This window comes from Desmodus rotundus, chromosome 11 (assembly GCF_022682495.2).
Source record: "Desmodus rotundus isolate HL8 chromosome 11, HLdesRot8A.1, whole genome shotgun sequence".
Taxonomy (NCBI): Eukaryota; Metazoa; Chordata; class Mammalia; order Chiroptera; family Phyllostomidae; genus Desmodus; species Desmodus rotundus.
This window is the reverse complement of record NC_071397.1, coordinates 14909828-14981916: the sequence shown is the minus strand read 5'-3', so window position 1 is coordinate 14981916 and position 72089 is coordinate 14909828. Positions and strand designations below refer to the sequence as shown.

Here is a 72089-nt window from a genome sequence, read left to right as displayed (position 1 = left end):
CTAAGATCAATAAAAACATATCCTTGGGTGATGATTAAAATAATTTACATCCACAATGGAGAAAAAGAAAACTAGAATTAGCTTATTTGTTGTAGTATATTCAATAATTAAGAGGTAAAGGATTCTATTAAAAGCTGATAAATCCACCAGGAAAGTGGAAAATAATACAGGAAAAGGGAACTATAAAAGTATAACTAGAAAGATAACTACTAGAACTAAAAATAAAAACCTTCTGAGTCACAATTCTTTTTTAAGAGCAAAGAAAGCACAATACGTAAAGAAAGTATTGGGTGGGCCATAAAGTTGGTTTAGTTTTTTCCATACAATGGTTCTCATAGTGCTTAGTTGTCTTTAACTTCATTTGAAAATATTTGTTAGGTTGTGATAGCTGTCATATCAGCATCCATTAAAAAAATCAAAACTGGTGAATTTTTGTGCAGCCATTTTAATACTGAAGATGGAAGATACATAACATTTTGGGCATATTATGCTTTATTTCAAGAAAGGTAAAAACAACTGAAGCAAAAAATATTTGTGCAGTGTATGGAGAAGGTGCTGTGACTGATCAAACATGTCAAAAGCGGTTTGGGAAATTTCTTGGTACTATTAACATTTTGGCCATAATTCTTTGCTGTGGGGCTGTCTTATGCACTGGAAGATGTTTAGCTGCACCCTTGGTCTCTACCCACTAGAAACCAATAGCAGAAGGTAGCTGACATACTCAAAATATCCAAATCAATAAAGTTATTGGTGGAAATGAAAAATGTGTCTTATTTTACTGAAAAAACTAAACAGACTTTTTGGACAGCCCAATAAATATAATGTAATGTACATAATAAGTATAACTTAAAATAATATGATAGAGTTGAGAAAACATAGCCATATAAATAAAAATGAATGGGCTCAAATCAATTACTTTAAAAAATTTCAGTGTCACACAAAACAGAAACCAACTATGTGCTTTATTAAAGAGTAATTCAGAAAGACTAAAAGTAAGAGTATTAGCAAAGGTATTCCAGGGAAACAGAAAAAATAAGAAAGCATGGCCTAGAAGAATTCCAGTGAAAATACATAAAATATAAAAAAGAATTTTGTAATGCTAAAAGCTTCAATTCATATAAAAGTACAAACACCTGTGAACAATATAACATTAAGACTGTCTTATGGGAACTATAGAAGATACAAAAAACATAAGCAGAAATATATTAATAACAGAAGACTAATACAACTCAGCTCAAGAAAGATCAAGTAGATAAAAAAATCAGAATATAGAAGATATAAAAGACTCACTAAGAAAGTAATAGCACTTACACTTTCTTCTCAAGTATACAAAACTTTTTAAATGATCAATTGTTAGATCACAATGTGCTTCATAAAATATAAATATAAAAAATACTTTATCACCATGTAATTAATAAATTATAAACAAAATTAAAACTGAAAAAGGTCTTTCTACCTGGAAATTTTAGAACCTCTATTAAGTCTTGGGTGACTGGGGAAATACAAATAGAAATTAAAGAAATTCTAGAAAAATGATAAAATTATTATCTATTTGAATTAGTAGATCACACATAGGTAGTGATAAAAAGAAAAATAATTATCTTAAATATTTTTACCACAAAATTAAAATAACTTAAATCCCAAAATCAAACATCTAGAGAAAGAACAGCAGAGTAAATCTAAAATAAAGAAGCAAATGGTGGTCATAAATAGAAATTAATGAAATAGAGAATAGAAAATCAAAAGATATAATTAATAAATCAAAATTCTGTTTTTTATAATTAACAAAATAGACAAATGACTAGGTAGCTTAATAAAGAAGAAAAAGTAAAACCAAAAATCTACCAAACAAGATGACAAGGGAGAAATAGCTATTAAAATAGATGAAATAGAGAAGAGGGGGGAGCCACTATGAAAACCTCTTACATTTACACAATGGAATACTACACAACAGAAAGAAAGAAGGATCCTACTTCTTGCAACAGCTTGGATGAGTCTGGAGAGCATTATGCTAAGTGAAGTAAACCAGGCAAGTGAAAGACAAATACCATGTGATCTCACGTATAAGTGGAACCTAATCAACAAAACAAACAAGCAAGCAAAATAGAACCAGGGACAGGGAAATAAAGAACAAACTGACAGGGACCAGAGGGGAGGTGGGAGGGGATAATGAAGGGGGGAGAAGTAAGGGTCTTCAAGGAAAATGTGTAAAGGACAATGGACAAAGCCAAAAGGGGGTAGGATTGAGGGTGGGAGGTAGGGATGGCTGGGATGGGTGGGAGTGGTTGTGGAGGAATATGGAGACAACTGTACTTGAACAACAATAAAAAAAGAAAACTTCTATGCAAATATACTTGGACACCTAGATTTTTGATAATGTATGCTTATAAATGAAGATTGACCCCATTTTATGAAAGTATGTGTGTGTGCCTGTAGTTCGTCTATATGTTCAGCAGAATTTTACTGAATTCTTGTTAAAACGTGAGGACTATTTGCAACTATAATGGGTACTTGCAAGAGGCTGAAAAACTGCTGAATAGAAGAAAAATGTCAATCTACACTTCTCTGTACTGACTTTGTTCAGCACAAAATCCTGCCCTTGATTGAATATGTTAATCAGTGCTTCCCTGACGTCCATGCAAACAGGTGATTAGGCAATGCACTGAGCAACCTCTCAGGAACTTGTAAATAAAATTCCATTTCTTAGTTAACACAAGTGATGTTATCCACTCCCGAGGGAATGTTTGGGAAGCCCCAAAACTCCAGTCAAGGTAACCTAGATCTACTTTCCTAGGGATAAGATTAGAATGTAATTGCAATTTATTAAACGGAAACTTAATTAGAAAAGACTGTGTAATTGGAAAGGGTAGGCCACAGTAAGCCAGTGGTCCTCAAAGAGCTCTCCCTGAACCAGTACGACCAACATCACATGGAAATTTGTTAAAACGCACTGAGTCGAAAACCGGGGTGAGTCTCAGAAATATATGTTTTAACATGCCCCCCCCCCCAGATGCTCTGAAGCTTCAGACTGCCGTCCTGTGGTGCTGAGCAGGGAAGGTGGACACTGCCGTTGGCAGACTCCAGTGCAGTCCTTAGCTCTTTTAGCAGCCCCGTCGTGACTTGAATGAAACGCCTCTCAAAAGTCCTTCCCTTTGCTCTCATTTTACGTGCAAAAAACCATTTTTTATTGCATGTTTGGCCTTCTAATTACCTTGGCAGTGCAAAGGAGGAGCCCTTAAAGGGGATGTAATCATACTAATCTTGAACAGGCGGTGAATACTTTTAAGTGACGGAACCAAGGGCAGCACATTCAAAAATCACCTGTGGAAGCACAGGTGGAGCAATACTCGGCGCATGACTATCTTGTTTGGAAAAGACCTAGAGCTTTTCATTAATTACATATGCGACAGGAGAGCACTACGACCGCACTACTAACGTGCTGACACCAGCCTCGAGTGCAGGTGTAGGAAAATGTTCACTCAAAGCAAATAAAAGGCCGGTTCTACTGTGCATGGTGAAGAACACAACCAGAACATTAGAAGATTATATTCTTTCCTGATGTCGACTTTGAACAGGGTATTTAAACCGGTGTCCAAAGGACAGTGTGAAGGAGGTAAGGTATATTAAAACCCTATCATCCAGCAGACATCCCTCAGAGCCATGGGACACCAATCCTGTAGCGTCCCACATCCACAAGCGTGGCTGCCTTAATGTCACTTAATGATCATTTCTGGGAGTCAGAGACATTCTTATGGTTTGGGCACTATGGAATATTTAGTGGCCACCTGTCTCCCTTTGCAAGTAACAACCTTGCTCAAACAGATGAAAGTGGGAAAGGTGGTGACTTGTTTCTGCTTCAAGTGCGGTGATCAGAGCTCGTGGGCAGGCTGGCTGTCACGGGAAAACATGTGGCATTGAGCTCAGGCTGGAGAGTCTCCTCTCTTACCTCCCACGCTTTAAATCCTCATGCTACCATGCTTGTCCCTGCACAATTGCAAATGTCCCAGCCACAAAGAAAAAACAGAAGGTAGGGGCAGAGGGAGCTAGTTATAAAAAGCATATTCCCAGAAGTGGGTTTGCTGGGTCAAAAGTCAGGTCCATTTTTTATTCTTTGAGGTGTCTCTGTACTGCCTTCCACAGTGGCTGCACCTGTCTGCATTCCCACCAACAGTGCAGAAGTGCTCCCTTTTCTCCACCTCCTCGCCAGCACCTGTTCTTGGTTGGTTTAATGATAGCCAAGCAGAGGGCCAAGGGACATGAAAAGATGCTCAACATCACTATCATCAGAGAGATGCAAATTGAACCACAATGAGATATCTCACACCTGTCAGAATGGCTATCAAGTCAAGCTATTCTAAAAGAATCAAAGCCTTCATAGCTCCCTTATTGTTTACCCCATGCGAGTTTTCCTTTCAACCATCTGTTGTCTGTTAATCATGATTTATTCTTAGCCCACAGGTGCTTTTTCCAGAACTGTTCCCTGTTGCTATCTTTGAAGTACTTCCCCCTCTGACTAATACCTCCTGTAGCTTTTGTTGTACCTCATGCTAACTTTCTTAGTGAAACACAGCATTTTCCATCTTATGAATTCCTTCCCAAATGCACAAATCCATGCCTTATTCATGTGTGTGTATGAGTTTGGGAGCAAACAGAAGAAGAAAGCTGTCTTCACAGATTTATCTATATTATGGGGCTACTGGTTTCTTTTCTTTCCTCATTATTTTCCTTATTCAAATCTTGGCTAGATAAACTAGTCTGTAAACTCAAATAGAGCATCTAAGATAATATTCATCTCATGACAGGTACTCAATAAAATATGAAGTATTTACTTAAACTTAAAATATTAAGTCCCCAAATAGATTTTAAAACCCCATAAATAAACTTGGTCAAGCTGCCTCTACAATAACGAGCTGAGATTTTGATTTCCGACTAATAATGCAAAAATCTGGGAGAGAGCGCATGTTTAACCTGCCTGTGTAGACAGGGGAGACTTAGTTCCTGATATATGATATAAACCCTAAGGTGAATGAATACCAAGTATAATCTTGGAAGGAAATGATGTGCATAGAGATAAACTTTTACGGGAAACATTCAAATCTTCAGTGCTGTTTTACCAAAAACACTGCTTCAGACTAAGAGATTGGAAACTTCTCACACAGGGAAAGACTTTAAAAGTTTAAAGCACTAAGTTAGAAGTTCATGAGGAGATAACCTTATTATTGATATAATGTATGGATCTCCTGTTACTATAGTCATTATTTGTGGCTATGTTTGCAGAAGTGCCACCAAATTACAAGGGACGTGGAGCATACAATAAATTGCCAAGGCCAACAGTCAACTGAAATTACAGTTCTTAGATAGAGAAGGATAGGATTTATCCCTCCATGGCTAACTGAAGGCTAGAAGACAAGGAAGCAGACATGGAAGGTTAAGAATAAGTCTCTTCCTTCCAAAACTACTGTATAGTAAGATCACATGGGGAAAATGATGGTCAGGCTCTCACAGAGGCAGAGCCCTTTGCCAAGTAACAGCTGTTCTTGACCAAGAGAAGGATCATTCAAATACAGATAATGGCAAGAAATTCTTAGTATCTTCATTTAAGCAAAACTGTTTTATATCTATTTCATTTCTACTATCTTAGAGCACAATAAAGTAGGAAATGTAACATTTCAATTTACTCTTATACATTCGTAAAGTGAAAATAATATTGGACAAGATCATTCAAGATCCCATGTCAAGAGATAGTTCCACATTACCTGATTGAGTAATTATTTCATTTTAGCAGCCTACTCTAGAAGGTAAATATCACAATTATTTCATTTAAAAATTAGAAAAATGAAGTACAGAACTTTTCTCAAATCAGCAGCTAAGCAATATGGTTTCACCATTGATAGTAAGTTGCAGAATTAGCAAAGGGCTCCAATATACAGTCTATTTCTATGTGAGATGGCTCCACCAACTATTTTTCAATCCTCACCCTAGAGTATATTTATTGATTTGAGAGAGAGAGGGAGAGAAGAGAGAGAGAGGGAGAGATGAGAGAGGGAGGGAGAGATGAGAGAGAGATGAGAGAGAGAGGGAGAGATGAGAGAGGGAGGGAGAGATGAGAGAGAGAGGGAGAGATGAGAGAGGGAGGGAGAGATGAGAGAGAGAGGGAGAGATGAGAGAGAGAGGGAGAGATGTGAGAGAGAAAGCTCATCAGTTGCCTGCAGTACACTCCCGGACTGGGGACTGATCATGCAGCCTAGGTATGTTGCCTGACGGGGGATCAAAACCACAACCTTTTGGTGTATGGGATGGTGCTCCAACCAATTGAGCCACATGGCCACGGCTCCACTAAGTGTTTTTTGTGGGTATGTAAAGTTGATATTCTGGATGGGAGATGGGTTTGGATTATACACTGTCGAGTGACAAACTTTTTGGCATTCAGATTACTGTGTTTTTGAACTACTTTTCTTGTATTTACACAGAAAGGTGATTAAAATGAAAATGAATTCCTTTTAACAATAGTTAGGGCTACAGCATTTTGCTTATCATAAGAATCATTATATTTACATATGTTTGTATATACCCATTAGTTCCAAATCATCTCATGGTTTAATCATGACAGACTGGTTTGGTAAGAACTATTAACTGTATGCAAACATCTTGCAGTAATAAAGATCTAAGAAAAGAGGTCTAGGCCAAGTGTGTCAGATTTCCAGGTAGATATATACAATATGATTTTACTGAGTAATCTTTACTGATTCACAATATAGGAAAAGAAAAAATGAACTCAGTTTCCTGCTTATTTCAAACTGTCACACACACTTAAGGTATTTAAGTACATAATTTGTTTTCTTAATAAACTATAATTGTACTATGTATACCAATTCACATGTTTTAAAAACATTTTTCTTTAAAAATCACATTTTGCCTTTCTTAACTAGTTTCTTTTTTGAAATTGAGATATAATTGCTATATAACATTGTGTTATTTTAAGGTGTACAGAATATTGATTTAATGCATTTATGTTGCAATCTAATTGTCCTTATAGTGTTAGCTAACACCTCTGTTGAGTCCCGTAATTATTTCTTCTGGTAATGGAAATGACTAAGATCTCATCTTTTAGCTTACTTTAATGTTTATAACACAGTTGTGTTGTCTACAGTCACTGCACTGCGTCTTAGCTCTCCAGTACTTATTTATCTCCTAGTGAAAAATCGGTACCCCTGAACAACATCTCTCCCATTCCCCAGCCCCAGCCCCTGATAACCACCATCCCATCCTTTGTTTTGTCAGGCTCAGATTTTTTCAGATTCCACAGGTAGGAGATATATACTATTTGTCTTTCTCTGTCTGACTTATCTCAGCAAATGCCTTCAAGATCCATCCACGTTGTTACAAATTGCAGGATTTTATCTTTCCTCATGACTGAGTAGTATTCCACTGTACAAATATACCACATCTTTTTTATGCACTCATCCACTGATGGACAGATCTTTGCTGTTGTGAATAATGCTGCAATAAACAGGGGAGTGCATACATCTCTTCAATAGCCACTTTTCATTTCCTTTGGATATATATGCAGAAGTAGGTTTGCCGGATTGTGTGGTAGTTCCTTCTGAGTTTTTGGAAAACCTCTACACTGGTCTCCACAGTGGCTGAACCAGTTTGCCATCCTACCAACAGGGTGCAAGAGCTGCCTTTTCTCCCGTGCTCACCGGCACTTGTTATTTTTTGTCTTCTTGGTAATAGCATTCTCACGGGTGTGAGGTTAGTTATCTCACTGTGGTTTTCATTTCATTTCCCTGGTGATTAGTGAAGTTGAGAACTTTTTCATGTGCCTATTCAGCATTTGGACGTCTTCTTTGGAAAAATGTTGATTTATGTTGGGCATGAGCTTCATGGTTCTGCTGCAACAGGCTGCAGGCATGGTAAGGATTTCACTGATGAGATGGATTTTAAGTTGTACGGAGAGGGCTGCCTTACTCAAAGCTCATGGTGAATGTGGCGACAACAAAGCTGATGGTTGCAAATCTCCTGCGAGGGGGGGAAAAAGAACTATTCCCTCATCACATACTGCACTTTGGTTTTCACTGATCTGCATGGTTACAGAAATCAGTAACCTTTTTACCCATTAACATTATGGAGCAATAAGACAGTGGGTCAGCAATGAGCATTAGGTGAGAAGCATAGATAGCATGAAGCAGAATGTAAAATTAACTCACTGCTTGACTTACAGAAATTCATTTTTATCATAAGTAGCTTGTTCAGTTGAAGGATTTAACATGGGCTTGGAGATTTAGTTTCTAGACCCACAAAAGTATGTATTTGATATTACAAAGTCCTAAACAACAACAGTTCTAGAATGAAACTACAATTTTGGCTTTCAAAGTTTGGTTCAACACGTTCCAATTTAGTTCAGTTCAACAACCACTTATTTCGTGTCTGCTATCGCATAGTGCTAGATGCTGGGGATAGTGCAGTAAGTAAGACTAACATAGTAACTGCCCCCATAACGCTTGAGTAGTAGAGGATCGATCGATGAGTCAACTACTAATTTGAAAGTGTAAGTGCATCGTTTAGGTAAATATGAGGTTCTAAAGACTGATATTACTGAACATCCGCTATTTTAAAAAAATTCTAAGCATTTTTATCTCATTCAATCCTCATGATAATATAATAAGTAGGATTTAGACCAGTAAAGAGAAAAGATAGAGGCGGAGGAGGGTAAGTATTTGAGGAAAAGATTATATCATGTTTGAAGCATAACAGGTAAGAGAGCGTGGGAGTTTGAGCATGAGCCAGTTTGGAGTACGAGCTAAGAGACAGTCGTGTTTGGTGGGGTTAGAAGAGATGACTATGGGCTGAAGCTGGAGTAGTAAGAGCAGGCCCAGGTCCCATGGTCCTTATAAGCATTGTTAAGTGCAGGCAGGGAGCATCTGAATTACGGGGCGAAACAGTGAAGTTTGCATTTCAGAAAGATCACCCCGTCGTATGGCAGGGGGCAAGACCTGGAGGCTGGGGGACTGTTGGGAAGTTGTTCAGTAATGTAGGTGATAAACTGTGACAGTGGACTGTGCTTGATGCTAGGAATTGTAACAGGGTGCAGCCAAGGGGTGGGGGAGCATTCGTAATGGGGAATTTGTAATGGGAATTTGTAATGGGGTTCAGAACTTAGGGTGTCCAGGAAATATTCGAAAAAAAAATTTATATAGGATGTCCTCACCCCCACAAATCTGAGCTGGGGGATGGGAAGCATGGAGCAGGGCCATTGAGAGTTGTTTTGAATAGCAAAAGTTTTGCAGATAACCTCTAGAACAGTCATTTAACATATCTATAACCTTTAACTGGTTTCATAGGTATGTTAAACAGCTGTGGCTATACTTTGAGCCAGGGAGATGGGAGTGATTTCAACCCAGGATGTAACTGGGAGGTAACTCCCCCTGGTTACGGAGCCTGTGTAAGAGCTTGAAGATGATTGGCTCCATACCATGGGGTCACACCTGCCCAGACTTACTATGGCAGCCCAAAAAAGCTGGAAGAATACGGGAATGTTGGCAGGTGTAACAATGTGGGAGGAGTCGGAAATGGGGCTGCAGAGGAAGACTGGTGCTGGGATTTAAACCCAGGTGCAGCAGCCATGCTGGGGCTTTTGGGTTGGGACCATGAAGCTTTAGGGCTGCCCTTTTTGCCACGTGGCTAAGGAAACAGGAGAGACTTTGCCTGCAAGAAGAGGGGTGAGAGGATTCTTGCCGGTGGGCCATGAAAAGGTGCCACATGGCTTTGGATTAACTAGAGATCGTGGCGGTAACACAGCTGATGGTGCCAGAGCTGAGAGGCTACTGAACTGTGGACTTCAACTTGTTTTCCTGAGATACGGTACCCAGGACTGGGCAAGGGGGAGAAGGAAGGACTGTGCATTTGTGGGTATTCTAAAGGACTTTAGTATTTTTAATGAAGACATTAAGTCATTACTCTAAGTCTGTATAACCTTTTTAATAATCCATTTCCTTTTCACCAGTCTCTGGCATTAAGAGATGTCTTTCCCTGGTGGCGGGCAAGGCGAACCTACTACGGTGGGGCGGGGGTGCTGGAACACAAGGGTGGGTCCTAGTGTAATAGTAAGGGTATTAGCAATACTATTACTATTCAGTAATAGTATATCATTTGGCCACCCCACCCCGGGTCTGTTCTGTAACAGAATGAGGATCTAATTCCAAAGTAGACACTACAGGACTTAGAGATCAGTTAGACCTGGGATGTGAGGAGAGGGTGGCAACATTTGCTTTGTATCACTGGGTGACTAGTGCTGATGTTCACTGAATGGGGAGCACCTGATGATGGTCAGGCTCTGGGAGAGGCCAAGGATGAATTCGTTGGGGGCAGGTAGGTTTCAGGTGAGGTGTGAATAGGATCTGAGCTGGAGATGGAAGTTTGGGGATCATCGGCATATAAGTGGCATTGAAACTACAGAAGTGGGGAGGTGAGAGAAAGGAACTACAAAACTGGAAAACGTATAAAGTGAAAAGGGGAAGGGGCCTAGGAAAGAATGGTGAAGAATACCTAGGGTGTATTCTTAAGGGTGAGCGAGAGGAAGGGAAGCTGAAAATGAAGGAGACAGAGAAGAAAGAGAAGAAATACAAGCATCGCAAAGCCAAGGGGAAAGTGGTTCAAGAAGAAGCTTGTGTGCAACACTCCCCAGTGCTACCTAGACAAGCAAGATATAGAGTGAGAAGTTTCCATTGTATTTATTGCTGATGGGGTTGTGACGGTCTCGCGATGCCAGTTCGGGGGTGGGGGTGGGGACAGAGAACACAGTGCAGTAGGTTGATAAGCAACTGTAAAGTGAGCAAGAGAAAGACAGGAACTTTGAGAGGAAAGGACATCCCTCTATTTGCTAAAAGGGGAAATTCAATCAAGAAGCACAAGATTTGGCTTTTAAGTTTCTACTTCCTTTTATCTTCTTTGGGAAAGAAGCTGTGGCATCTTGACTATTAGAATCAAGTAGGGAAAATGAAGGTTGTTTTGAAATCTTGAAGCTGAGTGATTATTATTTTACTTCTGTATTTATTTAAAGGGATATTGTAAAAAGCTTTTTACAGACTAGAAAGTTATTTGAGGAACCAAAAAGAATAATGCAACTTCCATATTTCTCAAAAGAAGGTAAGTAGAAACAAGTTTGCTTGAGTTACATGCCTACAAAGCTTTCTTAGTATCCTCACCAACCATGTAGCAGATTAGTATCCACACAGGGGAAGAAGTTTCAAGCTTAGAAGTGCTGTTTCCGGAGTGCTGGTAGTGCATTCTAGGTACCAGTTTGTTGACCTAGAAAGACCCTAGGATTTAGTTAGTGTCAAAGAATTTGGTTCAAGTTCTGGGTTTTTTGCTCACTGATTTTATGTTTAGGTAGGAGATTTTGAATTTCTCATGTGTAATTTCTAGGGTACTACTCTGTCAAATGGGCATAAAGTTTTAGTCCCTGTAGCCATTTATTCTGAGCAATGCCTGTTCAGGAGTGGTTTATCTGGCCTCGAATATCTCTGAACCTTGTCCTACCCCACCCCCCAATTTTCAGTGGGGATGCTAATTCTTACCACAATGTGGTGTTTTGAGAAATAAATTATATAATAGTACTTCCATAAAGTGTGAAAATTAAAATTATTTTACATATTTAAAGATGTAGAGAAAGAAAATGTGACAATACTATGAGCATCACCAAGATTGATTTTAACAGGTCTATACTCAGAGTGTTAGCTTCCAGGACACCCACTGCATCCTCCAAGAATCTGTTATTATTTGCTTTGGCTTCTTTTCTTAAAGTGTGAGCTACACATTTAAAGGCATTTTTGTCCATCAGCAGTTTAAAACATAAACACTGTCCCTGCTTTGTGTGTGGTAATGAAGTAATTAGAAAGTCAATACTAGTGCATATGAGAAGGTGAATGAGAAGTGACTCTAAGTGAAAGGTTTCACTAAGCAAAGAAATTAGATATTAATTCAGTTATGTAAACAACCTTTCCCAGCTCTGGTGACACACTTAATATACTCAAATACACATTAGTCCTATGAAACTATATCTCACAAGGTTTTTAGTTTATTTTGCTTATTGGTTTTGAGGAGTGAGTAAAAAAAGGATCATTAATATATCCAGAGGATAAGAAAGACACACGAGTGTACTAATAGTGAAATGCTTAATGTGCTAAGCTGTTTTCTAAAGAATCAATGGTAACTTCCATAGGTTGCTCTCATTATTTAAAAAAAAAGGGCCTATAGGCATAATGGGTATGTTATTTGTTTATTTATACTGTCAAAGTTGAAGTCATTGTTTTTGAACATAGTGAAAAAAAGAGAACCTTACATAACTCAGTTAACATTTTTGAATCTCTGTTTATTAATGGGTAAAATAAAGGAATTTTTTTTCCACTCAGAGTTTAGACAGGGAATTCAACACAGATGTTTTGTGTCATTTCAACTTTCTGAGATATAATTGACACATGTCATTGTGTGAGTGTAAAAGTATTTATCTGATACACTTACATATTGCAAAATGAGGACCACCATAGCTTTAGTGAAGTTAAAGGACCAAAATAGTGGCTAACAGCCATGGAAAAGCCGTTCTACTGCTAGGACTGTAGTACTACAGGAAGAAATAACAGTGGGATCAAAACGGAGATATCTCCTCCCAGAGAGGGAGTGTGGAAGTAGGGAAGGAGTGGGCAGGAAATGCCGTGATCTCCACTCCCTCTCTCCTTCCCTTCTACCAGTGCCTCTCTTTGGCTCATTACACTTGGAAAGCACCAGAAAGGGAGCCCAGGTGGTGCAGGCAGAAGGGTCAGCTTCAGGCTGGAGGCTGGGTGGAAAAGGGTGGACAGAGAAGGGTCAGTGGTATAGCCAAGAGAGAAGAACCAGCAAAGCATTTACTAAATGATTTCTGGGGTTCCTTTCAGCATTATCTTTTCATGCATAATTTTTCCACCCCGAAATATACTATTTCTAATTATGTCCTTATTAAGACAGAAAAGGATAATTTTTGAGGTTGGCTTAAACATAAGTATGCACACAATTTATAATTTTATGTGATACTGAATATAGTTGGCAGACACTGCATATTTCTTTCATCTAAATAATATCTAGATATACAGTAGTGTATATGTATATACATATATATATATATATATATTCACATAAAATTTTCTATACTTTGAGTAACTATTTTTGCTGGATATCATATACTTCAAAATCTATTTTTGCAGAATTCCAGGTATTATTTTTTGTTCTATCAGAAGGAACTTTCTGGTACTAATTAGGCTGCTGATGAAAGTTTAAATTTTTTTCATACAATCATATAATCATGTGTCAGCAGGTCTTATGGATCAAATTAATCTATTGTTAAAGGCGACAAATGGTCTTATGCAGAAGGACACGCCCAAGTTCCCCACAACAATTCTGTGACTTAGACTTGGATTCTCAGAGCACAGTCTCTGAGGACTTGTTGGAAATGCAAATTCTCCAGCCCCACCCAATCTTCCTGAACCAGAAACTCGGAGGGATGCAGCCTGGCAATCTGTATGTTAACAAGGCCTGTGGGTGAGTTTGATGCTAAAGCTGAAGGACAGAACTAAGCATTTTTATTAACTACCATATTGAAATAAATCAGTTGTTTTGCTACTTTGATTTTTAATATTGTAACATTGTCCTTCCTAACTTTTTGCCTCATTCTAAAATCAAATATCTCAGTTTTCTGTTTATTGACCCAACATCCATCCATCCAAATGGAGATTATTAATAAGCACGATGACCTCAGAAGGATGGCAAATCTCAGTACCAGCAGCAGGTACTTAAAATGGTAAGTCGTGTCTTACTGATAGATCATTGCCAGTTAGCATCTAACCATTTACCAATGGACATTAAAGTAAGACCTGTATGTGTAAAATACTCTATTTATTTCATTGGAAAAGTTCTCATATTGGCTAGTAGTTAAATGCAACAAGAACTGCATTTGAACTGGAAAACATAATAGACAGTGGAAGAAACCTTGTAAATTAGACACTGGAATAATTAAATGCTAAACAGACTTAAACTATATAATAAAATATGGTGTCTAGGTCCAAAAACTTAGAGTCCCACTGTTCAGCTGTGGTCAGATCATACGTTGTAGAAAGTGTACGGGTGTGGACAATGCGTTAGGAAACGGAGCATATACAGAAGATGGGGTTTCACATGGTGGGGAGCCTGGAAACCATACGATGATGCAGTAGGAGATATTTAGACTAAATAGTATCCCATGCAAACATGATCGTTTAGTCCAGCCTAATTACTTAATCTGGAAGAACCTCAGCTTTACTGGCTATTGGGGAGAAAGGATGACCAAACTTGGCTATATCTTTGTGAGGATTAATAGAGAAATACTAACGTAAATAAAATGCTAGAAACATATGGGATGTTCAATAAAAACTAGTTACTGTTTCTTTTCCCAATTCAAGTATTTAAAGTGTTATCATATAACAAGTGGATTAAATTTGCTCTGAATTTTCTGAAAAAGCTGAGTTAAAATCAACAAATCATAGATATTTGGAAGTTATCCATACCTTAAAAGATTAAAAGAAAAAAAAACTATTTAGCAATTAGTACTACCATTAGCTGTCTTAGGAGGTACTGAAAATATACTTCAATTGCAAGCAAAAAGTTCATTTTTTGGATGAATTTCCTATAATAAAAGAGAAGTAGAATCTTCTCTTTCTGGTTCATTCCATTTCTGAAGCTCTATGAAAGTTGTTGCTTAATCTAGGCTATAGGAAGGAATTTTTCTACTGACCTGTATGTTTAGCTTCATTTCTGAGGAAGTCTGTTAGGCCAGATATACAGGCAAATACCTCATTACCATAACAAGTAATTGACATTGCTTTCTCGAAGACTCAATGTGTCTGTTTTATACTGAGTATCTCTTCTCATCTTATACTTTGCTTCCTTTCATTTTCTTTTAAATTCTCACCCTACAATTTCATTACTCCTGCTACTTCACGCAAAAAATATAAAATGAGTCTGAGTTAGCGCTCCAAGGCAAAAACTATGAGGGAGGAAAACAACAACAGAAAATTGTTTTCAATATTTTCTTGAACTTCAGTACATTTGGATACTCATAATCCTTATTTAGCCACAAGCCAAGTTTTTCTTGAACTCTGAAAAAACTCCCACTTAATACATTGTAGTCAGAGTTATCAGACCATGAATTCCTGGTGAAAATAATTATTCTTTTAATATAACTTTCCAGGACGTAAATATAAATTATGTAAATGGAGACTTTAGTCTCTCTCTCACTTTCAAGGTTTTCCGTTTGCTTCCCTCCGCAAGTCCACTGTACTCTAACCTGTCTTACGGGTTTTTTGCTAAAATGTGGTCGCCCTCCTCCGTCACCACTCTGGCAGCCATGGCTTGGATTTCATGTTCCCACTGGGTATCCCAACTTAGGTCTCATCCTCTGCTGTCTGCTCTACATGTGGCTCTTCTTATTTTGCTAGCTGAGGAGCCAAAAGTGAAAATCACATCTGTAACTTTAATATGCCCCATATGTATACTCTGAAGGCATAACAAGTAATAAATACTTGCTGCTTGTTAATCAGTTTACTAATATTGCCAAAATGATGACTGTGACTGTGTTACTACATAATCAGTTTGAAAATTAATCATTATTTGCATTTTAAAAAGAGCTATCTAGTCCTGACTGGTGTAGCTCAGTGGGTTGGGCGTCATCTTGCAAACCTAAAGGTCACCATGCCTGAGTTGTGGGCCAGGTCCCTGGTTGGGGCAGGTGTGAGAGGCAACCAATCATGTTTGTCTCACACATCAGTGTTTCTCTCCCTCTCTTTCTCCCTCCCTTCCGCTATCTCTAAAAATAAATAAATAAAATATTTAAAAAATAAAAAGCTATTCATATAGGGGTGGGGGGAGTAATTCCAATTCACAGAGCAGAGCTTTGAAAATTGAAAGTAGATTTCTCTAATAGATCACTCAGTGAAACATTTGGGAGGTGATATTGATCTCAAAAACTAAAACATAATATTCTAATAGTTTTTGATGAGAATTCTTTGCAACTACTGGCTTGACTATTCATTCATTTTCTTTTCTAAATTTCAGTCACTGGCTGTGGAGACAATTTGTTCATGTCCTGTAGTCCCAAAACATGGTCAAATGCAATCCACTCTCTCTATGATGGAGTTAAAGATTTCAAATACTGATTTGAACGTACTCAGGCAAATGCTCAAATTTTCTATTACACCCAGGTAAAAATGAAATTACAAAAATTTAATGTTTTTTTTGTTCACTACCATCCCAGAGTTACTTTTTCTCCTCAGTTTATTCTGGAGATGCTAACCATACATTTTAGCTATGTAATCTATATGTGTGTATGAAAGCTACCCAGCTTCATAAAGTAGGTGTTACCTGTGAATATATATAAGCATCAACCCATTATCTCTTGGATACCCACAAACATTCAGCTGGTTGTGTGATCTTGATTTACTACAATAGACTTTTTAAATGACAGCTCTGGGAATAAAGTGATGGAATGACCTTAATTATATTTAAGCAACACTAAATGACCTTTGAACAAGTCTTGAGCTATTTTCACTAGGCTAGTCCCAGGATGAAATGTTTACAAGAAAAATGATCAAAAATATTAACTCATATATCCAAATTATTTTAAATTGTTGAATAAGTATTTCTGTATTTCATAGAAGACAAAGAAAAGTTACATTAGAGCTCCTCAGATTATCTGTACACACATATACATGAACAAAAACACAACACAATAAGATCAACAATGTTTCTTCTCTTTTCCTGCAAACATCAAATTGCCCCTAGGTCACTATCCTTTTATTGCCCAGCATGCAACTGTCTACATATTTATGAACTGGGAGATGATATTCACTGTTACAACAGTCTAGACTCAAAGTCCGAGGTACTAAGCTCTGACCTACGCTACATGCCCCAAAATGCTTCTAAACACCTCCTTTCTCTGCTTGTCATAATGCCCAAAGCTTCAGAGTATAGTTATTGTCCCTTAGGTTGTAGTAAGAATCTCTAGTGATCCTCTATTAAATCCTCAAAATCTTTCCTGGCTGGGTGAGTCAGGTAGATGGAGAATCATCCTATGCACCAAAAGGTTAGGGGTTCAATTCCCAGTCAGGGCACATACCTCGGTCGCAGGTTCAATCCCCAGTTAAAGTGCTCAGGGAAGACAACTGATCAATGTTTTGGTCTCACATCAATGTTTTTCTCTCTCTCTTTCCCCCGTCCTCTCTAAAAGCAACAAACATATCCTCAAGTGAGGACTAAAAAAGATGGTAAAACGTTTCATACTATAGATGAACCATAGATTTTGATTTTTTTTAAATCATCACCTGTGAAAAACACCAATCAGTTGCCTCGCCTACCCTCCCTGACTGGGAATTGAACCCACAATCTAGGTATGTGAATCGAACCTGAAACATTTTGGTGTACAATGCTCCAACTAACTGAGCAACCTGGCCAGGACATAACATTTTACCATCTTTAATAATCAAGAGGAAAACTGATATTTGAAGACATATGGTCAAACTCCAATTGAAAAATAAAATAAATATTTAAAGACAAGTAAATAAATAAATAAGATATATGGTTACAATTTAAATAAAAGGGTATCATACTATGATGATATTGATATTAAAAATTAGATACATGTATTTATAAGAACATATTTATATATAAATGTTCAGAGAGAGACTGGAAAGATGAATACCATACTACTGATATGGGAATGGGAGTGAATGGATAGGGAGTCCCCTATGGTGTGAGTCATTTTAAAAGGACAAATTTGTTTATAGTTTTCATCATTTCAAAACAGAATCTAAATATAAATACACATACATATATATATATATGTATACATACGCAATTGTTGCCATTCCTATGAATGGGAGCATTTTTCCTAGGATGTAATACTTGAACAACTTAGTAGAAGAGCTCCAAAAGCCAATTAGTCACATAAAAAGAGCAACAGTTTAGAGTCAGACAGACTTGCATGTTACTTTGGGTCCTGAACTTTCCTAAATGGTATTAGACTTTGGAAGTCATTCAGCTTCTTTCTTTTCCCATTTGTAACATGACAGTAAGAAAAGACCCTCCCTTGCAGGGCTTTTTCGGGATCTAATGAGCTTGTGAAGAGCCTGGCAGGTATCAGGTGATGGGGGGATGGTAAAAAGGCCACCAAACTTACTCTAAAGACACAGCGGTGCCTAAGGCTCAGCAAGCTGAGGCACAATGATAAAATGCAGTGGGGAAAGAGACCAAGTTCTGGAAAGAAAAAAATAATAATAAAGATCTGTCATACTTTCTGAGAGGCCCTCAGTTCCAACCTTATCTTTGCAAAGCAGCTTGCCTGGCTTCTGTGACTTCCCTTTCATTTCAGCCACACACTCCCTTGGGTGCAACTGCCGCTCCACTGATCGGGCGGGATCTCTCTGGAACTGACATGTAGGTTTCTGTCCCCTGCCCTCCTGCTCTACCATCTCCTCTTTCTCTTTTGCACTTCACTTAATTATATACAGTGGGGTAGCAGCTACTGCAGATATTTTTATTACTAGTGAAGCAAGGGAAACATGTTTGGAACATCCTTTCTTTGAAAACCTGGGGAGAGTGATTTTTTTTTCAGTTACAGTTGACATTCAATATTGCATTCGTTTCAGGTGTAGAGCATAGTGGTTAGACAATTATATAGTTTTAATAATTATATATAATTATAAATTATAAATGAATTATATGTGTGTGAATTATATATGTAATTATATGTGTGTGCATATTTACATATATGCAAATTATATATAATTGTCTATATATGTAAATTATACATATATAATTTACAAAGTGATACATCCACTAATTCTAATACCCACTTGGCACCATACGTATTTATTACAATATCATTAACTATATGCCCTATGCTGTACTTTACCTCCCCATGATTATTTTGTAACTGCCAATCTGCACTCCTTAGTCCCTTTGCCTTTCTCCCTTAGTCCCCTCACCCCTCTCCTGGCAACCCGCGGTTTGTTCTCTGTACCTATGAGTCTGTTTCCATTTTGTTTGTTCCTTTATTTTATTCTTTAGATTCCACATATAACTGCAATCATATGGTGAATTTCTTTCTCTGTCTGACATATTTCACTTAGCAGAATGTCCTCTAGGCTCATCCACGTTGTTACAAATGGTAAGATTTCATTCATTTTTACACCCAGTGATGTTCCATTGTACCACTTCTTCTTCATTCTGTCACCTACTGATGGGCACCTGGGTAGCTTCCGCATCTGGACTATTGTAAGTAACACTTCAGTGAACATAGGGGTGCATCCATTTCTTCAAATTAGTGTTCTGGATTTCTTTGGATATTTTCCCAGGAGTGGAATCACCAGGTCATAAGGCAGTTTCACTTGTAGTTTTTTGAGGAGACTCCATCATGTTGTCCATAGTGGCTGCTCTAATCTGCATTCTCAACATCAGTGCATGAGAGACTTTAAAGTGAGAGGTGGTCATATTTCAATCAGCCATGGCTAACAAAAATAAGCAACTCCAATAAAAGTTTCTGATAGTGACCATTAGCCAACTGGACATGTATTCAGAAATTGAGATAAAGAAATTAATATCGCTTTCCCAAAGCCACACAGCAAGGTGAGGATCAGTGTAGGCTGAGAAAATGGCTTGTCATTCATGCCAATTTCAGAGTCACCTCACCTGCTGAAGGTCTATGAGGCATTTCACAACTGCCCTGCTCTCCAGCCCGTTCCTCTTGTGGCTGAGAACTGTCAGGACAGAGGCTTCTTTAAAGGCTCTTAGAACTGTCAAGGTCACACTACTGTTTGCTGTGCGCCAGATCTTTGGTTCCAATCTCCATAATTTGAGCTTGACTTTCAGCTTGCTCAAGCCAAAGAGAGCCTGATGGTTAGCCTCACTGACTGAAGTAATGAGAGAGTGAACAGCCATATTAAAGTTACTACTGGAATTCTCCATATTCATAGTGTAAATGCAACTGGCCCCAGGGAGGCTGTCCTATTTCACTTCACGACAGGATTTGGACTACTTTCTGAGCTTTTTCCTCTCTTCAACACTGCCATTAATTTAAACCACTTAAATGATATTTTCCAGTTGTCCACTGTGCGCTAAGGCACAGTATTGACAAACAAAGGATGTACGAGAGAAAACGGTGAAGGGATTGAGAAGCATGAATTGGTAGTTACAGAATAGTCAGGGGCATGGAAAGCGCAGCCTAGGGAATATAGTCATTAATATTGTAACAACTATGTATGGTGTCAGGTCGGTGCCAGGCTTACGGGGGGCTCACTTTGTAAGCTGTATAAAAGTCTAACCATTGTACTGTACACCTGAAATTAGTATAATGCTGAATATGTCAACTGTAATTAAAACATTTAAAAAAATAATGTACAAAAGAGAGACAGCCTCCATCCTCAGGGAACAACAGGCCAGTGAGGAAAACAGCCATTTTTTAAAATGTCATATAAATTGTAAACACCACATAAAGATACACAACCAACCATGGGAAGTGGTATGAAAGAAAAGGTCATTATTCAATAAGAGATAATGGGGAGAAGGGGATAAAATGGGAGGTCGAGGAAGGCTTTGCTGAGGAAGTAACCTTTTATCCAAGAACTGAAGGATGATGTGGGGTGGGGGGCCGGGGGAGGGAATGTGTGGAAAGCATGCTCCATTTAGAGAGGACAGCTTGAGTGAAGAGCTAAAAGAGAGAAATAATTATTTCCCAGGTTGTACATGACTCAGCTTAAAAGAAGGGCAACCAATCTGAATTACTCAACAAGTCTAATACTCCAATATATAGAATATACTTTATATTCAATAGTATAAGCCACATTTATGTATGATAGTGTTTACAACTTCTCTCAATGTATAATTTGTTACTTGTTTTATAAGCTTAGTGTACACTTAATAACATGCTTTGTGTTTCTGATTTGTCGGCGGTCTCAGGAGCACTGAGCCCAGACACCCACATGTGGCCAATGCACACGTATCCCCACAATTAGCATGGAAACCCCCTTCTGTGGGGCCTCCCCTAAGGAACACTGGAAACAGCCATTCTCAAAATATTTGAGTTGTAGATGTATAAAAATCAGAGATATTTAGCCCTGATGTCTTATGTTCTCCTGTGGAATCATATACCAGGAAGACAAAACAAGACAAACTTGCTTCTTTCTTTTATAAACACTGGTTTGGGTGTAGAATTAGGCCCAGCCGCCATCTGTGCTTTCTCCCTCCTTCATATTCTGCATAAAATCTTTTGAAAAATGGAGTTGAGTGATAAGAATGTTATTTCACTGCTAGCCATGATTTCTCAAACTCAGGTCCATCCTGCTGTGTATGAGGACAGCTCCAGGCTGCAGGCAAATCGTCGTCATGGTTTTGCATCATTTCGTATCTTATTTACACGTGACTATTTGTGAAGAGAGAAAATTAGCCACGTCCACAGGTAAATTCCCTCTCTTGTTTTTTAAAACTAAAAAATACATTTGTGTAAACCTATATGTACATTTGTGCAAAGCACAGTAAGGATTCCAGAAAAAAAATTATCCTAAATAAGCAAAACCACTTCTTATAGTGCTTTAAATTCCACCACTGCCCATAGGCTAATAACCCAGCATCCGTAATATTGAATGCAATGTTTATTTTTTATTGTTGGCATTACGATGTCCCCCATATTCCCAGGCCTTTTACAGGCCAGCCCAGCTACGATCAAAGCATCCTCCTCATCCCTCCTGTGATCCAACTCTGTGTAACCAATTGCTATTCCTCAAACATGCCGTGTCCTACTAAGCCTTATGCTGTCCTCTCTGTGTTTTAGTGGTAAGGCCAATTTTTTTTAAAGTTGTATTTCTTGATTTGAGGGAGAGAGAGAGAAAGAGAGAGAGAGAGAGAGAAAGAGAGAGGCAGAGAGAGAGAGAAAGTTGGTGTTCCACTTATTTATGCTCCTTTATGTGCCCTGACTGGAAATCAAACCCACAGCCTTGGCATATGGGGACAACACTCTAACCAGCTGAGCTCCCTGGCCAAGGCAAGCCCATTTTATTTTTGTGTATTTAGTTTTTACTGTTGACATTATTACATACATTCCCCATGTTCCTCTCATTTGCCTAACTCCCCCCAGCCCCCACCCACACCTCCCCTGATCTTTACCACACAATTGTCTGTGTCCATGGGCTATGCACAGGTGTTCTTTGGCTAATCCATTTACCTTGGTTTATCTCATCCACCCATCTGAGATCTGTCAGTCTGTACCACATATCAATGTCCCATCCATATCATTTCATATGCTAGTGTCTTTGGCCCAAGACAAAGTAAATTACTGCTTTATTTTTGTTCCCTAACACTTCTAGAACCATTATTCTATTACCCTGTTTGATACAATAATTTGCTTATATTTTTGTCTTCCTAACTAGATTAACTTTTTCAAGAAAGTTAATTATAGACAGATTCTATATTTTCTTTTGTGTTGTCTGTAGAGCCTAGCTGTGCCTGTCATATAAGAAGCAGTCAAGAAATGTCTGTAGATGACCAACAGACATGTAAAAAGATGCTCAACATTACTGATTGTCAGAGAAATAAAAATTAAAGCTAACACGAAATGTAACCTCACCCCTCTCAGAATGGCCATCATCAATAAATTCACAAATGGCAAGTGTTGACAAGGATGTGGAGAAAGGGAACCCTCCTGCACTGTTGGGGGGAATGTAGGAATGTGACTTGTGCAGCAACTGTGGAAAAGAGTATGGAGGTTCCTCCAAAACTTAACAATGGAACTGCCGTATCACCCAGTGATTCCGCTGCTGGGAATATATCCAAAGAACTCCAGAACACTAATTTGGAAGAATATATGCACCCCTATGTTCATTGCAGTGTTATTTAAAACACCAAGATATGGAAGCAAACTAAGTGGCCATCAATAGATTATTGAATAAAGGAGAAGTGGTACAACAGAATATTACTTAGCCATAAAAATGAGTGGAATCTTACCATTTGTTACAGTATAGGTGGACCTGGAGGGCATTATGCTCAGTGAAATAAGTCAGAGAAAGACAAATCCTGATTGATTTCACTTATATGTGGAATCTAAAGAACAGAATAAATGAACAAACTTTAAACACACTCATAGATACAGAGAGTGGACCAGTGGTTGCTAGAGGAGAGAGCCATTGGGGGTCTGAATGAAAGAAGTGAAGGGATTAAGAAGTACAAATTGGTAGTTACAAAATAGCCATAGAGACATAAAGTATAGCCTAGGGAATACAGTCAATAATATTGTAATAACTATGTATGATGCCAATATTTGTGGGAACACTTTATAAAGTATATGATTGTCTAACCTCTATGCTATAAAACTGAAACCAATACAAAATAGTATTGAAAGTAAAGTATAATTGAAAATTAAAAATTAAAATTAAAAAAAGAAATGTCTGTTAAATTAAGTTCAATAGGATCCAAGACACTTTTCTACACTAGATCATTTCCATCCCCTGGCTTCTTCCCATCTAGCCTGAATGCACTTCCAACCAGCATTTAGGGCAATTTGATTACAGAGCATAATTCTCCCCAGTGGGTGGGACATTGTAACCAGACTTGCCCATTTTCTTTCTTGCAGTATCATTGGAGTGTCTTTAACATGCAGACTAATTCCACACACAGAGCAGTCCCTCCGTGTTTATCAACCTCCCACAGCCTGCGAAGCACTCAGTGTGCCTCTGGCCTTTGCCACAAACATGAGGTTCAAATTCCCTCTCATGGCCATTGGCCTGGAAGTTGGCATGATTGTTTTACACGCGTTATTTGTTCAGTACGAAATGGATCAGAGCACCCACCAGCAGTCCAACAGCACCAAGGCACCAGACGTGGACAGATTACTTGAGTTATACCCTCGTGAGTAGGCAATCTATTTCTTATGTATTGTACGGTCTTCAGGTTCTCAGAATGTGAAATTTCGAATAGTGTAACTACTAGAGCTCCACAATTGGAGCTTTTTATAGAATTACGTGATAGTTATGAGTACTAAGGATATTATAAGTTTATGCTGTGGCATCTGGTGTCTGTAATTAATGTGTTTGGATAGAATATGTGTTTATTAAAATGTCAGAAGAAGCCAAAAATTAAAATAATTGATCAATTTTTTGTGTTGCCTACCTGCTGCTAAATGACCTTATTTTTTCCTTGAATTATTCATTAGTTCTTCAAGATATAAAAGTATCATTTCCTACAATAAAAAAATCCAAATGTACAAACATAACTTTGGAGGAGAGAGTAGAAACAAAATGTAATATTTAAAAGAGGACCTGGGATTTCATGTGGGGTGCTAAGATATAATAAGGAGTATTTAGGGTGATCGAAGATATAAATAGAATTTTCATCAGAAAGTGTGCCTGTGGTTTTGTAATATTCTGAAAGGAAGATAGTTTGTTCCTTAGAGATGAGAAGTGTGAACACCTAACATTTTAAAAGTAATATCCTTCCCTGGGAATGGTGGCAGAGGAAAGAAGGGATTTAATTTCCAGTTGGGAAGAGCGGGCTATGACATAGTTAATATAACAGTAATTACTACCGTGCTTGCACCAATTGCCTGTGATGAAGCAGGTGTGTTTGTTACCTCATTAACTAGGGGGGAGATGGTAATATATTTCTACTATATAGCCTGTTTATTTTTAAATGAGACTGAAATAGTTTTAAAGAGTTAAAATTACCTAAAATGGTAGCCACACCTACTGTGGTTTTATAACAAATGTGTAAGCTGTTAAAAAACAGTTTGACATTCATTTCTCACTCCTGTACAGTGTTTATGAAGGGGACAGTATTTGTGTGTAGATATGACCTAGAGCTAAATGACTCAGCTGAAATGCTCGATTGCAAGTTAAGAGTTATAGCCATAAGTTGGAGAGTCAGACTCCACCCCTTGTGAAGTTCTCCTTACACTACTTAGATGTCCAAGAATGTTCTTGATTAACTAATTTTATAATTTTCAAGCTAGAGAAAACCAAAACAGAACAGAATTCTGTTAAATTCTATATGCTTTTGTACATTTCATTTATTCATATAATGAATATTTTCATTCTATACAGAGCTTATGCTGCAGCAAACTTATTCAGAGAAAACAAATATGATCTCTTAATTCTAAGACTCTACTGCCTGGTCCACACATAAGCAAAGTGCTACAACACAACATAAGAAACAAAATGCCAAAATGTGATGTAAGATGAGTGTCATTGAAATCAAATTATCTTAAGAGCTTCATAATTTGCATAATTCAAGCTGAATTCTCTAAATTCCAGCTTCAAATTTCCCAGGTAAAATGTCAATTCAGAAATTTGAGGTGGGGGAGCTAGAGAGAATTTCTAAACATGGTCATTTTTTTAATTGCCTAGCAATCATATTACCCTTATACCCTGCTTGCAAGAAACATGAAATTTTTTTCACATCATGATTCATTAAGAAAATATTTATTAAGCTTCCAATTCTTATAAAGCAATCTTCAGGCTCTAGATAGTGAATAAAACAAAACAAAAAAGTAGGCAAAATCCATGCCCTTATAAAATTTACATTCCAATGAGGAAGACAGACTATAAACATACAAGCATATATGTATATATATATATATTTTAAAAATATTTTTGTTTGTAAAAATCTTTTTAATTTATGTATGTATACACACATACACTCACATTTAGATGACAATGAGATTCTACAGCAATAAATGAAATGATATTAAGGAAATAGACCATCTGGACAAGGGGAATGTCTTTTCTACCTGTTGCAACCAGGGTAATGTGAAAGTATTAAGTCTTGATAGCCCAAGGTACCCACTGCATGCAATTAATTAATTTTTATCATATGCTTGAATGCAATGAAAGCTGTATTGTCTTTGAGAGAATTATAAAACAGTCACTTAATTTGTTTTATTGTTCTGTGGTTTAAATGAGAAATCTGGTTGAAATTGGCAGTATAGTCTAGATCAGTGATTTTCAACCAGTGTGCCACAAGAATTTCTAAAACATGCAATACCTGACTGCTTAGTTGATGTGGACATGGCCAGCAGGGTCCGTGTGTTGTGGCTACAACGGACAAATTCACACGGATTACAGAAATCCTGTGGAGGAAAAGGGATGACACGGCTGTTCTCTCAGTGGAAGTGAGGGCTGGGCCATCCCTTGCCTGGACAGGCTTTTATTGCTTTTCTGGGCACATTACATTGAGGATGATCCTCATTTACTAGGCACAAGTTCCCTTTGGTTACCTTTTACAGAAAACAAAGGAGAGGATGTTGCTACTTACATCGCAGAAGAAGGATATTTGCAAATGTAAAGGGAAAAGTGGTTGAACTGGTTACACTTGTCCTTAGGAGGTTTAGTATAGATTTTAGGAAGTTACTTTAAAGATATGCACTAAACGTTTGCTGTCTCAATTCAGGGTGAGGGAGTTTTAGCAAAAAGCAAGTTTCAAAGTGGCCTAGGTACAATGCAGACCTGATTCCCCACAGGAGAGCCTATCCGTGGGCATGGGTCCTGTGTGCTGGACCTCACTTTCCACTGGACTTTCCGAGTAGGAGCTGGGCTATATTTCCCACACCACATAGAACAGTCTCCTATACTTAGTCAGGGTCAGTGACCTTTTTTCCCTTAGAGTGTGAAATAAAAAAATGACAACAGACAACACAACGATAACCATGTATTGTGAGTGCCCTGACTTGAACCATAAATATATCAGTCATATAATAGAGTTGCCACTTATTGTTCATGTAGCATAATAAGGTTGCACCTAATTGGGTAATTCTTGGTACCCGGAAATCTTTATTGTATTATACAAATATAGACAGCTGTTATTTTTAAAAAGTCACTTTGGAACAGAAAGAGTAAGTAATTATTATTTTTTGTAACTAATCAAAATTATACCTATTTTTGTCAGATTGGCAAAAAAAAAAAAATTGGGGGGTGTGCCACAGAATTTTAGTAATTAGCTTATGTGTGCCATGAGATTAAAAATGTTGAAAATTGTTGGTCTAGATAATTCTTTCTGTCATGAAGTGACAGAAAATAGCACTAAAAGAAGCGAGAGTAAACCATATGGATATTGGGAAAAAGAACATTTTATGTGGAGGAAACAGCAAGTGCAAAGGCACCGGGACATTTCATGTATGCAGTGCACAAGTGGAGAGCATAAAGTCTGAATGGTGAGAGCCTGCATGCTGCAGAACCTTGTAGAACATTGTAAGCACGTTGTTTTATCCTGAGTGAGTTGGGAAGCCACTGGAGGGCTTTGAGAGGAAGAACTGATGTAACTTAGGTTTTAAAAGCCTTCTTTGGGCTGTGAAGTAGAGAACAGGTTGTAGAAGGTGAAGGGGATGAGTAGAAAGACGTATTAGGAAAACAATGCGTTCATCCAGCAGAGAAGCCATAGCAGGCTGCACCAAGGCAGCTGCGGAGGAAGTACTGGGAGGTGGTCCAATGCTGGCTGTAATTGAAAGTGTAGCTAACAGGATTTTCTGATGTATAGCTATGTCAGACAACAATACAATGAAAAAAAAAAAGAGGAATCAAACAGAATATCAAAGGCAGGATTCTTTTTTAAAGAAAAATATCAAATTATAGTTGCCAGTAATCATGATAACTAACTAGCAATGTGAGTTGTACAGGAAACCAACAGAAGTTCCTCATAAATGGCCAAACCACACACCTGGCTGTGACCGCTTCTCCACCTGTGAGGGCGGTCAGGCCAGGACACTGGCAGGGGGTGGGGGAAGGGAGGGAGACTTCAATCAATAGAGGCCCCTGGGGACCCAGAAGGGCATTAACCAGAAGACACAGAGAAGTTTCACAGGCAAGGCAGTCTTCATTCATTCAAAATGCTGTCCATCCCCCCAGTCTGTACACAATTACAAATTCTCTGTTCCAGGAGGTGGCTCTCAAGACCCAAAATCATGGCTAATACTAGTCTTCCAGGTCAGCTATATTATCCCTGGTAGTCTTCTAGAATAACCCCAGAAACTACGTGATGGTGGTTATACATGTACATTTTTCCCCACATTTCAAACAATTGATTCACGCAAAGCTTATAGAACAGCATAAGTTGTTGGAGGGAAGATATTAAATATCAACTTATTAAAAAGTAATATTCAAGTCTACAGACATTTTGGGGTGCCTTCCTAGTGCCATATGCTGTGCCAAGGGCAGGGATTCAAGCTTAGAGAAGGCTCAGTCCCTGCCTAAGCAGCTCACAGTGTGTTATAAAAGTTCTCAACTCTAGTGTGGTAGAAGTTATGAGTTTTTCATGAATAAGTAGGATATTCGTATTTTAAATACATTTGATCATATAAAAGTTTAGCCATCCCTCTCATTTCCTTGCATACTGCTATGCTTTTTTGAATAAAGAATGATGTTACTTACACAGCTCTGGGATTACTCCCCATCCCAGGGCACAGCTGTGCAAGTGTCTGGCACCCCTGAATGTCATAGCTTCCTTGGCATCTATCAAAGTGTTGGTCACTCTGTTGAGGCAAATAATTGGACAAGGAATAAAGTTTGACCATGACCGTCAGCTAATCCTTGCCGCTAACACGTAGACAGAGTGGAGAAAAGTAAAGTTTAAGAAGAAAGCCCTTTGAGGACTGTTAACATTTTAGTAGAGATTCTACAAACACAAGGTCTTTAGTATCTGTGAGAATTTGAAACTACATTAATGATCTTTTTGTACTCCATTACATTGAAACCCACTAGCCCTTTTCACACTTGGAGTGTATCTTTTACCCATGTGTGATCTTATAATATTGTACATTGTTCATATGCAAAACATGAATTCAAAGCTATGCAGATATTCCAAACATTGACATATTTCATCATATAATAATTTTTAAAAGAGACATGGTTATACCACCAACAACAGCACCAGGCAACCCTTGAGATGTACTAGCAAGCTGATAAACTTATAGTGACAGACACAAACTTCCCAAAATTCCAAGTTTTTCAAAACTTTAAGTGCACCCCAGGCAACAAATTCTGTCAGTTCTTTTAATGCAATAATAGCCTTCCTCTGTGCATTTCTTAAGGAAACATCTGAGAAACTGTATTCATGTCAGCCCTTGTTCCAGGTAAAAATACCCCAGGAGAAAAGTCGTCATTCAGTTCGTGGCCCCAGCAGTAGCCAAAAGGCCTTTTTTCTGAGAAAACCATCGTGTTTCAGCTGTGCTTTGTGCGTAACTGCATCTCAGCAAACTGATCAGAGATGACATTAAAAAGACATGCATGAGAGATCCATAATTAAAATGAACCATTTTACTGCTTTACCAAGGAATTCTTAAGAAAAATTGGATTTTTTTGCAAGGGTGTGGTGATGTAAAATACCATGACTAGCTGTCCAGTTTGGTGACAATTCTTTCATTCATGCTAAAATGCCAGTAGTTTTACATGCCATTATTTTTCACCATCTGTGGAAATATCAACACATTTAAAAGGCAAATAACATCTTAGAGAATTGCCACGAAATAATTTTGAATTCTCAGACTTCCTAAAAGTGTTTCTAGGACCTCCAGATATCTGCAAATTACATTTTTGGAACCACTTTAAATATAGTTAAACTGGCAAAGTGTATACATAGCAATAGAAATTATTTTATGAGTTTTAATATTAAGAATGGATTAAGTACAATGATTTATTTTTAAGTTTATATTTAAGAATTTGTTCCTATATTTATTCAGGTAACATTCAGTTCATTTATTACCAAGAAACATTTAGCCTATGAAGATATAGGCAAAGGGCAACTCATTGGTGCAGCACTAACAATGCCTAAGAAATGGCTTGCTGCTCCTCTAAGTGTTACCTAGAATTGTTACGATGCCTGAATTAACGTGCTATCTGTGGTTTATGACCTTACAATAAGATACCAGCCTCCAGTGGAACCCTATGCATTGCCTTTGAATTGAATAGTTTTATCTCCTTAAAAAAATTTAGAGGCAATAGGCACAAATAGAACCCAAATCTTGGTTTCTGAATCCCATTCCCCACTTAGGGGTTCGTTGCAGAAATCGTTGGCTCCAGGACAGGCCAAGTGCATGAAAGCTGGTGGGATGGGGAGATGTCAAAGGAACACAAGATCCTGCTTGAATGAGCACCAACTAAACAAATTCAGAAAAAAAGGAGCATTAAAAATAATAATGATGTGATGGTAACAGATTATGACACATTAAAATAAACAACAAAAGGAATCAGTGACTCATAGAAATATTCCTTAAAGGGAAGCAATGGGAGCGGGGGAAGCTCTTCTTTACAGAAGAATGCTGACTAATTAACATAAAATAAGTAATAGATATAGAAAATTATCATTTCAAATTAAAAATGTAATAATGGATTCCAGCACAGTTTATTGAGGGATGCTAAAAATATTAGTTGGAAAGTTATCGGAGAACACATAGTCTGAAAGAAATGTAATGAAGCACAGAGCACGGGTCCCCTGGAAGTAGGGGAACCACCCCCACAATCCCACCTTCAGGCAGGATGGATGGGGGGGAGAGGGGTGACCACAGAGCGGGAAGTACAGCACTGAAGACACATTGCATAACTATGGCAAGTTACCAGTCATGCCTCCCATAAGGAAGAAGGTGGCTGCCCCAGGCCTGTTGTATAGTGACTGTGAGAACGGGCATTGACTTGTGACAGGTGGGGGGGGGGGGGTCAGGTATCCTCCGTGGATGCCCATGCATCATCACTGGGTACTTTTGCCCTGACTAAAGATGGCAGGTGAAAAACGGTCAAAGACACAGTGGAGCTGACAACATGGTAGACACTAATACACCATAAGAAGAGCCAGGGATAAGGTCACACAGGAAGTTCCAAGCTGAGCACTTAAACTAGAGCAGGCCGAAGGTCAGTGAGGGACACACAAGGTCAGAGGAGGTCTGCCCATGTGGAAAGGAGCCACGAGGAAAGGAGGAGGTCTGCCTGGAGAAGATGGCAGCAGAGCTGATGGAGCTTCAGGGACCCATCAGGCCAAGCACCCAGGCACATGAATCATGATAGGAGCTGAGCCGTGACTGGGAATGCTGACCTCAGACTTTTGTTTCTCTGAAGGGTGTTTGGAGAAGTCACTCTCTTGGTATGGGACTTTGGTACAGGACATTAGAGCTTGGTGTAAGCTCTCTCTCACTCTGGGCTTTTGGCATTTGGATATTCTGGGCTTCTGGCCCTGCTCCCTGCATGGACAGGAACACTTGTTGGGCCAGGAAATGCAGGGCCCACCAGGGGATTAGACCCCGCAGAGGATGGGAACCCACTCCTGGAGGCAGGGTCCCACACAGGGATGTGGGCCTCCCTGGGCTCCACCCTCTGGGACAATGTAACACAGCCCATGGTTCCCTGAACCACTGCACGGAGGCTGAGAGCAGCGCACCCCAGATCCTGAAGGAGAGAGCTGCTGTGAGAGGATGGCGACTCTGAAACCCACAAGGGTACCTTCCAGAGAGGACGGAGACTTGTTTGTGTGACTGGCTGGCCAACAGATAAGGACACGGGAAACTTCAGGGTGTGGTTTTGGCTTGTAGCCTTTTGGGGAGTGAGGGAGGCTCTGGGTCTTGTGGAAAAGGAGGGCTCTGAGCAGGAGTGCCCTCAGCCCCCCTGAGGGTGGAATCCTGTTAATAAAAACCCATTTCCTTTAACATTTATTGTTGGGTCATGTGTAAAGGCACCAAGTAGCCGAGCCCCAGTTTGCACAGTTACACACTCACTCCAGAGATTACTTATTTCTTACAGGGCAGAAGGTACATTTATAAGGAAGAGATCTGGCAGAACAATATTTTTAAAAATTTTTTCACATTTTTTTATTGCCGTTCAAGTACAGTTGTCTCCATTTCCCCCCTACCACTACCTCCCACCCCAGCCATCCCCACTTCCCACCCCTGATCCTACCCCCCCTTTGGTTTTGTCCATGTGTCCTTTATATATGCAATCTTAACCAAGTGATCAAACTTACCATCACCGGTAACAGGACAAAAGAATTATGTGTCACCTGGTATGAATAAGTGGGAAGTACACAACTCTGCTCATATAACATTCTTGCCAAAATATTCTGTCAAATCCTAATTACGGTAAAACAATTAAGCAAGTGCAAATTGTGGGACATTCTGCATAAAAAACAAAACACCATGACCCATAAAAAGCATGTAGGAGAACTTGCTCAAAATTAAAAGTCTAAGATACTTCACAAAGGAAATGTATGAAATTTGAATAGATAATGGGTCAAAAAATCCTATAAAAGGGAAATTTGGAAACAGCTAGAGAAATTTAAATATAGATTCTATATTAGATAATATAGTTGTATCAATGTTATATTTCTTATATGTGAGGATGATATTGTGGTTATTTGGGAGAATGTCCTTTTGCTTAAGAGATTTATGCTAGTTGCCTGGGGCAAAATGTTACCTTATTTTCAAATGACTAAGAAGAATACATACATATATATCTAAAGAGAGAGCAAATGTAGAAAATATTTACAATTTGTAAATCTAGATGAATATTTCACTGTTCATTGTATTATTTTTCTAAATATTTGAAATATGTGAAATTAAAATAGTTGGAAGGGGGAGAAGGAAATATTCCACCTTCAGGATATTATTCTTTGAGAAAAGAGTTCAGAATACAGTCCCAGTTGTTCAAAAGACTGGAACTCACTCTGAGCAAAAAGCTATATGCATGACAAACACCTTGGTTACTCTCATCCAATAAAAAAAAAAAAAAAAAAGAAAACAAGAAAGCTTACAAATCTCTAGTTAGAAAGTGAGCCAGACAGTTTTTAACACTTGATCCAGAAAAACAATATTTCTGAATAAGAGCCCTAAAGTCCCAATTAGAGGATTTCTCAGTGGCCCTCACCAGTGATCCATTTATTCATGCATAACTGAAGTGTTTTCTGAAAAGCTGCTAGTACCAGACTTTCTCCTGGGGTTTATCTGGACAAACCACCTTATGATTTTGACCTTCAGACTTGCATTCATTTTTTTTCTGAAAGAGTGCTTAACCGGCAGTGCTCGATCAGTGGTCCATTTACATAAATGATAAGGGAGCACATAGAGTCACAAAACAGATAAACACATAAACAAATGACATCAAATAAGAGGGACACACACAGTGGTACAGGTGTGTCTGATAACACCCTGTAGAGGATGTGGTTGGCCAGGTAGAGAAGGGTTGGGTGAGGGATGGCGAGGACATTCTAGGCAGCAGGCATACATGGAAAACAGAGGAAAAGAAGGGTCCTGTCTCAGTTTGCTTGGCTGTCAGTGATGCTAGAGGTGAATTGGAATATTCGGTTGATTTTAAACAGGTCGAAGTATCTAGGCTTGGAGGATATCCTACTGCAAAATAAATGTGGAGGTAAAATAGAACAGAAATACCAGACATTACCAAATGTATTCTGGAGGCTAAAATCACCCCCTATTGAGAATATCTGATGTAGAAAAGTCTTGGCAGTCCTTAAAGTTTGTCAGAAGACTTCACAAAAAATTCAAACCACTAAAGAAATCCCCTTTTCCTCTACAAAGAAGATTATTCCCTTAATGGAAGTCTTACACCACGAAACTAAACTTGTGGCCCTATCCCTAGTCCCCGTCCATAAATTCTTGGAGCAGAATTAAAGATAATGCATAATCCTAATTGTTTATAAACCTTTAATCCATATATTTTATACAAAATCCTTACCTATTAGGAGCTTTCACAACTTTGTAAACAATGTTTAGCAAGTTTTAATAGATGAGGTTCTTAAGCCCCCGAGTAGCAGAAAGCAGTAACAAGAATTAGATCAGAGGGGGATAAAAACACTGGAGCACAGTTAATACAAGAAATTCCTCCCTTCATAGAAATGGTCTCATTTTCCTTCAAAGGGGGATGGGGATAGAATATAAAGAATTATCACTACCAGTGTGAGCCATTACAAAACTATATAAACAATATTTTTTGCATTAGTGAGTTACTGATTGCCTTAAAATCAGTAGATTACAGGAGGAACCAAAGTATCTAAAAAAAAATTCAGGAAAATAACTTGGTGTAATTAGAAAAACACTGAAGCCAGCAGAACAGGATCCTTATTTTTATTCTACTCCTGCAGCTGTGAACACATTGCGGAGCTGAAAGAGGCTTTGGACTTCATGTCGTCCAAACCTGCCTTTAAAAAGGAAAAACTGTCTAAGAAACATTTAGTAATACCATAGCCAGATAGTAGGCTATCCATATTCTCTATACTCTACTCCAACTTAGTTTATGGTTTATTGCATATAAAATGTTTACATATGCAAATTAAATGGTGGAGAAACAACCTATAATGAAAGATGAGTATATACGGTCACCTCTATTTCAAAAATCAAACAGGTCAGTGTTAGTTGACTGCACAGCATTCTGCTCCGCAACCTCCCTCAGAGCTGCTGACCAGGGACAATTCACAGAGATCTGTTGTTTCCTTGCTCACCCTCCTCATACTTTCTCTCTAAGGAGGAGGCTCCAAGGAACAATGGAATAGCCAAAAGGCTTATTGTATGGGTAGTGTAGAAACAGTGAATGACACTAATGTGTGCCTGAGTCATGAAAGATGGGTTTGGTTTTCTCATTCTCTTTATGCTTATGTTTGCTGCACTCATAAAAAAGTTAGACTGGCTGCCAGACCACCAAAGGACCCTGGTGATTTAATCTGTGGTGTCTATTCTGTTATTTGTCATAGAGTAATACTTAACATTAGATTTCCAGGCCTCCAAGGGGCCATTTTCAAGTGCTTTGGAAAGCCAGGCTCTTCATCCACGTCTGGCTGTGATCGATGCTGATATTTGTTTATTAGATTTAATTTGCAAAGTTTCAAATATGGTATGCAAGCTGTGTCAGGGAGAAAGTCAGGAAAGTTCTACAAAGGGTGGGGTGAAACCCACAGGGAAGATACTGCAGGTTGGGTTTCTCAAGAAACACACTCTAAGACAAACATTAGCTTGAAAGTTTATTAGAGAGTGGCTTGAGGATCCACCCCTGCAGCAGAAGGGTTTGTGCAGAGAGAGGTGACTTCAGCTGACCACACAGGCAACTCTGAGACTAGGGTCACCTAACAGTCGTCCAAACCTGCCTTTAAGAAGGTAGTCCTTTCCTGAGGTGAGGGGTGTTCATGTGAAGCAGTCACTGGGCAGAGGCTACCCTGGGGAAGGGCTGTGGCAGTGACAAGACAAGAGCACTTCCCAAGAGAACTGAGCCTATGGCTGTCATCTGCAGCTCTCCCTACAGCCAAGGGAAAATAAAGGAATAAATCCTTCGGTTCTGAAGGCAAAGGGGTCTGGGAAGTGCATTAGAGCCTCCCCTGCAGGAGACTAACCCCAGAGGCATCGTCCCCCATCCTAAACTCGCTGTCACCTAAGCCTGGTGGTAGAACAGAGGTAGAGAGAGCCAAGGGGCAGTGGCATGGCTCTGTGCACCTGGGAGGACAAAACTGTGCCTTGATTGACCTCACACCCTACAGCACTCATTGCATGGAGGCATTGCTGGCATCGGGCCTGAATTCCAATCCTGACTCCACCCTTTGGATAAATTAATTAGATTCTAACATAAGTTTCCTCTGAGGTATATCTTCTAGGCATGCCCTCCCTCATGTCTATTTGCACTTCAACGTCTCGCCAGAGTGGTTAATATTAGTTCAACATTTATATGTTTTATTATTTATATCTCTGTTTTATCAATATATTTGTGACCAATTTGGTCTCAATTTCCTTTGTGTATCTGTTAGGTTGAACTATAAGAAATTGCTAATATTTGAACCATTTTCATTAGCAATTTCAATGCAAAAATATCAGTTTCATATGGTTCTGTCAGATATGTGTCTCACCAATTAAGCAGTAAACTTCTTGAGGGAAAGGCCTGTGTTTTCACAATCTCCCATTTGGTAATGTATTTTATTTATACAATGCATTGCTGATACTCCTTCCCTCAGAGGGTTACTCAACTCAGAATCACTCCGTGACATAGGGTCTTTTCAGTATTGCAGATGAGAACACGGAAACACACAGAAAATAGGTGACTTGCCCAAGGTCACACAATCTGTGGTACAATAGGGGGACCTGAGCCTATGTCTCCAGACGCCAAGTCAAGTATTTGCTCCCTGAAATAACACAGCCTACTTTACGCTGGTTTAGAACAAAGATACTGTCCCATTTGACTTGAATAATGACTTGGTAAGATTTCCAGGACTGGTACTATTATTTATACACATTTGATAAATGGAGACTGTAGCTCATTCATTTAGCCATTACTGCTTCTTTTATCATATTCGGAATTTATGCCTAATTCTGCTGAGCAGTGCATAAATGTGTCCTAATCTCTTCAACAAAGAAACTCACTGCCTAGTGCAGAAGAAGGACACCTCGTGATGTGTGCCAAACAAATGCCAGTACAATGTGACAGGTGCTAAAGCCGAAGTATATACGGAAAGCTCTGTGAAAGACAAGAGGAAATAGTAATTTTCCCTGAAGTGTTGGGAAAGTCAACAAGAGGGCGTGAAGCTTGCACTATGCTTTGTAAAGATTTCCTCAAGTGGAAAGTAAAGGGCAACTCACAGGGAGAGGATGACGGACACACTGGTGTGGTTCAAATATTGAGTAACTTGCCCACAGTCTCATGGCAGGTCTGTAGCCAGGAGGGCATTGGGACCCAGCCTTTGGGTGCCCAGTTAGAGGTATCCCTTTGCAGTGTCCTCTGCAAAGGCTGTAGCAGTGAAGAAATGGGATATACTATGATACAATGCTCTCTTAGCACTCCCTAAATGCAGATATTTCCCCCTTTGCTCTTTTGCAGTACTCCAAGATGTCCATGTTATGATATTTATTGGGTTTGGCTTCCTCATGACCTTCCTGAAGAAATATGGCTTCAGTAGTGTGGGCATCAACCTGTTGATTGCTGCTCTGGGCCTCCAATGGGGCACTCTGGTACAGGGGATCCTGCACGGCCATGGACAGAAAATTCACGTTGGAATCAAAGAGTGAGCATCCCTTACTTTTCAACCATTGTGTTTTCGGAACAACTGTTTCTCTGCTTAATCTTTAGTCAGTCAGTCTCTGAACTAGCTGGCAAATTGTCTCCCTTAAGCAACAGAAGCTCGCTGGGATCCAGGGATGCAAACCTATGCCTTGCTCTGCTGAGTTGGATCATACCTGAATGTCTGTGACCTCTCTGGTCTAACTTTAGGGTATAACAAATCCCCTTGCACAGAATTATTATGCTTTCCATCTCAGGTACAAATACATCATTAGCCATCTTTTTAAGGTTATTTTTGAAATATTAACACTCTAGAAAATGTCATTTATCAGATCAACAAAAATAAAACTCTTAAGTGAGAGTTTTATTAACAAACAAGTAGGTTAAAATAAAGGAAATGTTAGAGCAACTAAAGAGCATAGAATGATGGAGGGGAAAGGAAGTGGGAGAGAATGAAAACAGGCCTGGGACAGGTGGCTGACAGAGGCTGGCAGGGGCAAGGGTCTTGCCTTCTGGGTGAGGAGATGCTATGGTTTATTACAAATCACACTTTTATTTGGGGTTTGCATTTTCCTCAACGCATCCTTTATTTCACTTTCAGCCTGATAACTGCAGACTTCAGCACAGCCACAGTTCTGATTTCTTTTGGAGCTGTCCTGGGAAAAATAAGTCCAGTCCAAATGCTGATCATGACAATCGTGGAGATCACTGTCTTTGCTGGCAATGACCATCTGGTTGCTGAGGTGTTTAAAGTAAGTGCTAGAGGATTTCTACTTAGCTAACTATGGACATCAGCTATGGTCACACACATAATGGAGGTAGGAACAAATGCGGCAAGAGTGATACCACACAATAGTAAAAATAATCCTCATTTATTTGAGTGCCTACTTTAAACCAGAAGATTTATAAACATTATTTCATTTCATTATCACAACAATGTTGTAAGGTAGGTGTTATTGTCGTTACTATTTATACAAAAAAAACACCCCCAAAAAACCCACTGATGACCATAGATGCTAAATGATTTGCTGGAATCTGGATTCAAACCCAGATTTTTCCAACTCCAGAATTCTTTTTATTATATTTTATTTCTGATCAATGATCAATTCCTATTTCTATTTCAACTACTAGGTGAATAGCCCTTCCTAAGGCTTTTGTCAAAGACTTAGTCAAATTTCCTCTTCTCTGTGAAAATCTCATTGAGTACCCCAAGAATTATAAATAGAATATTTTAGGCACTCTCCAATATGTTGTGTGTGCTTCTATTGAACATTTAATCCAATGGCAATTATTTCGAAAACTTTCTAGGTGCCATGTGTTGGTGATTCAATAACAAACAAAATAGTTAAGGTCCCTGCCATTATCAAATTGATAATCTAGTGGGGGAAACCAAATAATCAACCAAATAATCACACATTCCCCCACCTGCCCACAGGCACATGCGTGTGTGTATGTGAGCGCGCACACACACACACACACACACACAAATATTACTATATGTTATAATGCATACTGTGAAAAATGAGCAGAGGGAGCTATGAGAGAATGTAATTACATGACCTAATTTAGATTGTGAAAACCAGGAAGGTCTTTCTGAGGAGATAAAAGTTAAGCTGGACCTGAAAGGTACATAGGAGTTTATTGAGTATGAAAATCTTAAATATAAATTAACAAAGTTGTCTAATGTTCCGACAGAGCAATGCCTTGGGTTTGGCATTCTGAACTTTCCCTCTAAAGGCAGGAAGTGTAGATAATACGGTCAAATCCATACGGTATGCTAGCCAGGGACCTAAAATATATTTCTTCAAATAAATCTTGGACCTCAGGCCGGTTTTCATGCTATCATATAACGCAGTGAAAAAAATATGGGAAAGGCAAAGGCTTTTTGAAGCTTCACCTCTTTGAGCTGCAATTGAGTGAACTTTGCCTGCAGTGTCAAGGAAATGCAAAAATCCTTTTTGTTTTGTATCAAGTACAGGAACAGCATTTCACAGAGAATCTCCCTAACCTGGAGACGTAACCCACAAGGTACTGAGTGCCCATGAAGGACCTAGCACTTTACAAACATGGTTTCATTTATGCTAGCTGGATAATATTCTCCCATTTTACAGAGCCTGAGATTCAAAGTATAGTAATTTGTCTAAAGTCACATCGCGAGGAAGTACCTGACCTAGGGTTAAGAGTCTGTTCTGTGTGCCTATCTTGTCTTATCCCCCTTTGTCTGACGCATTCTTTCTCTCTTGATCTACTTTTTTAAAGTGCCAAGCCAATAAAGCATTCCTTTTATTGACTTTCCTCCTTTGTGAGATTCAGTTTCACCTCTTCTGCATGCATGTTTTGCCCCATCAGGCCTCTGACATTGGAGCATCCATGACGATTCATGCCTTCGGGGCCTACTTTGGCTTGGCCGTAGCGGGCGTGCTGTATCGGTCAGGCCTGAGAAAGGGGCATGACAACGAGGAGTCTGTGTACCACTCGGACTTGTTTGCAATGATTGGTGAGTAGGGATGAAACTGGTCTGATTCTTATCCGTTTGGTCAGGCACAAGGGAAGCTTAACTCCAACATAGCAGTCAAAATCTTCAGGGAACAACATCTGAATACTATAGGGATGGCCAACAAGTTTGTTCAGTTTGTAAGTAAAAATAAGACGTATTTTTTTCATTTTCACCAATAACTTTATTGAACAACATATTTACCATTTCGTTCCACTACCTTCTGCCATCTTTCAGGCAACTTCATAATTCCTTCTTCCCCAAACTGTTCATCTTTTGGAGCAAAGAACTGTTCCTGGTGCCTTTTGCATTCTTCCAGGGAATTGAAGATTTTTCCATTAAGAGAATTTTGTCAAAACTGTAATAATGGACATCCAAAGGTGCAATGTCTGATGAACATGGTGGATGAATCAGAACTTCCCAGCCAAGCTGTGACAGTTTTTGCCTGGTCATCAAAGAAACATGGTCTTATGTTATCCTGATGAAAGATTGTGTTTTCTGTTGATGAATTTTGGATGCTTTTTGTTGAGTGCTGCTTTCAGTTGGTCTAATTGGGAGCAGTACTTGTTGGAATTAATCATTTGGTTTTTCCGGAAGGAGCTCATAATAGGGGATTCCCTTCCAATCCCACCATATACACAACATCACCTTCTTTGGATGAAGTTCAACCTTTGGTGTGGTTGGTGGTGGTTCATCCATTTGCCCCAGGATCTCTTCCATTCCACATTATTGTAAAGTATCCACGTATCATCACCCATCACTATTTGTTTTAAAAATGGGACATTTTTGTTACATTTAAGTAGAGAATCAGAGGCAGAAATATGGTCAAGAATTTTTTTTAGCTTAACTTATGTGGAATCCAAACATCAAAGTGATTAACATAACCAAACTGGTGCAAGTGATTCTCAATGAGTGATGTGGGTGTTTTGAGTATGTTGGCTATCTCCCACATGGTATAACGTTCATTGTTCTCAATTACTGTCTTGATTTGATCGCTATCAACTGCTACTGGTCTACCCGACCATGGAGCATCATCCAGAGAGAAATCTCCAGCAAGAAACCTTGCAAACTACTTTTGACACATTGCATCAGTCACAGAACCTTCTCCATACATGGCACAAATCCCTTTTTCATTTCAGTTGCGTTTTTACCTTTCTTGAAATAGTAAAGCATAATATGCTGAAAGGATTGTATATTTTCTTCCATCTTCAATATTAAAATGGCTACACAAAAATTCACCAATTTGGGTAATTTTTTTAATACTTGCTGATATGACAGTTGCCCCAATACAATCTAAAAAAAATTGTTTTGAATGAAGTTAAAGACAATGAAGCACTACTATAGCCATGTTATGGAAAAATGATGAATGAATTTTCTGGCCAATCCAATACTTTTGTTTCTTTCATTTATTATGCTGGCTTTTCCCCTCTCAGATAACAGCCTAAAAGCAGAGACACTGTCAGTGCCCAAGGCAAACTGTCTCTCCTGTGTCATTCATATTAAGAACTAATACCCATTTTTGTGATTTACTGCAGGGACTCTTTTCTTATGGGTGTTTTGGCCCAGCTTTAATTCGGCCATTGCTGAGACTGCAGAAAAGCAGTACAAGGCCGTGGTCAACACGTACTTCTCCCTCGCTGCCTGCGTACTCACAGCCTATGCCTTCTCCAGCCTCGTGGAGCACCGAGGCAAGCTGGACATGGTAAGGGTGTAGTAACCCCTGGGGGAGGGGAAACTTTTTATTCTTCCCCCTCTTAGTTCTTCTGGCTGACTTAAGAATTAAATCGACGTAAGACACAATAAGAGGGAGAAATAACTAAATTTTATTGTGTAAGCACACACAGGGATCCATAGAAATACGGGACCTGAGGATGAATGGGAGGGTTGAGGCTTACATGGCATCTTGAACTAAGGGGAGGTGGTTTGGACTTCAAAGGGGGAGAAAGCAATTCACATGGAGCTGGAGAAACAAATGTTTGGTAAACATATGCCTGTTGGGTCATCTTTAACAATAGGACACAGAAAGGACTTTGATTGAAAGGGACTTGCTAGGTTTCTCTGCGTCCATAACAGCTCATTCATATTAAAATGTAGTTATCTAGGTCATAGTTTTCTTCCTGGAGCAGATTCTCTATCTAAATTCTTTCGGTAGCTGGAAGGAAGGTGAAAGGTTCTTCCTGAGCCTTTTGTTCCTAAAAGTAAGCCAACTTAAAATAATCAATACCTCAAATAAAACCTATTTTGGGGTGGCACACTGCTCTCCCTTACCCCCATGGAAGTCTCACTGAGTGACACGGATGGCTGCTCAGGTGCGGAGATCATTTCTGCAGCCCTGCGGAGCTGCCAGAACAGGTCACGGCACTGCAGGCCTTGAGGGACATTTTGAAGAAAACACTATTCATTCCTTTCTTCTTCCAGTTGGCACCCTGGAAAATCATGAAGTATAATCCAGAAACTGTCTAGCAGGGAATATAATCATGCAAAAATCAAGGATACGAGACATTTTGCTTTAATAATAACGCTGTCCCCAAGTTCTTAGAAAATCTGAAATAGGACATGTCAAGAATAGAAAAACAAAGTGGAGAAAGAAAGCTGATTCTATTTTCTAAGTACAACTATTCCTTTCAAAGATATAAAACTTAAATGTAACGTGAGATCCTGAATAAAATTCCAAAAAAGAAATAGAACATTAGTGGGAAAACTAGTGAAATTCTAAAAAGGCCTTTAAGAGTATTACCTCAGTGCTAATTTTCTAGTGCTCTGATTATGCAAGATGTTAACGTTGGGGAAACCGGGTGAGAGATATGTGGAGACTCTCTGCAGTACTTTTGCAGTTTTTACACAGTCCAAAGTTATTCCAAAATAAAACAGCGTTTTAAATCCCCCAAGTCGGTCCTTTGCGTTCCTTGCCTGTGAGCTAGAGCAACGGCAGTGAAGGAGGCCTTCTCAGAGCAGCCACTCTTTCCTTCCAACCTGAGCAAGGAAAGGGCTGCGTCGTTTTATCAGGCACAGCTGACGACATGCATTGCAATTCTTGACAAACTGATTCATGAAGGAAAACTGAAAAAAAAAAAGGGAAAAGGAAAAAAACCATGCGTACAACTCAGTGGTTTTCTCTCGAAAGTATGGATGACCTTTCCTCCTCAGCCAGAGCAGCCAGAATGTGATTTTTCTGAGGAATTCTGGTAAAGGCGAACTGAGGACTCTCTTCCAGCCTTCCAGGTTCTCAGTATGACACTTGTGTAAGCTGTCATCTCTCACGTGTGCGTTTCAATGTGTCCACATTCCCACGAACGTGTTCCCAAAGAGCAGCAACAGGCAAAACACCGCCAGAAAGGTTGACCTACACCCTCCCACCCTTCCTTCCACCACAGCTTCTACTTCCCCGCATCCCTCCCTCAGTGGCCTCACACCCTGATCACTCAACCACCACCAAGGAACCCTGGCAAGAAATATCGCATATCTCAACTGCTGGGAAGAAAGGCTTTCTGTAATTACAAAGGACACCCTTTTTGAAAAGAATTAGTAGTCCTTTCAAATGAAGAATGTGCCCTGGGGTCCATGAATCCTGAACTTCTTCAGTCCTTCTGGACTCTGCCTGTTCAGCGCACTTCCCTCTGTTTCTGTGCCCGACACAGGTGCACATTCAGAACGCAACCCTGGCGGGAGGAGTCGCCGTGGGCACTTGCGCGGACATGGAGATCCACCCGTACATCGCTATGATCATTGGGAGCGTTGCGGGAATGGTCTCCGTGCTTGGATTTAAGGTTCTGACTGTAAGTACGACAGATGCTGAGTCACTGTAAGAAGTGCACCATCATCTTCTCACATCTCACCAGAAGAGAAAAGCTATGAAAACGCCTTTCATAAATACCTCTCCCTGTGTGGGGGTCGTTTGCCTTCAAAAGTGCGGTCCCATTTCAGTGTGCAATCTTTCTGCTCTTTCCTGACCTCTTCTGGGTGGCAGGACAATATCTGATACCAGTTGTTTGTAACCTGACACCATTGAATGTTAAGTACTGTGTTCCTTTCCTCCAGGCAGTTCCATTAAAGTTTTTGTTGATGTTTGCTTTGTATAATTCAAAACTCGGTGCCCTTTTAAGGGTATGAAGGATTTCATCAGGAGGTAAGGACTAGGACTTGAAATAACTTGTTTGCAAAACCATCTACTAAAGACTAAAAAGAACATTTTTTGCCACCAATATATTCAGGTTCTTTGACTTTAAGTGGCTTTAGATGTAGATGGAAACGTGGACTGTAGATAAAAGGTTTCCTGCATGATCTTTTACTTCAATTATAGAGTCCTGCATACCTAACAAAATAATGCACCTTCCTCTTTTTCACAATTTTAGCCAATTTTTGCTACTAAACTGAGGATCCAAGACACATGTGGAGTCCATAACCTGCACGGTTTACCTGGTGTGGTGGGCGGCCTCGCAGGCATTGCGGCAGTGGCCTTGGGCGCATCTGACAAGTGAGTGAAGGAATGTGTTCTCCTGCCTCCCCCACCCCATCCAATAATGTTTCCTCTCACTCTGTGAATCCAGGGATGAGAGATCTTTTCCCTTAGCAATCCAGGCCAAAGTTTGTAAGTATTGTCCCTAGTGAAGAGAACAGAATTGATTGGAAGACACATCTTAACGAATATTATTAGTTTTGTGTGTGTGGAAAGTAACAGTGTTAAATGTCTCTACCATAGGTACCTGTCTCCTAGCAAATGGGACGATTTGACTTTCACAGTCAGGTTACAGTAGGCTTACTCTCTTACTTGATCCCCACAAAGTGGGGCATGTAGGGCATCCGTGATGAGCTGAGCAGTCACGTTCATCCAATCCACACAAAGAAGAAGGAGTTACCGTAACTTGAATCCAGAGAATCAGAAAGACTGACTGCCATATGGCTCCAACTTCACTACTAACTAGTTATGTGGCCCCTGACGAGTCACTCAACCTCTCTGGTTCTGTCTGCTCTTCTGTAAAATGGGAGAATGGTACTATGTATTCTTTAAAATCCCTAGCAGACTTAGATTCTTCCCAAAGGGGGCATAAAAATTATTTAAATGGCCAGAAAAAGAATGGCTGTCAATCAAATCCAGGAGAATGAAAAACTTTCTTAATCACATTTTCTACTGAATAGAAAGTTTGCTTCTTTCATGTATATAGTTGACCTTTTTTTTTCCTCTGTGTTTTATTTTTTTTACTCCTTTTGCAAATTTGGAAGACAACTCCAGAAATAGTCACATTTTCTTTCAGTTCTTTCCAGCAACTAGCAGGATGTTAAGACCAAACACTAGTGTTTTAATGCAAACCATGTGTGATAAAAGCATGTGTCAATGAGCTCAGCCCCTAAGTGTTATTATAGTGTATAAACACTGCAAACACTCTAAAGAGGTGCCCATTGATCAGGAATAGAGGAATTCTTGCTCATCATTCCCGGACCAGTTCCACAGATGCAATAAAACAAGTCTATCTGGCTTGCAGGCTTGGTCTGACTGGGTGCCCACATTTGGGGGAGGTTTTCAGGTTGAAAGCCTAGTCCTTGGGTGTAGGTTTAGTAAAAACTTCTCAATTTACTAAGGGGGGGTTGGAGTGGGTGGAAGGTCATACCATTCAACTGGGTAAAGTTCATACATTCCATGCCCCAGGTAATACACCTAGTTGAAGAGCAAAGACTATTTAACTCACACGTGTCTATTTAGAATTCTTAAATGTAAATCAGGTTTCTTGGTAAGCATAGGACAACGAGAAGTTAATATTCTTAAGGGACATTTTTTTTTCAAATAATGCAGCCTAACTTTTAAAATATTGTTGATTTTGTTTAAACAAGTGTTTTTCAAGCCTATTTCATCATGGACCACTTTTAATCAAAAATATGTTTTAATACCTTGTAAAAGATCTTGGCAAATTCTGGCGAAATTAACAGTAAGTTTACATCAGAAGAAAATCAAGCAAATATGTGTATATTAAATATTAAACCTCACTAGTAATCAAAGAAGTACAAATAAAAACAAGTTACCGATTCTTCAGTTATTAAATTAATAAAGATTAAATGAATAATAATATCAATGGTAGGTAAAGTAGAGAAATGAGGATATAGATTGTATATTTTCAATTTGGAATAACCCTTAGTGGTTTATTACCTTTAACCAATAATCTCATTTCTAGATGGGTTTCATTTTAGAGAAATTACTGGGCAAGTTCACGATGTTCGTAAGAGGATATATTCTCACAATTATTTTTTAAAAATATACAGCATTGGAAGCAACCTAAATATCCAACATGTAGTTGGATAATTATAGTACATTTATATAGTGTAATGCTCTGTAGCAACTAATGTTATGATCCAAATCTACAATTTATTGACATAAGAAGACATTAAAAATGAAGGGGAACATTAGTATTATAACATTATTTCATTGTTATAAAAGTACTTGTTTTATATTTTACATTTTATACTGATAGGATTTGAGGGAAATTAAATGTTTTCCTTTCTTTTTTTATATTAGTGGTTTCTAAAATTTTCACAATGATTATGTGTTACTTCTATAGTTTTTTATATAGTAGAAAAATTTTAAACCTTTTAAATAAAGGAAAAAAAAGAAATCTGAATTTAGTGCATTCTTTCCCTTGAATGATGAGCCTGAGACACCAACACATTCATTTTTCCAATTGTTTCTTTTTCTGTAATCCTTCCTTCAGTCTTTCAACAGCTGCTTATTAATCATCTGTGAAGAGTGAGGCGTGCTAAGGAGACTCCTGCATTGCTAGTGCATCTGCCACTCATGTAACATCCTTATGCATTTCAATAACACTATGACATTCTTCCATTTCCAAAATCAAGGTGGTTTTTACTCACTTCATTTTAAGGTGACTGCTTCTAAGATGACAATATACTTTAGCATCTTCAATGAGTTGCCTCTACAACACATGCTAAAATGAGCTTTTCTGACCTGACTTTTGAATTTCATTATAGTTCCTTTTGGGATGGGGTGAAGAGAGATAGAAGCTCATGTTTGTTTTGTATCTTACTGTATCCTCGGTGCCTGGAAGAGAAACTGGCACGGACGAGTGCTTAATAAATATTTGCTGAATGAATCAGATCAGGGATCCAACCTGGCACCACATTTTTAGAAAATACCAAACCCTTTCTAAGGAAAATCTTTCCATCCTTCTGAAGAAAAGGGTAGTTCTAGTTTAAGCGCTTCTAAGAATTTTCTTATGTTAAGAATTTCAAAGAAAATAAATATGTGATAAAAAAGAAAATGTGTAACATTAAATGTTTGTGCGCTGATGTGTAATGCTGCACTCTGGCCTGCAGATGGCAGGCATGCACGCCCTCAGGAGATGAGATTTGCTTGCTGAAGTCTTGGTGCAAAAATGAGATTCTTTCCTTTTGGCTTCTCAGGTCTACCCCTGCCATGCAAGCAGCCGCTCTAGGTTCTTCCATCGGAACAGCCGCTGTTGGAGGGCTGATCACAGGTCAGCATAACAGTAAACACTCCCCTGGACACATGCTTTCAGCATAATAGATGATTATTCACCAACATTGATTGGTAAATTTGAAAATGTGCTCATCTGACAATAATTGTGTAAGCTCAAGGGGATGATTTTATAACAGTAGTTACTTGCATTGAAATTATTTTTTAAAAAGAAAGTCTTTAATTACTTACACAAGTAAGTTGTCCTCGTCAGCATCATAACATGACTTCCTTTCTCACCACCTTGACAGGTTTAATTCTAAAGTTTCCAATCTGGGGCCAGCCAGCTGACCAGGACTGCTATGATGATTCTGTTTTTTGGGAGGTACTGTGCAGTATTCTAAATAAGGATGTAAATGATGATTCCACTAGTGAAAGTCTTGCTCACCTCAAGCCTAGGTGTGCGTGTGTGTGTGCATTCATGTGATGGAATTGGATGAAATCCTTATTTATAGAGAAACATTAAGACAATGTGTCCATACAGATAAAATCAGTAGGTATGGTATTTTCCAAAGTAGATATTAGATGAAGAAAAGACTGAAGCATGTGCCCTTTCTCTTCTCTGAGAGTTATTTAAAAATCTACTCATAAAAATAATAGGGATCCTGGGCATGAAGTTCTATAGCACACAGAAAAGTAGGTGAAAACCGGTGGAACGTGGAAGGTGAAGACACTCAGTGAGCACATGTGAGGTTCGGTGAATAACACAACACGAGCCTCTTTCTCTCCTCCAGTTTCTACCTCTTTACTCCATTGGCATTTCCCCCCAAATTATTTCCTGCAAAGCCCAAGAGTGGGAGATGCTCGGGTGTGTTCAATGAGGTTTTCAGGAGAGCGGGTCAGGGAAGAAGGAATGTAGTCATGGCAGAGGCGGTAAAACATTTTTGTTCTTTTCTTTTTCCCCAACTCAAGCAATTTTTATACCTTGTTCTTTCTACGCATGGATTATTATTACGGAAAATGTCTTTGTTTCAGCACTAAGCTCTGACCAGTCCAGTAAAAAAACTATAAAGTGCATTAATCTTGTTTTCTTTCCAGGTCCCTAGGTGGAGAGAACATGACAATCATTTCCATGAGCATAGCGGCCGCAAACAGCTGGAACCTGAACTCTAACACCATTCCTCTGCCTCAACTTCCTTCCTTTTTATCTACAATAGACTCAAGTTTAGACAAACAAAAAGTATCCAACGAGAGTATGGACAGGCATGGAAGATCCTGAGCCCCAAATGTTTAGTGTGAAAATGTCTTAACATAATCTGGTATTGTCTCTTGATATTCATTGATTGTTTAGTTGAGGAACTATGACTCAAAAAACAGATGGTCGAGACTGATCTTGGCCAGTGGGTAGCTACAGGGTGAACGTTTGATGTATATTCATGTAATTTTTCCCCATGGAGGCAGATTTACATAGAATCAACACTTTCTAATCACATCAGTTTCTTAAATGTAGTTACTGTGTCTTCAGTTCCAAGTATTATAAAACTGAAGCCAATGAAACAACGATGTATATAAAAATTACATATAGAAAGACTAGCCTTAGTTGCCAATGTGTTTTATCTCATCAAGCAAGGATATCAAAAAAAGAAAAACTACCAACTGTTATCATTTCATCTTAAAAGAAAAAGATGAGTCTAGCACCACAAAAATGGGAAGGACATAGATTCAGAATAAAAACCAATCATTTAAATTGAATAAAATGTAACCTTCATGATAATAAAATGAAATAAAAACAATAAAGTATCAACACTTGTACTTAAAAAAAAAGACGGCAAGGAAGCCCCACCTACTTTGCTTTCTGAGTTGGGGTTCACATGTCAACCTAACTAGTTCTCTCTGACCTCTTTCCCCTTCAAATCCCCAGAGAAGCATGCACAAACATTCACATACATCAACACATACAGCGTACTGATCACTGTGCCTGTACATAGTACACGTTCGGAAAAAAGATATAGAAGAAAGGTAGTATGTAAAGCAATAATACAATTGTTTGTGGTAGTGCTTTCTTGATTTTAAAAATGGTGGAGTTAGTAATGTTATGTCTTTGCTTGAATATTCTTATGCTTAATTTCTTTTGTATGTATACTATTTGCATAAATAGCTCAAATGCCGTCTCAAATGCAATGAAGTCTATTTTGTATAAAATTCCAGTGGATTAAATGTTATTATAAAATAAAGTACCGTGTTTTTGGACTATAAGACGCACCATACCATAAGATGCATCTAGGTTTTAGAGGAAGAAAATAGGAAAAAAAATTTGCTCCACCACCGCCCCGCCCCCCAGCAAGCCAGGTAAGCTACATTTGAACTATAAGACTCACCCCCATTTCCTCCCAAATTTGGGGAAAAAAGTGCATCTTATAGTCTGAAAAATATGGTATTAGTCTTTGGCTCTCCTTTCTTTGGAGGTTAAAATTCATTTTATTAACAGCAACATAGTATTATCTTTTAATGAAAGTTGTGAAATAGAAATAAAAACAATGTATCCTAGAAATCATCCTCGAGCTTTCTGTCTGGCAAAATCTATTAAGTGATTCCTCCTCCCCCTAATAATGGGGTGGGGGGAGTTTCCAGCAGATTTCGGGCTATTCTTAAACTTTCTGCAGGTCATTCTCTCCCTAGCACATGAAATCAAGATGGTCATGAGTCTGGAAATGCATTTAAAGTATTTGCTTATGAACTTCCTCAGTCAGAATAGAAAAGTAATTAAAGCACTGTCTCAATTTTTCTGCCTTTGACCAAAAAGTAAAAACCAAACAAGCTCATATTCAAAGGGAAAACTGATTACTTTAATCTAGTATTTTAACAGTTCTGGAAATGGGAATTTTATTACTTCCTATTCATAAAGATTGCAACACAAATTGGTGTGTAATGATAGCCTTTACTTGGGGGCTAAATCTTTGTTATTTATTATGAATAAGAATAAATGGCAGACCAGAGGTCAATAGCACAGAATCAGTCATTGCTGAATTATTTGTGTATGTATTGTTTGGCTTTGTTATTTTTGAAACACACAACACTACTAATTTTCCTAAGTGTATTTCAGTATTAGTGGTATGTGGGTGTGTGACCACAAAGCTTCTTTACAAAATTTAATTCTGAAACGTCTTTAGAAAATTTAAGGCTGAAGATAGAAAGAGAAAGTGGGCAAGGAATAATAGATGGTTCTTTTTTGTATGGTTCTCACTGTGATCACAGGGGGGAAAACAAAAAACAGTGCTCTCTAGATTTGTCACTAAACATTGTTTTGCTTGCATTTAAACTTCAAATGAGACAGAAATGTATGAACAGAATGAGACAATCAATTAAAACCAGAAATAAGAAGTGTCACAAACTTAATGGCCTTATTTTGCTATAGCAACAAAATGACCAAGAATCATCTTTTAAAAGTTGCTGCTATGAATATTTTTAGCCGTAAAAATTTACCTTTGTTTTCACCTGACCTGTCTTCAGTTCTTAAGCACAACCTTGCTCTTACATAGTTTACGTCACTGGGGGAAAGCAAAATCACAAGCCAGCAGGCTGGAAGGGGGATGGTGGCTGCTGAGGTTGAATGGCAGCGGGTGGAAGCAGCGGTGCTACGAGCGCAGAACACACGCCAGGTGGCAGGGCTGCGCCTCCTCTGGTAAGTGCTCATTGCTGTCCGCAACATTGTCTGCAGGGTGATCCTGGCCACCTCCTATGTTCCCAGTGACCCTGCCTCTGTGCCACATCCTGGCGCAGTGCACGGGGCTTCCACCACTGCTCTGGCACCTGGCATATGCCTCAAGCCTCCCACCCCCAGGCCCGCGCGCTGCCAGTCTGGGGCACCTGCAGGCTGCATCCGTTGCCTGCACCATTGCCTGACCATTGATGTACTTGTCGCTCAACCTCAGCATCAGCGGCTTCCTGCTGGCCACTGTTTCTGAGCTGTAATTTGATTATTACTCTGGCAGCCACATTGTGCCTCTCGCTCCGAGTTTTTTCTCCATAAAAGTGTTAAGAGAGTTGTGCATCTACCATCTCCAGCTGCTGAACATCTTGGGTTTCCACACTGTCCTCTTTATGATCCCCATGTGGGTCCTGGTGGACTTCCTGGCTTTCCTGGTTAGCAGTGGCCTGACCTACATGTCCCAGGGGCCCTGGACACTCCTGCTCTTGGCTGTCAGCACCTTCTCCCCATGAGGACAGAGGCCAGGAGCAGTCAGGAGCACCACCGGAGTTCCCTGGAGAAGCCCCACCTGCAGTGCCCTCTTCCCCCAGCAGGGGGACTATCCAAGTGTCCACAGAAACAGACCACTTCCAGTACAGCCCACAAAGCTCCCAAACTCAGACAATTGGAACCACTCTGGCTTGGAGAGCTTAGAGGATAGAGTGGGACGTTCTGTGACTCCTCCCCAACCCCAGCAGGACCAGAAACTTCTGACAACCAGCGAATGTAAGTAAGCCCAGCCTAGGGGTCAGTGCACAACCATCAAAGCACCCTGGGGGTCTTGGTCCCACGGCAGCAGGAGGCTCTCACTGCAGTGAGGACCACCGCTCCGCAGCTCCGGTGTTTCCTGCCCTTCCTTCCCACAGTCTGTCGTCTGAGAGCAACGGTGCATAGAGAGTGTGGCCAGATTTCCCTTTTCTGTGAGGACTTACTCCCTTACCATGTATTTCAGAGTTTCTGTTCTGCTTCCCAAATAGCATTTCCAGAAAAGGTTAGGTTGCTGGGGATACAGACCCCGGAGAGGGCAAGAGATGGACTCAGTTTCCCCACCAGCCCCATGGCCATTTGCAGTTACTGGCAAGTACTCCCAGTTAAACAGTTATTGCTAGTAGCATAGTATTCTTGGAGGCTGATTTTTTGACCAGCAAGTCGGAGTCCTGTGTGCGGACGCAGAGGGAAGGGCGGCGCTGGCCGTGCTCCTCTGGGAGTGGTAAGGAGGAGGTAACTGCGGGGCTGGGAGAGGGATCCTTAGGAATCATGTTCAGTGTTTCGAGCTCATTTCTGTCTTTTTTTGTCTTTTTTGGTGAGACTTCATTGCAGTGATGACTTGGAGAGCTGTTGATTTTATGGGGATCTCTCACATTTTTAGGGAATATTTTATAGTCATGTGCATTTATGCCTTGGTCTCCAGGAATGGATACATGAAAACTGGCTTATAGATAAAAAATCCTCTTGTTTTTAAATGTTTCAAAACAAGACATGTTCCCACTGGTGATGTCTGTCTTGATACATTTAAGCATTTGGTAGGGAACAATGAGGGACGGAGGAGCCCCTCCCAAAAGACCACAGTCCCTGAACGCAGAGCGAATCAAGCATATCCTCTCCACGACTTGTGAGAGACAGGAGTGCAGCGCTTTGATTCCACGGCCTGTTCTTGTGGTTTTATATTGGACCTCGAGAGCTTGTTGGGAGGTTCTGGCAGGGGAGCGCAGCTACTGGTGTGCCCTGGTTGGAAGAGCAGTCCTCTGCTCCAATGGGGAAGGTCGTCCTCTTCCACCCAGAGCGCAGCTTTGGGAGGGACGCTTGTGGAGAGGTGTCAGATGCCTTCTGGCCTGTCAGTATAAAAACCACGAGCCTCAGGAATCTCTGTTTGTTGTCTGTTGTTCTCTTGCCCTCTGACAACCTTGGCCCCAAGTTTCAACATGGCTGTGCGAAACCTGAAAAGGCAAACCTGAAGGGCGTGGTGGGTGACAGGGGCTGGCTGAGGGCCCTCGCCAGAGGCAGCTGAGTCTACAGTAAGTCCTCCCCGCTGGTGAGTAACAAACGGGGACAACTGCTCTGTAGAGATACTGTGGTGGTTGTCTCCATGATTAAACTAACTGACTCTTTCAACGTATAATCGAACTCCGAAAGGAATGAGGCCTCCTTTCGGGTTTAATGACATTTCTGATGTTGTTGAAAGTTGTACATTAGTTTGTTTTCCTTTTCTAATGCAAGATCTGCTGGTGATGGGGAAGGACTGGTTTTGTCACACTTCAGAAATGTAAAAATGAGATATTTGACGCTGTGAAATACATCAAATCAAGGTCCACGTGCTTAAGACTCAGTGAAGGGCATTTATTATTGGAGGCGCCAAACTCAAAAGCCTCTCCATCTGTGACAGCCTGTCGTACGCAGGCCCTGAGAGGGGAGCTGTGGCAGGGTTCTACTGAATTTTATAGTTAGCGCGCTTACCAAAAGGAAACGCCAGTCTATAATGTTCTACAAAGAACATTTTGATATGTGTCATATACCACTTCAGTCTGAACCTAAAGATAATCTTGACCTCGTAAGGAGCAGTAAACAATATTCTTTATTTATAACCCCACCTGAAACAGACTTAAGCAAATGTTAAACATGCAATAATATAAAATGAATCACTATGTATATATATATATCAGGCAACTGGTTTCTGCTAGTTATTAGGAAGATTTATTTATTTATATATATTTCATTTTTCAAATGTATATTTTGACAATTCTCAGTTGAATAGTTGACATGCATAATAATGAGGTGGCCTTATGCAGGGACTTAGAAAATGAACAGAATGTGTTGACTAGCAAAACACAGGTGATTTCACAGAAAGAGACTATGAAAAGGACGAGAGAAAGCTTGGCATATTCAGGAATTGGCTATAAGCACCTTGGAGGAATTTTGAGAAACTAAGCTAGAAAGGTAGCTTGGTACAATTGTTCTCAATCCTGGTGGCATATAGAATTACCTGGGTGTCTAAAAAATATACCGATACCTAGAATCTTCTACGGAATTTTTATAGGGTAGGACTCTATATTAACTCCCCCATCTTGCTCAGTTCTTTTTATTATTTTTTAATAGTTGCTCTACAGCAAGAGCCTTCTTTGTCACCACAACATACTCTAATTCTTTCTCGTTCCTCATCATAGAAAGTCTCAGATTTGCCTTTAGCACTGCTTGATTTTCTGTTTCTTCTTCCCTCGATGTTTCTATTAACTTTTCATTTTTCTGTTTTAGTTTCCACATATCACCTTCAAAATTCAATAATCTCCCTTTCAGGTTGATTACCGCCTGCCTCAAAAGTTCATTTTACTCACTTTATTAGCGAAATTTTCACTTAAAGAGAGAAATTCATCACTTTTTTGCTTTAAGAGCTCTTTTTTCCATAAGTAGCCTTTGTAAAACATCTTGTTTCTCCTTTAGCTGCTTGATTTCTGAATCAGTTTATTCATGTTTTTTTTTTCTTTCTAGTTCAGAGGTGGCAGCAATTTAATCTGATGATCTCTGGTGATTTTTCTCGAGAGTTCTAATTGCTGCCTCTTTTTCTGCATCGATTTTTCTCAGCTCTTGAAGCTCTTTTTGGAGCACTTTGGAAGACTCGTTGAGTTCATCAGATCTCATTATCTTCAGAGAGAGTGTGCGTTCTGAGCTCATTTATCCGGCGAAGGGCTGTGGTCAAATAAGCTCAGACTGACCTAAAAGACCATCGTGGGCATTGCAAAGCTGCCCTGTGCTGAGTTTGTGCTGATTTCTTCTCCACATTTTGATTGTTGTCAATGAAGTAAGTACCTTATCATGGTTTAAGCTACTCCTTCTCATTATTTTATTTATAGCATCAGACTGCGCTTGTTGAACTCTCATCGCTTCTTCCATGGATACACTTTGTACAAGGCCAGCTCCAGGATTTCCTGACTGAGTGGCTGACCGCAGCTTCTGCATCTCATTCTTTAGCATGATCTGCCTTCCTTTCAGATGTTCGATTTCTCAGCATTTCTGTTGTACTCGATGTCCTTAGGCAGCAGTTTCCTGCTTCATTGGAAGCTCTGACCTTCCTACTTCTGTTCTAGATCACTACAAAGAGTTTTAAGTCTCTCATTCTCTGCTCTTAAAATTGCCCGAGTGGCTTCTACCTCCTTCCTCTTAGAGTCAGGTGTCTATTTCTGGTGTTTGGATTCCTTTATCAGCACCTCTGTTGTGAAGTGGGAGATGTGTCCTGTGAAGGAAGCCACACTGCTCTCCACTTGCCCCAGAGCCAAGGTGACAAGATGAATAGATAGCAGCTTGACAACAGCTGTCAATCACAAAGAGGCCTGTTTGAGGCCACTCACATTTAATGTAACTCCAACCTCATTGTAGGCCCTGTCTCCTGAGATGACCAGCCCTGCATTACCAGAAGTGTTTCATCTGCAAACTTGGTCTACAAGGTCCATCTCTAAGATCTTTTGCCAGTTTAAGACTATCATAAAATTTTCTCATAAGCTCAACTCGAATGAAACCACAGTTCAGAATTCCTTTATCAAGGCATCCAGTATTGGATGCTCACAAGTTGTATCTTAAGTAGAGAGGTGGTCATTGAAGAAAGGATCCAGGGAGCATACGTATCCATTCATAAAATATAATTTACCTACTATATTCCAGCAAGGAAGCCTGTTAGGTTTGAGGGAAATAAAAATCCATAAAACTGGGTCTCTGACCTATAGGAGCTCACATCTGTTACGAGACAAGACACAGGGTTGTCACCAGAGGTGTTCGTTCCCCTCAGCACTTGTGCAGCACACACCTACTGAGCTCATACACAGTGTCAGGCACTTCCTACGTCCTGGAAATACAGCACTACTAAAATTGACTAGATTCCTGCCTCCATAGTCCTGGGGGAACGAAACTAATTGATAACATTCCCAAGCATTATCATGCTGATGAGTTATATAGATTAAAAAAACAAGCGGAGCCCTGGCCAGCTGGCTTGGTTGGAGTGTTATCCCGTACACCAAAAGGTTGCAGGTTCAATTCCCAGTCAGGGCACAGAACTAAGTTGTAGGTTCGATCCCCGGTCAGAGTGTTTATGGGAAACAACCGATCCATGTTTCTCCCTCATATCAGTGTTTCTTGGTAAATATATCCTTCATTGAGAAATACAAAAATTAAATATAAAAACATATCCTTGCATGAGGATTAAACATTTTTTTAAAGCAGAATATGAGAGCCCTGACCGGTGTGGCTCAGATGCTTGGGCCCCTCCAGCAAAGCGGAAGGTTGAAAGGTCACCAGTTCTATTAGCAGTGAGGCCCTGGTCTGGGCATGTAGGAGAGGAAACCAGTCGATATTTCTCTCTCACATCAATGTTTCTCTCCCTCTCTTTCTCCTTCCCTTCCCCTCTCTCTAAAAATAAGACCTTTTTTTAGAAGTGGAATATGACAGAGAGTGGTTGAAGGCTGCTTCAGACAGGGTGTTAGGAGTATCAGTCAGGCTACTTTGACCACGGGTAATAGAAGACCTAACAGTGGCACAAGTCTTGGGGCATTAATTTTTTTTTTTTAACCCAGAGGTTATTGATCCCAGGGTGGTTTTAGTAATTTGGTCCTGTCATCAAAGCCCAAGCCTTTTCTGTCCTTCTCTTTCCCCTCCTGCAACATTTTGGCATATTCCTCAGGCTGTGGCTTCATGGCAGCAAGACGGTTGCCATAGCTGCAGACATTCCCTTCTCTTACAGATTGGAAAGCCAGAAGGGAGAAAGAGGTAGGGGAAGAGGGGCAAGACAACCTTTGTCCTAGTGTCGCTCTCTCATCTTATCAGAAAAAATCCTTTCTACAAGCTCAATCCTTTCCCAGCCGACTTCTCCCTAAAACTCACTGAACACAAATGGCCACCTGTCTACATCTAATTCTGTGGCCAGAAAAGTGGCCACAATTGGTGTAAAACCGTTATGAGTGGTCAAATATAGGGGTTTGGCAAGAAAGAGAGAATGACCTTGGGTGGGTAAAAGGTGACATCTGACCTCAAACCTAAACGATGAGCTCACTGTTGACAAAGGGTTGGGGGTGGGGGAACAGGAATAAACAATGACGAGGTGGTGTCAGTCCCATGCACTGTGCACCATGGGCGCACTGGAAACGGGTAGTTGGCCCTGGAAGGTGAGACAGTGGAGGAGACACCTGAGGACAAGGACGAGTGAGCCTGGAGAAGCTCTGGGTAGAGATGGGCCATGGCCTGCCAATAATGTGTGACTCAGGGAGGGACTGGTGACCAGGCTGGAGCCGTGCTCAGAGCTCTGCTTAGTGGTTTAGGGACATGCTTTCCTTTTTTAAAAAAACTTTATTTGTTTAATCACAGTTGACATTCAATATTATTTTACATTAGCGTCAGGTTTACAGCATGGTGCTTAGACAATTACATAATTGACAGTGGGATCCTCCAATAATTCAAGTCCCCACCTGGCACCACACATAGTGATTACAATATTATTGACGCTATTCCCTACACTGTACCTTACATCTCTGTGAGTACTTTGTAACCACGAACACAGGCACGTGGGGCCAGAAGGTAGTCACCTGGGCAAGAGAGGAACTGACTGAACTGGACCCCACACGGCCACTGCCGCCCCGCCCCTGGGACCTGGCTCTCTAAGGCCATGAGGAACAGGAGGACAAGAATGATGTTCATCCAGCATGTGGGCGAAAAGGACGCCTGGCCCCGAGGTCCTTGGCCTTCTGTGCCTCTCCCACCTCCAGGCACCAATGAAGGCCGCCACCTCAGGGCGTGGGGGCCGGGAAGAGACTTAGCCCCCAGCTGCGGGGCCATCAGGGGCCTCAGGCCTCCGCGGACTCCGGCACAGGACAGGCCACTCACAGCAGCCACATCCCAAATTCGAGCTGCCGCTGTGACAGGGACAGGCGCTGCCCTGCTCTTTCCAGAGCAGCGAGCCCCCTTCCAGAAGCGCGCGTTGCATCGATGTCAAATAACCACTCCCGCGGCAGCGCCACGGTGCACAGCCCGGGTCCCCGCACAGAGGACCGCAACCACTGCGCCCGCTGGCCGGGGCTGTGCTGACCTCAGCAGCCGCAGCCCAGCCACCCGGGAGCCTGCCGCTGCCATTTGGGCCCCTGGTGAGGACGGTCACTGTTATCACCCGGTGCTATTCTTACTGTTAAACTTCATCAGACTCGTTCAATGAGCTGATATTATGTGTTTTCCCCACCCCTCATCCCCCCACTCTGAAATGGTTCTGGAATTTCCATGGATGATTTACTCAAGAACTTTATTTCTTAGATTACAAGGCCCTTTAACTATCTGTTAGGAGCTGTGCTACTTTTACCCAGAAAAATGAACTGAAAAAGTAACCCAGATGCTTTTCCATGGGGTTTATTCACTGACTTGTTGAGACCTCTATAGAAGAACATTTGCTATTGAATGCGTGTAGAAACAACTTTCTTACCCAGATAATGTTCAACTTTTAAAAATACTTTTTACTGTTTTAATTTAAAATTTTCATGGATTGCTTCAAATTTAGACCTAGTTACTTCATCCATGAGTTAAAATGTCAGGTCATGAACTGTTGACTTTTTAAAATAAAAATTTGCTAATATTACCAGGTTTTGTATTTGGAAACTCACCCTAACATTGATCAGATTGAATCATACAACGATTAAAAATTATTAACTTTATTTCTTTAATGCTTCAGTTTCACATTTCATGTCATGTTTTTCCAAAGCTGTAAATCTGACATATTGTCATAAAGATCTTGTATAATATGTTTTCCTGGATTTCTTAATTAGCATTTTAGTAATTAAAACACCTATATTGTTATTGTTTTAATTACACAGCATCCAGAAAAACATCAATATAAAGCACATCTTACTCTTTTGGATGTGTTAGTACTCAGTCATTGAAGTTATTATTTTTATTCAACCATTTTTTTCATTAGGTGGCATAGAATGTAAACACTCTGAAAGGGGTTTATCAAGATAGTCAGGATGCTAGGTGTCATTCTTCAAACACAAATCATTCTTTCAGAAGCTGCTTGGACTGGGCCTACCTTGTCTTTCCCCTCTCTGGGGAGTGGGAGTGAAAGTGCGCCTGCGTCGGTGACACAGCCAAAGAAAATTAGAGGAATTGGATTTGGAGATATTTTTAAAGAAGGCTCCGTGAAACTCAGGACAAGAACGCCCAGTAGTGAAATAGGAGAGAAGAAATCAGAAAAGGTAACATGGATAAAACTTTACTGAGATTAACTCCACCATTTCCCTCATTAAGCATTTTTTTAAATGTAAAAGTCACTTTTGAGCTTTTGCAACTTATTCTTTAGCACTATCTGTCTGTTTTTTTAGACTTTGATTTCTAAGTCTGTTGTAGCTAAGGTCATTAGGCAGCAATTTGCTGCTTCATTTGAAACTCTAATCTTCCACTTCCGTACTAGATCACTATAAAGAGTTTAAATCTCTCATCTCTACTCTTAAAATTGCCTAAGTGGCTTCCACCTCCTTCCTCTTAGAGTCAGGCGTCCTTTCTCTTTTTGGGATTCCTTCATCAGCACCTCTTTTGTGAAGATGGAGAGGTGTCCTGTGAAGGAAGCCACACTGCTGCCCGGTTGCCACAAGCCAGAGCCAAGGCCACCCAACCAGGAAGCCATCACTGGGGTCATAGGACTGACCTGGTCCAGTGACATTGGAAAACCCTGCCAACTGTCCAGGAACTGCAGTGTGGAGGGGACTAAGCACCATATGCTAGGACTAAGCACCCGTTGCTAAGCAACACCTGAGTTGGGGGTGGTGCTTCCACATGAGGAACCTGGGAATGAGGAAGCTTGGCCTGGGCCTGACAAGGGGCTCTCCCCTAGTGACGCCTCCCCCGTGGGCCTCCTGTGTTTCCTGTCTCAGAAAATCCACGCTGCCTTTGACTTTCTTGTCAGACAGCTCATGTTGTCCTGCAGCTTGTGGTTTCCGTGGCACAGGTTTCTTTTTTTTTACAATTGAAGTTGAATTCACACAATGACACACATCGTCTTAGGAGCACAAGTGAGCATATTTGGGCAAATGTGCATGCCTGTGCATCACGCCTACTCTGGTGATCTTTCCATTGCCGCTTCTGATGCCCACTCCTCCAGAGCTGTCATTACTGAGAGTGGCCTCAGCGTCACCCTGCAGGATGGCCTTGCGAGGCCTGCTCTGATCACTGATGTAGGAACTGATGAAGCAGGTGACACCAGATTGGGAGATATGGTGGTTAGAACTGGGAGAAATTAAAGTGGATATCTTAAAAGATAAACAGAATACACAGTGATAGGTAAGTTAGCAGTATGTTCAGATTTTTAACTAACAAAATCTAAGGTCAAATGGAGTTCTTATTCCTGGGGAGGGGACTCAAGGAAACAGTAGTGTAAGATGGTGAAGGGCTTAAGTGTAGCAAGTTACAGTGGAGAATTGTCTACTAGGCTATAATTGTAATAAGGATTATGAGATCACCTAAATGTGTTTATTTAGATCGCATCAGTATAGTAGCAAGACTTTCTTTTCTCCTCCATCTTATTGTAAGGAAGTTGAATGATGTTGTTTAGGCACTCACATTCTGGAGTTGTACTTTCTAGGTTTCAGTCTGGGTTCTACTAAATCATTGTTATTCTGGGCGGGTATATAACTGTTTCCTGATCTATAAAAGGAGTAATGATACTGCCTACCTCGTGCAGAGTGTTCTACACATGAAGTTGTAATGAGTGGAAAGTGCTTAGCTCAGGGACTGGTCCACGGTAAATTTTCAAATGCTATCACTCTTTATTTTAAAGGTTCTAAAATGAGAGTACTGTGTTATGGGTATCAGAATTTTTCTTATTCTTAAATGAGAGAGTTTTAAAAGTTAGAAGTCTTGAGCTATCCTTTAAGTAGCTTTTAAGATCTTTCTCTTTTTCCTGGCAGAGTTTTCAGTCACATGACTAATCTAGTTCTAAGTATCACTAGGGAAAGCTGGATAACTGTAAATGGAATTTTTGTTTATTTTTATTTTAACTTAAAATAGTTGATCTCCCTGGTTGGGTGGTTCAGTTGGTTGGAACATCATCCTGTACAGCAAAAGGTTGCAGATTTGATCCCCCGTTGGGGTGCTTACAGGAGGCAATGGATTGATAGTCCCTCTCTGTCTCTCTCATCAATCAACAAATAACATCCTCAGATGAGGACTAAAAAATAAAATAGTTTATCTCATGATTCTCTATTCGAGCCCTTAATCATTCAGTCACTAGGATCCAGAGCTCAGAGTGTGGAGATAACAAAAACAGACACTAGAAGTAAAATTAAAGGTGTTTTAATAAAATCTTGTACTAGGAATGAAACATATTCAAATGTATTATTAGACTTGTTGAAGACATTGATCAGAGTGTTAAACCCTGCTAGATATAAGCCCCACGAGGCTCCACCCCACAGTTACAGCTGTGTCTGGAGCATAGGTGAATGAATGATGGATAAAATTGTTACTTAGCTTAACATGTAGTATTGGCTGAAATTATTAAATTCATTTTAATAGCTTCTTGTGTACATTTCTTTGCACAAAATACTTAACAGGTGTGTGTTGAAAGAATCAGTTTATATAAACTACATTATTTATATTCTTTATTTTAGCTAAGGAATATTGTAGAACATTATTTGCCTATGAAGGTGCTAATGAAGATGAACTTACTTTTAAAGAAGGAGAGATAATCCATTTGATAAGTAAGGTAAGATCTTTCTCAGCTTTTCACTGAATCATGTAAGTTATTCATAGAAATAATTCTTAATATACTCTCATTTCCTGTAGCATGTGAGCTCTGGAGGAGCTGGGACATTGGTTCAATTCTGTGTTCTGAGAACCTGCCTGGCACATGGTGAGTGCTGAGAGGTTGTTTTTCTGTTTGTTTGTTTGTTTTTTAACATTTATTATTGGTCTTTGTTATAATTGATACCTGGCTGGGGATTATTCTTACAATTTTACCATCATGTTGTGGTTTTTCTCTAACCCTAACCCCCTTCCATGTGTCTCTTCTTACTTTCTTTTCTTCCTCCTTTCATTTCCCCCATTTAATGTTTGCTGTATTTTATAACATAAAATGACAAATAGAAATAAGAAAAAAACAATTTAAATGTTCCTCAACATGTAATGGTCATGAATCTTTATACTGTGAAAAATTATGTAGGCACTTAAAAGAATGAGGTAGCTGTATAACTTAGAATGAATTAAGGTAAAAGAAAAAGAAAACCCAGAAATATAGGGTATAGGAAGAATCCTATGATTACTTTTTGTAATAGAACAACATTATTAATATTTAGTCTTTGCTGGAATCCTGTTGAATAATTTTTTAAATTTCTTCCCATTTTTTTCTCCTTAAGCAAGGGTATGCTTATTGATTTTAGAAAGAGAGGAGGGGAGAGAAAAAGAGAGAAACATCAATCGATTGCCTCCCATATGTGCCCTAACTGGGAATTGAACCTTCATCCTTAGGTGTACAGGACAACACTCCAACCAACTGCGCCACCTGGCCAGGGTTCTTCCCATTGTTTTAAATTAATGATGAGATGGTTCAATGTATGTAATTTTTAATATTCACACAGTTTGGACTGATTTCTTATAGAAGGATGGCATTTGGAAAGAATTGAACAAGATCCTGTTAATTTATAAACAGTGAATAATGTGATTAATATTTAGTATATAAAATATTGGGAAGAATGTTAAGTAGGATATGGTTTGGAAATTCACATTGTCTCTTCACCCTCTTCTCTCACTTCTTTTTTGTTTTTTTCCTTTCTCTTCTCTCTCTGAGTTTTTTTATAAATTAAAATTTAAAGTATTTGACTTATTTAATGATGTTAAACTGAATTTTATAACTACTGCTAGGAGTAATATATGAGGACTATTTTATTTTTTGTTTTTTATTTATTGAGTTTAGAAGGAGAGAGAGAGGAAGTGGGGGAGGGGGGGAGAGAGAAAGAGAGACAGACAGACAGACAGACAGCAACTTGTTGTTCCACTTATTCATGCATTTGTTGCTTGCTTCTTGTATGTGCTCTGATCAGAGACTGAACCCATGACCTTGGCATATGGGGACAACACTCTAACCAACTGAGCAATCCAGCCAGGACCATTAGAAATATTTTCTTTTAAGAGGACCTCAAGATCTGTTTAGGTCATTGTTTTTTCCCTTGTAAAGATAATGGAATCCAGTTATTTCCTGTTTTGCATTTTTTCCCTTATTTAAACGTAACCTCTATTATCTTACTTATTCTTCATTTTGCATTTTAGGAGACCAGAGAAGCTGGCTGGTAGAAGGGTGAACTTAATGGTAAAGAAGGAGTATTTCCAGACAATTTTGCTGTTCAGAAAAATGAACTGGGTAAGGACTTTCCAGTGAGCTTTTATTTTTCAATGATGTGAATAGTTTAAACAACTCTTTGCCAATATTTCTTTTAAAAGAGGATTTTTCTATTGTTACTGAGTGATTTCATGAGGGTTTTAGATTAATATCTTCTGGAAACTTGCTTAAAATATTATAAAACAAACCCAATATTTTAATTCTGTATTTTATTTCCAGTTATCTTTCCCCACTGATATTATATTGGGGAGTCACTACTTTATATGATTAAAAGATGACCATACTAGTTAGACAACTTAGCACTTGCTTGGAAGAAATATTTTTATTTAATTTTGTCGAAAGTAAGGCAATGCTGATTTGCTATTATTCTGTCAGTGCATTTTGTGGAGAGTGAGAAGCAGAAGTAAATATATCTATTTACTTCTCCTGGTGAATAAAGTGAGTGATGGATCTAACTGGGTTTAAAAATATGTGGGGGGAAGGGGAGTTAGAGAGCAGACGCACAGCAAGACAATCTACCGTATTGGATTTAGACCAACACAGAAATCTGTAATCTTTTCGGTCTTTCATTTCGGTCAGGAACTTACTGGAGCTTACTCTTGGGAGGCTTAGGCCCTTCCTTTGCTGGATTTGATTCACTGTTGATTCAGTCTGCAGTGTACTTTATTTTTATACTTACTGATTGAACACATTCTGTTTTGTTTTTTATCAGGTGTTCATACAGTATTGATTATCAATTATTTTAATTTGGGAAACTCACATACTTAGAAATGTGTCTCAACTTTTTTAAGGCATTAAATAAAGTCTTAAAAATAAATGAATGCTTAAAAATCTAAGAGGATTTGAATAAATTGAGAAAACAGAAAACTTTGCCTTTCAGAACTTTGAGAGTTCTGAAGGGTTTAGAATGAAAGCTACACATATTTATTAGTTACTCTTTAAAAAACAAACAAACAAAAATTAAAGTCTCTCTCCCTTTCCCGGCTACCCCGCCCTCCTCACCCAACTCAGCATTTAAAGACAGTTAAATGGTGTGTAAGAATTTTAAACTATGGGATGTAAAACAGAACATTTTTGTTAATCATTAAGATTTGTAGATTAATCTAGCTCTGATAATTTTTGAAATATTTGAATTTTGATCGAGGAGGTATTTGTTAAAATAGAATACATTTTTGTCAGTGACCTTTTGTGGAGTTGTCAGGATGTAATTTTATAATTATTTTCAGGGAAGAAATGAGATGTTCATGAAACTTTAGTTATTAAGCTCAGAATTTATTTTAACGATATTCAATATGTAAGTTGTTTAACTGTTTTCATCATTATTATTTTAGTAGGAACCAAAACAACCACCACCTCCTGATAAGGGTCCAGGTATGTAAGAAAAACTTTATTCAGTTTGCTGTTTTTCACATTTTTAAGTTCTGAAATGGTAAAATTCGGTCTTAGTTAAACCATTTATTTTAATAATTCTTTATATTTTTTATTTTATTTAATTTTTTCCATGAGAGAGAGGAAGGGAGAAAGATTTTAAAAAAGGGAAAGAGAGAAAGAAAAACATCAGTTGGTTGCCTGTAATACACACCCAGAACCTGGATGGACCCGGACACCCAGCTATGTGCCCTGACCAGGAATCGAACCTGCAACCTCTTGTTCTATGGGCAACACATGATGCTCTAACCAACTGAGCCACTGGCCAGGGAACATATGGTTGGAGCATATTTATTTTGTTAGCCAAAAATCAAATATATGTGCTATATAAAATTTTTAGATGTATATACAAATTGAGTGTTCACGTGCATTAATCTCTGTCGTTATTTTCTAAGAACAAACTCTCTCTCTGTATGTGTGTTAAAAGGGATCTTGAAAATAATTTGTATACTTTAATTCTATGTAATTTTGAGTTAAGACAATTGACTAAGTTTAAATCTGCTGACAAAATGAAATACACTGACCTGAAAAATTAGTCTAACTTTTCAGATGAAACCCATTTGTTAACATGTCAAATGAATTTTGATTATTCATGTACTCTCTTTTTGAGAGAGTGTGCTAGGGATTAAACAAACCAGAAGAGTTTATTTTATCAAACAGTTGAATTAAACAAACCTATAAGTGTTTGCTGAGCTAATTGTTTTATAACCTCTTTGTCTATTTCTAAAGATGCCAGTCTCCAATTTCTGATTTTTGCAAATGCAGTGCAATTTTTTCCTTGAAAGTTTTGCTCTTTTTTTTAGAATAAGAATGTCCTCCCTTCCTTCATAGTTTTAGCTTTGTATTTGCTCACCTATTCCCAGAGCAAGGAAAGCACAAGCTGAAAGCCATTTTTATACAAGATGGTGTTGAATGCTTTTTAGCTACTAGTTAAATGGGGCTTTTAAAACTAATTAAAATTAAGAGTATTTTTGCATTGAAAGTTGCCCCCTGCTGAGCAGAATTTCTTCTACTTCCTTCCCAAAATTTTTGACCCTAGAAACTCCTTTTCATTTTGTTTACTGTGTTCCTTCAGCTCAAAGTTCTCTTTTTGAATGTTAAAATTATATTTTTGTGACCAATTTAGATGATCTACTAAATCTTCTGTTTTATCCTCAAGTTTCTTCTTGGTTAAATACAAATCATTAATAGTCAATTCTCTGTGAATTAACCTTTCATTCTGCACCCCTAACTCCTCAGTGATTTACATTTTATCCCCTTCAAGTTGAGGAACTCTCTTTTTTCATCCTCTAGATTCTGGAGCTTGTTTTGGTTTGCTGATGATGCTATCTCCTTCATTGTCTTGTTTGGTAGCTGACCTTTCACCCAAACCATGTGCTTTGAAGATTCTTGTTTCTGTTGGGCCAACTCTCCTAACTCAGTTACTTTCTGATTGAGTTTTTGGTCCTTGACTTCCAAGTCACCTCTTAAATGATTTACTTCTGATCTGAATTCCTGTCTCCTGTGGTTGTATTTTTAATTCCTTTATGTTCACCGTTCGATTTTAAAAGCGATAGTTGAAGTTCTTCCTTTTCTTGACTTAACAATAAATTTTATTTTTCTAAAACTGGAACTCATTCTTTAAGTCTCAGGTAGAGTTAAGATTATTTTCCTGGTGAACTACTCCATACCCTTCTTCCCTTCTCGGCATCAGACAGCGCTTCCACTCTCTGAACCTTCTTCCTCGGATGTCCTCTGCGGAAAGAACCTGTCTTCTTCGGCCACAGGGTCACTTTGCTTCAGTTCCTGTTCTCCACATCCTTCTTTCTTTTCTTCATTTATCTGGCTTTGTTTCATCCTTAAAACTTCTCTATCATTTTATGCAGAAGATAATCTTATATTGATGTGTTTAATTCTAACCTCAAGTTCTTCATTCTTCTTGGTAGACTCTTCTTTTTCAGTTTATAGGCCTTAAAATGGTTTTCTGTGTATCATGGATGTTAGAGCTTTTGGTTACTCAGATTCCTGAACCACTTTGCTGTAAGAGAGTTTCTGGTTCTTCAAATCTTTTTTCTCACTCACTTCCTTTTTTCTTGATGCCTGTGACTTATTTCTGCCAGTTTCTATTGATGAACAATCTGCCAAGCTGCCATTTTAAGTTGATGGTAATTAATTTTTTTATTTTGACTCTGTTGAAATTCCTTGATGGCATTTTATAATTTGTAGATTTCCTTGTGACCAAAGTTGTTTGCTCCTCGTGCTGTGGAAGTCTGAGCAAAATGGTTTGATTTCTGGGGACACACCAACAGCTCTACCCACTATTGCATTTACCGACCAGTGCAAATGTCAATAGTGAAAATAGTAACAAACATCTTAGTATTATTATGAAAGAAGTTTTGACCTAGTAGATCATGCTTTAAGAACTGCTGCCCTAAAATAATCTAGTCTGGTTTCTAGGATAATGTAGACAATCAGTAAATGTGAAGTAGATGAATCAGTCAGTGAATAAAAGAGATGATGCGCCCCCTCTTCTTCATCCTTTGCCTTTACCTTCTCCTCCTGCCTGGTTTTTCTTCTTCACTCAAAGATTTAAGTTGACATGTGGGCTAACCACTATCACGTCAATTGTTATGAAATAGCCATGCTTCCGGAGGCTCAGCACTAGCCTCTTAAAAGGCCTGGAGCACATTTATTACACTTGGCTTTCAGTAGTGACTGCAATTACCATAAGGTTTATGATAAATTTATCTTTACTCAAAAAATAGGCATCGTGTTAAATGCCAATAGCTAATATTTGTATTATGCTTACCATGTACTAAACACTGTTGCAAGTAATCTCTAAGTTTAACAACTGTATCTATCATCTATGAATCTATGTGTCTACCTAATTATCTCAATAATTCTCTGTGACTCCTTCTACATGACTGGTACTATGGGGAAACAGGCTCGGAAAGTAAGCAATTGGCCCAGGCTCCTAATTTAACGAAGGGTAGAGCTAACCCCAGACACTCTGGTTTTGAAGCCTCTACTTTTGATTATATATTATTCCTACATAGATAATGTAGAGGAAAGAAGGAACCTGAATTGGGATATTCTTCTAGTCTTAGTTCTTCTTTGTAATCCTTTATTACCAATTTGTAACCTTGTATTATCTCTGAGTATAGAAGTTTTTCATTGGTAAGGGAGTTAGAATAAATAATTTACAAAGTCCCTTTTCAGTAATCTAATGGTTTATTTATATTTCTCTGTGTGTCATGGTGATACATAAATTAAGATTTTAAGGAACATTCTTTGTTTCTTAGTGTACATCTATTTGCAAAAAAGTGATTTCCTTGTATTTTCAGCAAAGACCTGGTAAAAACTCTACTTAGCGTCCATAAAGAAAATGACCACTAGATGGCAGTCAAAGCTCAGCTTCTTTTCTGTACCAGGTAATAAACCACAAAAACTGGGAGAAGCTCCAAGTCATACAGGGCTCCAAACCGTTAAATTCACTGAGAAGAAAGTCACCCCCACTGCACTCTCCTAGCCCAGCCACCACTGCTGAAGTCCACGTGATAGAGGGAAAGGCATGAGGTTTTAGAATCTGATTGATTTAGCTTCGAAATCTGTCTCTAAGATATTAGTAGCTGTGTGAACTTGGCAAATCACTCACATCTTGTCACTTTATCTGTAAGAGATCTAAGAAAAAAAATTAATGCTACAATTTAAAGTCTTCCTTTCCTGTCATGTACTTAGAAAGGAGACAGAAAGGAGGCCAGAGTGTTTCACATGTGTTTTTCCACTAGGACAACAATTAGGTCACAACAGCAACAACAAAACCAACTTGCCCTGTTTGTCATTCCAGTTCGAGGCTGATGCCCAAAGGCACCTGTGACCCAGGTTGGTGGGTCTTCTGCCCTCCTCACCCCTGTGACTTGCCACTGCCTGCCTGTGGCTCTGTTTGGGAGCTGCTCCTGTTTCTCCCTCTGTCCTGCACTGTGTTCCCGCACCAACCAGCCCAAAGAGAACCAACTCCCTCCATGGTCATTTGTGTGACAAGCTCACTATTTTTGGAATTCTTAGAGATTCTGGTGAAACAGGTCTCATTTTGCCCCTTGTGCCACCCCCCCCACCCCCTACCCCAGGGCCCAGTGTGAGTCACAGAGGGTTGGAGTCTGACGGGACAGCCCAGAGCAGGCGGTCAGTGCAGAGTCCCTAGAGCCACGACCACACCTGAAAAGCCAAACCCATTTTCAGTGCAAATCCTATGCACAAAATGACTTTTCTCTCCAAAAGAGGGTGAAAATGTCCATCTCATGGTGGTGACAGACTACAGGGTCACAGAGACAGAGAACAATACTACCCCAGAAAGACACGGGTCATCTGAATGACTTCGGACAGGGAACGGGTGATGTAGGATGACGGAGTGAGACAACATCACGCAGCTCTTCCCACTAACCAGTGAAATCACAGCCAGCTACCCGCAGGGCACTCTGGGGAGAAGGAAATCCTTGCTTGGATATCAGCTGGTAGAGTCTCAGAGCTCAGAGAGTCATCACGTGCAAGTGACAGAACTAGTGATTACCTGTGATATTCTTGAAAAATCTTCACCTGAGGATATATTTTCATTGCTTTTTTTAGAAAGAGAGGAAGGGAGAGAAGAAGGGAGAGAGAGAGACATCCATGCAAAAGAGAAGTATCAAGTGGTTACTGTTGTATCCCGAACGCGAGCAGAAAATCAAATGGAGACGTGTGGAGTGCACTTAGATGGTACTTTATTTTTACCTGCGCAGGGGCGAACTCCCAGGGTGCCCGTTAAGGCTGCAAAGGGGAGTCGCACCGAACGCTCACAGGCTAGCTCTTTTATACGGTGAGAAGCAAGCAAGTTACAAAAGTGGGAGTTGCGGCTATCTCTGCATAGCTCTGGGGTCAGGAGGAACTATCTGTCTGTCTCCTGTTGATAAGAACCATCTGTCTGTCCCACTTAATTTGTACCCTCAGTTTAAAGATAAGGGTCCAGACCCGAGATGAGTCTGGCACCCAAAGTTTTATGGCCCTCTAATTGGCTGTAACTCAGAATAAGCCCTCTGCAAATCACGTATTGTTTACCTTTACCCTTACTTTGGCCGACAATGTTGTTTCTCTCCCCTATCTATTCTGGTGACCTTCAAGAGGTTTTCTGCTTAGCAATGCTTAAAATTGGCTAGCCCTCTTTCCTAGCTCTCAACAGTTACCTCCCTTCCCCCACCCAGACTGGGGGTCATATGTTCTCGGACCAGGGACTTAACCCACAACCTAGGTATGTGCCCTGATTGGGAATCAAACCTGCAACCCTGCAGTTACTGGACGATGCTCCAAGCAACCAGACACATCGGCCAGGGATATCTCTGATTGTTAGTAGGGATAAAGGTCCTGGAGTATGGGAAAAACACCAGGGGACACAGAAAAGTATTCAGTTGTACAAGGGAGCATTTTCTTAGTCTCACCAAGATTGTCACCTGTCTCGGGGGGAGAGAGAAGGAAATGGAGAATGAAATAAAATAATGTATATTCACTTTAGTCCATTGCATGTGTCAATGTATATGTCATTCAAAATGCTTTATGCCTATTCATTTTACCTTGATCTAAAGCCCTGGTTCCCACTGATGGAAGGAAAAAAGACAAAATTTGTCATTCAAAGACAATCATCCCATCTGATGTAAATTAGTATTATATATAAACTAAGTATCAAGACAAAGTTCTTCTCAGGCTACCACTCCTCACTAGGGTGCCTGTTTTCTTATTGTGTGCCTGCAGCGGGGAATCAAATTCATCCTCCTGGCAGCAGGAAAAGGTGAGACCTCAGGTCTATGTGTGTCCCTTAAGCCTTTATTGGCCTCCAAGACAGAGTCTTCACTGATCAGCTCCGGACGCCCTGTCCTGTGTCCACAGAGGCTCTGCTGGTCCTGACTCGTCCTTCATTGCATCACACTCAGGATGCACGCAGCTCCCGCCAAAACCTCCAATAAGGGGACTCTGAACATAGCACCCCCTCACCCCATCCAAACTCTCCCGACAGTTTCTGAAGCTTCCTCTAACTAAAGCATCCAGGGATGTGTGTGTCAGGTTTTCCCCAGCCAGGAGAAGAGAGATTATTTTCTAACACCTACAGAATTTAATTCCACTCTTTCCTGTGCTTGGTTGAACATTAAACAACCTGTTGGGCTGTTGATGAGTTCTCTCCAGGAAGTTTGAAACCCACCATGACATGTCCTGGGAAATGGAGCATTTGTCCCTTGTCCTTGGATTTCCTCAACATCGCTGTGTATCTGTGAGCGCCTTGCTTCTCTCCACCCTTCTTCCTCTACAGTTGACTATTCACTTGAGAAGATACGTGTCTTTATCTCCTGTCCGGCGCTTGCTCTTGCTCTCTCTTCTGGGCCTCTCCTGTCCTGGAGCCAGAAGGGCCCTGCATTTGTTTGCTAGTGCTGCTGTAACCACCACAGACTGAGCAGCCTGAAACAACAGAAATGTATTAGCTTGCAGGCTGGACACCAGAAGGCTGACATGGGTCTCACTGAGCTACATCACAAATTGGCAGGATGCGTTCCTTTCGGGAAGCTCCTTTTCCAATGTTCAGAGGCCACCCGTATTTCTTGGCTCAAGACTTTCACTCTCTACCTTCAAAGCCAGCATTGGCGGGTCCACTCCTTCCCACATTGCATCCCTCCACCTTTTCGTCCAGTCACATCGCTCGCTGCCTCTGTCTCTGACTCTTCTTCTGCCTCCTCCTTCCTTTTAAGAATCCTTTGGAGTGTGCTGTACTGGACAAATCCTTTGTAATCGTTATAATCTCTAGAGGCAAAAAGAAAAGAGAACAGAACAAAGACCCTTTACATCTTGTTTCCTATGCAGTAGATAGCTGGACTGGCTGGACATAATCTTTCCAGAGTTCCTCAGTAGTCCCACAGGAGAACCCCAAGATGCTGGTGCCCCAAATGGGAAGTTGTAGGCAAGTAGAAACTTCCGAAGTACTATCACCTTTGAAATTGTGTTGTCTACACGGCATTGCCCCCACTGCAGTTGTGGGTAAATGGTGGGTGGACCACAGTCAGAGAGGTGGTGGAGCTGGTCAGGGGGCAGCTTTGAGAGAAACGCTTCCTTCGTTTCCCTTAATCCTTTGTTTCCCACGAGTGGAGCTGTGTCTTCCTAAGCACTTAGTTTTCCTCCTTCCCCTTTCCTCCCTGAGGCATCCTGAGAGTTGGCAGGGCTTCCTGTAGGCTCTGTCATTTCTAGGGCTCTTGGCAGCTGCCTATTTGGAGATGCAGGCTGAGATTTTGGTGACAATTTCCTGCTGTTGCTCCCAAGCCCTTCCAGCAGATGTGCAAGCCTCTAATTCCCTAGATCAGGGTGGTGATTGTGTTTTGGGGGTAGGTGGAAGTGGAAAGAGGGTATGGGGGATAAATGGCAATGGAAAATATAATAAAAAGAATTAATACACCTAACTAACTAAATAAATAAATACTGTAAAAAATCTTTTCATACTTGGAATACAAAGAGTTGCTTCTCCTTTCTGAACTGCATCCTGATGGATTTTGTTCTGTACCTTTGTATTTTAGAAAATAGTTTCATTATAAAAACTTGGAAATATCAGAATACAAACC

At 39.7% G+C, this 72089-nt stretch overlaps 1 protein-coding gene across 1 annotated transcript; it reads left to right on the top strand.

The window, feature by feature from the left end:
- The first annotated feature begins 23712 nt into the window (after positions 1–23712).
- RHAG (Rh associated glycoprotein) lies at positions 23713–49981 on the top strand. The gene is made up of 10 exons (XM_024557895.4): positions 23713–23955; positions 36879–37062; positions 37660–37810; positions 39408–39555; positions 41088–41254; positions 43191–43328; positions 43905–44026; positions 46957–47030; positions 47281–47354; positions 48068–49981. Exons 1-10 carry the CDS (start codon positions 23799–23801, stop codon positions 48140–48142), a joined length of 1290 nt encoding a protein of 429 aa, XP_024413663.2. The 5' UTR covers positions 23713–23798; the 3' UTR covers positions 48143–49981.
- Positions 49982–72089: the final 22108 nt, after the last annotated feature.

Coding starts and splice junctions, on each gene's coding strand:
- RHAG (XM_024557895.4), top strand. CDS start 23,799: ATGAGGTTCAAATTCCCTCTCATGGCCATTGGCCTGGAAGTTGGCATG. Junction 37,063..37,659: donor ATTCACGTTGGAATCAAAGA/GTGAGCATCCCT, acceptor TTTCACTTTCAG/CCTGATAACTGCAGACTTCA. Junction 37,811..39,407: donor TGGTTGCTGAGGTGTTTAAA/GTAAGTGCTAGA, acceptor TTGCCCCATCAG/GCCTCTGACATTGGAGCATC.